At 37.9% G+C, this 65,493-nt stretch overlaps 4 protein-coding genes and 1 long non-coding RNA gene across 11 annotated transcripts; all 5 read left to right on the top strand.

Moving 5' to 3' along the window:
• The first annotated feature begins 11,093 nt into the window (after positions 1-11,093).
• LOC122756916 lies at positions 11,094-12,572 on the top strand. 2 transcript variants are annotated; one of them, XR_006356778.1, is made up of 3 exons: positions 11,094-12,212; positions 12,291-12,359; positions 12,465-12,572. It is a non-coding gene; the product is annotated as an uncharacterized LOC122756916 (long non-coding RNA). The 2 variants fall into 2 exon arrangements; XR_006356777.1 differs by having other exon boundaries at positions 11,094-12,359.
• Positions 12,573-13,959: 1,387 nt separating this feature from the next.
• On the top strand, positions 13,960-14,856 carry LOC26527794 (zinc finger protein 830). Its single transcript, XM_015166141.3, has 2 exons — positions 13,960-14,103; positions 14,230-14,856. Exons 1-2 carry the CDS (start codon positions 14,006-14,008, stop codon positions 14,852-14,854), a joined length of 723 nt encoding a protein of 240 aa, XP_015021627.1. The 5' UTR covers positions 13,960-14,005; the 3' UTR covers positions 14,855-14,856.
• A 10,585-nt stretch (positions 14,857-25,441) lies between these two features.
• Positions 25,442-29,895, top strand: LOC6572012 (dolichyl-diphosphooligosaccharide--protein glycosyltransferase subunit STT3B). 2 transcript variants are annotated; one of them, XM_001998130.4, is made up of 5 exons: positions 25,443-26,927; positions 27,126-27,316; positions 28,470-28,940; positions 29,496-29,694; positions 29,761-29,895. In XM_001998130.4, the coding sequence occupies exons 1-5, from the start codon at positions 25,536-25,538 to the stop codon at positions 29,830-29,832; spliced, it is 2,325 nt and encodes a 774-aa protein (XP_001998166.1). In that variant the 5' UTR covers positions 25,443-25,535; the 3' UTR covers positions 29,833-29,895. The 2 variants fall into 2 exon arrangements, with proteins under 2 accessions (XP_043863740.1, XP_001998166.1); XM_044007805.1 differs by lacking the exons at positions 28,470-28,940; positions 29,496-29,694; positions 29,761-29,895 and adding an exon at positions 27,426-27,522 and having other exon boundaries at positions 25,442-26,927.
• An 11,570-nt stretch (positions 29,896-41,465) lies between these two features.
• Positions 41,466-49,361, top strand: LOC6572013 (putative hydroxypyruvate isomerase). 4 transcript variants are annotated; one of them, XM_015166142.3, is made up of 5 exons: positions 41,466-41,484; positions 42,264-42,413; positions 45,270-45,384; positions 47,793-47,968; positions 48,976-49,361. In XM_015166142.3, exons 1-5 carry the CDS (start codon positions 41,481-41,483, stop codon positions 49,281-49,283), a joined length of 753 nt encoding a protein of 250 aa, XP_015021628.1. In that variant the 5' UTR covers positions 41,466-41,480; the 3' UTR covers positions 49,284-49,361. The 4 variants fall into 4 exon arrangements, with proteins under 4 accessions (XP_015021628.1, XP_032589600.1, XP_001998167.1 ...); XM_032733709.2 differs by lacking the exon at positions 41,466-41,484 and adding an exon at positions 41,930-41,954; XM_001998131.4 differs by lacking the exon at positions 41,466-41,484 and having other exon boundaries at positions 42,113-42,413.
• Positions 49,362-55,405: 6,044 nt separating this feature from the next.
• LOC6572014 (alpha/beta hydrolase domain-containing protein 17B) lies at positions 55,406-64,549 on the top strand. Of its 2 annotated transcripts, XM_001998132.4 has the most exons (5): positions 55,406-56,155; positions 56,214-56,393; positions 56,483-56,615; positions 57,004-57,256; positions 62,707-63,078. In XM_001998132.4, the coding sequence occupies exons 1-4, from the start codon at positions 55,692-55,694 to the stop codon at positions 57,085-57,087; spliced, it is 861 nt and encodes a 286-aa protein (XP_001998168.1). In that variant the 5' UTR covers positions 55,406-55,691; the 3' UTR covers positions 57,088-57,256; positions 62,707-63,078. The 2 variants fall into 2 exon arrangements, with proteins under 2 accessions (XP_001998168.1, XP_032586089.1); XM_032730198.2 differs by lacking the exons at positions 55,406-56,155; positions 56,214-56,393; positions 56,483-56,615 and having other exon boundaries at positions 57,098-57,256; positions 62,707-64,549.
• Positions 64,550-65,493: the final 944 nt, after the last annotated feature.

Here is a 65,493-nt window from a genome sequence, read left to right as displayed (position 1 = left end):
TTTCGCTCTAATACTGTAGAATATACAGGTTTTTCCGATTTGCCACGCCCCAACTGGGCGTAGACACCTCATTTTTGGTCAGTTTTTAGAAAGAGAGAACGGTACCCTAACTGCAAAGTTTGAATGCTTACCCTCAAAAATGTGAAAATTACAGGGTATTTTTCGATATGCCACGCCCCTAAAGAGGCGTAAAAATTATTTTGGGGGAATCGATAGAGGAGGCTACCAGTAACTCAACTATCAAAATTTGAAGCTTCTAGCTATTATACTTTGGGAGATATAAACTTTTGCGGTTTGCCACGCCCCCTGTGGGCGGACATATATCCGACAAAACTTTTTGGTCTTGGGTGATTAGTCCGAGCATATATACAAAATTTGAGGTCTATGCCATCAATAGTGTCCAAAATATAGGAGAATTTAAAAAGTCACTAAATCTTCAGGTCCGATTTGCCACGCCCCCGATGGGCGTAGACTTATAATTTTGTCTTCAGACTTTATAGAATCATAGCATTAGCTGACGTGCAAAATTTCAGCATTCTATGTTTACAACTTTAGGAGATTCAGTCTTATCCGATTTGCCACGCCCCCAATGGGCGAAAATATATCCGCCATAGCTCGTGATCTTGGGGGGTCAACGCGGACCTACATACCAAATTTCAGCTTTCTAGCTCTTCAACAAACATGATTTCTGGTATATCGGAAAATGCATTTTCCGATTTGCCACGCCCCTAGTGGGCGGATCGGGAAAATTTTAACACTTTATAAATCGGAGATATACACGAGTATGTGTTCCAAATTTCAAGTCTCTAGCTTCAATAGCGCCGAAATAGATTGCGTTCATACGGACAGACGGACGGACGGACAGCAAGACGGACATTGCACAAAACCAATATACTGATTCACTTTCGTGAATGAGTATAACAAGTAAGAAAACTCTAGTCGAGAGTGCTCGACTAGATACTACCCTGAACCCAACTAATAAAAATGCCAGTTTAGTATGGCTAAAATTTCAATTTCGATGTATTTAAATATATAAATGAAGTACAAAACTCATTTGATAAAACATAAAAATGTTTTGAAACAATTGAAAAAATTAATATAACTCGCACCGCTCGGGACTCGAAACCGCGACTTCTCGATCGAGCGTCACGTAGCTACTCACTACGCCACCTCATTTACGCGAGCTACGGCAAAACTAAGATAGATTCACTACTGCAGCGTCATCTAGCAAAACTAAATCAAACTAACTGCTAATGTGATTCTAAGAATTTGCTAGAATAACCAAACTATTAAAAACGCACATTTAGTATGGTTAAAATTTCAATTTCGGTGTATTTAAAAATATAAATTAAGTAGAAAACTCATTCATGAAAATATAAAAATATTTTGAAACAATTAAAGAAAATTGACATCAGTTGCACCGATCGGGATTCGAACTGCGACTTCTCAATCGAATGGCATGCAGCTAACACGCTACGCCACCTCACTTCGGAAAGCTGGGCTGGCAAAACTCGAATTGATTCACTGCTGCAGCGCCATCTACCAAAACTAAACCAAACTAACAGCTGATGTGATTCAAAGAATGTTCCAGAAGAAGTTTGAATGTATGTGTGCACACGTATACGAGACTATTGTAGCTGCTGCACGTGCGTTTGTTAATTGGCCAAATATTTGATGATTGTTAATTAATTTTTGACTGAATGGATTTTAATGAAACTTTCAGCATATGATCTACATATTATATTGTATATTTGAGAAATTTAAACAAATAAAAAATCATTCACAATTAGCTGTAGTGGCCTCTGACTTGAACTTGAATGTTTTTATTCGATAAAAACATAGCAGGATGATTTATCGAATTTTAAAAGCAAACTCGACATCCGCGCTTTATATACGGTCATTAAAAAAAAGTCAAGTCTCTAGCTCTTATATCTTCGGAAATCGACGCGTTCAAACATACGGACAGACGGACAGACAGACGGACATGGCCAAATCAACTCAGCTGATCAAGAATATATATACTTTGTGGGGTCTGCCACGCCTCCTTCTGCCTGTTACATACATTTCAACAAAACCATTATACACTGATTTCCCATTGAAAATCGGTTCAGGGTATAAAAAAAAGAATCATTCTGATATGCAAACCCACAATTTTCATGTACTGTTGTACACATACAAACACATACACACACGCACATGTAAAGTCACACAGGCATAAACATGCTTCTACAAGGGATATCCCATAATTGTGAGCATCGCATCCCATGCGTACACACCATCAAATGTATATACATACATACATACATATGTATGTGAGCACTTCACAAGATCGACGAATGCAAATGCTGGGATTTAAAATTGCTATAGGCAGCAAGAGCTTCGCACACATACTGTAAGTGTGTGTGTGCATGCTCGTCGCGAAAACATTTTCATTATACGCACCAACGTTTTCATACCCTTCCCACAAATAATAACTAAAACGTATGGCAAACGGTTTGAAAAGTTCGGTATACTCTTCACACAGAAGGGAAGGCATGGGTTCTCGCTGCGAAGAAATTTCAATTTTTGTGAGCTGCTACTTGTGCTCACATGCATACACACATATACACATTTGAGAGAGCAGAGAGCATAGTGAGAGAGAGAGCAAGGGAAACATTTAGCGTAGAGGGATCTTTTGTTAATCAGTCGACCACCTCGGTCGAGCGCATGAAGAGAAATGATTTTATGTTCCCATATTTTCGTAGCCCAAACCAGTGTTGCCGAATCAGCTATTTTGTAGCTAGATCTGGCTACTTTTTAAGGCAGATTACTACACAAATTTTCAAACAGTTATTAGCTACAAATCTGGCTATTTTCAAATATTAAATTTAGCTAAAATGCAAGCGAACTTATAAAAAAATTGGCTTCGATACTTTTTAAATGTAAGTGATTTAAATGTACTGAGCTTTGTGTAGAATTAATACTTGTAAGGTTACATTATTTTAGCCGGGGTCAGAGTCTCAGTCTGCCCAGGGCCATAACTTACAAAAAATTTATAAGTCATTACGGGACGTATAGAGTTAGAGAAATGGGAGAGGGGGAAGGTATTAGTAAGAGGTTAGGTGACCACGTGGGGCACATCTTGCCGGCCACGCCCGTCGTTAGTAGCAAAGGTTAATGAAGCTAGAAGAACTAACTACTAATGAGTACACGATTTTCTCATATAAGCTTACTTTATTTATTACAAATCCAAATCGACACCTCTACTACCGAATGCGCGAGCGGCCGCGCGCCGAAAATCTCCCCTTGAGCGCGTCCGCTCACTCCAAAAAACTCTCTTCGCGGCGAGTAGCCAAAACCAACTAAAACTCCGCTCGCAGCTTTTGCTGCTCTTCTCCTTTTCCCGGCGCAGCTTTCTCAGCGATGCATTGCTGATCGCGCGCACTATTCAAATTACGCTTACCCTGGAAAATTAACTGCTATGACACTTACGACTACTTACCGACTAATTAACAATGTCTTACAAACTAACAACTTGTTCTACTTATTACTTAACTTACTCGCTACCAACTATTAGCTACAAACTCCTATCTACTACAAATCTTACGCAATGTAAGGTGGGCCGTGGGCGAGCCACCTTACACACACACCCCCCCCCCCCCTTAATATGGACTGGTGCACGCTCGACTACCCGCCGCCGTTAAGATCTGCCAGTGCTCGCTTTCTAGATCCCTGGTAGAGGTAAATCGGGTGCGTCACAGCCCCTCCGGAAGGTAAAAGATCGTCGTAACAGGATATGCGTCCGGGATCAAGTGGGCGCTAAGCTGTCGATAATCTACGCACACGCACCACTTCCCAGTCCCCTCCTCAACTAGAACTGGGTGTGCGCTGTGTGGGCTCGTCGACGACTCAATGGCTCCAGCGAAGCGACTCATCCACCTGCTCATCGATCACCTTCCGTACTTCTAGAAACTCGTTCAATTCGCCTTCTCGCCATCCTTCTCCAACTTGATTGCCTTGATCTTTGGTGGCCGCTCCCTGAGTCCACCCATCAGATCCTTACTTTGATCTGTGGTGGCCGCTCCTTGAGTCCACCTATCGGATGCTTAGTTTGATCTGCGGTGGCCGGTCCTTGAGTCCATCCATCAGATCCATACTCTTTTCTGTAGCTCTTGCGGGACGCCCAGCTCCCTCCTTCTGTCGAAGCCGTCTCTCTCTTTCTGACGTTCAGCGCTGGTCCGTGCGCCAGCCTGATCCTCAACTCCATATGCTGCTCCATTTCCCTCGTCGTATAGTGCGGCAGGCAAACGTGCTGGTGTAAAGCCCGTAGAGCCGGCCACACTGGAATTAACCGCCAGCGCTACATCGTGCAATAGCTCGTCCCACGAACTTTGATAGCCCTCGATGTATTGCGCTATCATGGCCTTCGCTGTGCGACTCGTCTTCTTTGCACACCAGATTGATTGATTGCGCTCCCAGAACGCCCACTCGGCGAGAGCATCACGGAACACGGAGTCTGCGCACAAGACCGCCATTGGCTCCGCCACTCCCCTGATCAGCATCTGCCCGGCCAGCTTTTGTTGCGCGCTGTTGAACTTCTAACACGTCTCGCGGCGCGTCGCGTACTTGGTGGCATACCCGAACATGCCCGGCCAATGTTGCCTCTGCGCCAGTCGTGCCGCCGTCTTCTTCGCACCTCGATGTCTCCATAGTATGGTTCTCCGCTCCGCTTACATTAGTCTTACTCTATTACTCTGGATTATCCCACCCTTTCATTCCCTTGATCTTTTATTCTCTTATATTTTCCTTTCGACCTTGTCCCTTTACATTCTTTATTTTTCTTTCTTTTCTTTATCCTCTTTTATCCCTTACATCTTTTACATCTTTACATCTTTCTTTCTTTTCTTTTCTTTCTTTTTCGTCTCCTCTTTCCGAACTTCATCCTTTTCTATTTCGCTTTGTTTTATTTTTCTTTATTTCATCATAATCTATTCCGCTTTATTTTACTGTTCTTTGTCCATCTTATTATATTCCATTTCGTATACATTAACGCGTCTTATTTTATTTCGTACTTCTTCTTATTCTATATTATTGTTCTCTTTACTTTTCTTTTCCTTTTTCTTATTCTTTCCTTTTTTTTTTTTTTTTTTTTTTTTTCTTTTTTTTTTTTTTTTTTTTTTTTGCATATTCTCTTTAATTTTTACTTTATCATTTTCTCTCTCCTAGTCAGTCTGGAGCTCTCGATGTGAGCAGATTAGCAAATATAAAGGTTATAAGACGACGAGGTTAATAAAGTAAGGAAATGCACGTAGAGATGGTTGCGTATTTATTCGTAGTTAGCTTACTAAGCAACTTACTAGTTTACTAATCATAACTAACCGCGATAACACTAACTGGTAGTTTGAACGAGGTCACGACCCGTTCGCCGGAAGGTCAAAATCTGGCAGTAAAATCGCGTGGTCTTGAGTGAACGCCGGCGGCAACGCTGGGCGTTCCTCGATCCGCGGTCTACCGGTCGTAGTGGTCCCACTAACACCCCACGGCACGCCTTCGCAACCCCGACCCCAGCAATCTGGAGTGCGCTTGATCGCGCCACTCGATCGCTGCCGCCTTCCCGCGTGCAAACGCGTGGGCGTGGTCGGCGAGTTCAGGCCGCTTGGTCGCTTAACATATAACAACTTCCCCTCCCTCTCCCATTTCTCTAACCATGCACATTCCCGTACTAACTTATAAATTTCTTGTAAGTTGTGGCCCTGGGCAGACTGAGACTCTGACCCCGGCTAAAATAATGTAACCTTACATACTACAACTGTAGAATAGGTAAGCTATCTAATATGTTATGCAAAATTCATTTCTTATGAGTTTTTATACCCTGAACCCATTGACGCCACCATTTTGTAAAAAACGCATTTCAAGTACTAGAGACTTGTGCTTTGGAATGTACACACATTTTAGCCATATGATCACGTTTTGAAAGTTTCATTAAAATTGTATGTCCACAAGACATATGGATTACGCCGACATGGCAAATGTTGCTATGAGTATGGCGTTCCACCCAACTACCTTAAAAGAGCAAATTATAAAAGCGAAAATGGTGAAAATGACGAGATGGTGGTCATAAATGAGATATTATCAGAATTAAATTAATAAAGTTGAATTTTTATGAAGAAAACAGCACTGTTTTCTTTTTTGCTACTTTTTCAGCTATTTTAGAAGAAAGTTGGCTACTTCTAGCTACTTTCAGCCTTCGGTTTTGCTACTTTTGCTGAAAAAGTTTCGGCAACACTGGCCCGAACCTAAAAGTAGAAGAGCCGAGCAAATACGAAGTGGTCTGGGAGATTATGCTCGAAAAAAAGTGTGCAAAGCGCTTTACACTACGTGTCCGGTTAAGTGTTGCCGTTTTTCCCCGAGAAAAAACAGCTGAATTTCGACAAAAAATAAGTCCAAATAAGCTGAATCCACTGACCAAACAACACATAGACTAGACATGTAGAGCAACGTTTTTCCACGCCACAAAATCTGTGTAGCAGGTCCCGGCCAACTTCGTATTCGCTCGGCTTGGTATTGGCTGGCTCGGGTAATGAAAGATAGCACGACGAAATCAGTGGTCATGCATGCGCTTTGCGTTTTTTGTCTTACTTTCCCTCTCTCTCTCTAACTCTCTCTCTCTCTCTCTCTCTCAGCGCACAAAAATTGAAATTTCTTCGCGACGGTCCCAGCTCTTTCCTTTTGAGTAAAGAGTATACCGAAATCTTAAAATCGTTTGCGACATTCATGCAAACAAAATGTTAGCGTTTCGATATATATTTATGTGAAGGGTATGAATGCGTTGAGGCGCATAAAGAATATGATCTCGCGACGGGCATGCACACACACACTTGTAGTCCCTTGCCACATACATGTATGAGCATTTGTGACCTGCGTGCGTTACTCTTGCTGCTTGTAGCAATTTTGAAGCCCAGCATTTGCATTTGGTCGGTCTTACGGACTGTCATAACCACTTTACACAGATGTACTATGTATGAACATACATATGTATGTACATAAGTACATTTATATATTATTATTGCTAATCATGTTTATAAATGTGTTTATATCCGTAAATAATTATATATAATTAAAATTATTTTATATACATTTTCAACGGAAACAAGTAAGAAAGCTCTAGTCGAGATTACTCGACTACGAGATCCCCTGAACCCTTGGAGTAATAGCTATTTAAATAATTTTTCGCGTCTTTCAGGCATACATACACACATACATACACACACATACACACACACACACACATACACAAACAATTACATACATATACACACACTGAGCGCTTACTATGAGAACTTAATTGCTTAATAACTTTTTTTGTGGACGTACGATCTTCATGAAACTTTCAGATTATGATTATAACATGGATATGCATGTAATTACCAAAGCACAAGTCTCTAGTATTTGAAATATACTTTTTACAAAAGCGAGGGTGAGGGGGTGGATATAGAGGTTCGGGTAAATTTTAACAAAAACCGAAATTGCATAAATTGCATATAAGCATACATTAAAAATTTGGAGACTCTAGCAATAAAGGTGTAGAAGATATAATTTTATAACTGGTTTTCGATAAGATTTTTTATCGATAAAAAAAGATCGGGGTGAGTTATCGATTTTTAATGATAAACTTGATATGCGCGCTGTAATTACGGACATTTTAAAAAAATTTGAAGTCTCTAGCTCTTATATCTTCTGAAATCGACGCGTTCATACATACGGACAGACGGACAGACGGACGGACGGACAGACGGACAGACAGACGGACAGGGCCAAATTAACTCAGCTCGTCGCCCTGATCAAGAATATATATACTTTGTGGGGTCTGCCACGCCTCCTTCTGCCTGTTACATACATTTCAACAAAACCATTATACCCTGATTTCCCATTGAAAATGGGTTCAGGGTATAAAAATGATCGTAAAACACTACTAACTTTATTAAATGCTTTGCAATATATGAAATACACATGTCATATTATACTCAAGCTTTACTCATTATTGTCAAAAATTTCTAATTAAGTCATAATGGCCCATTTGATAGTCACCCTACGATTCAAATCATACAAAATTTACAAACTACTAAATCCAGAGACAATTACCTTGCCATCCCATACAAGCATACACATACACAAATTTATGTATGCATGTGCTCACTTCACAAGGCAGACCAACGCAAATTTTGGGCTTTACAATTTGCACAGGCTGTTGTGCACAGAAAGAATACATTTTCGCGACGAGCATGCACACACACATTTACATCCTTGCTACGTGTATGTGCTTTTGTGTGCGTGGGTCGCGAAACTCAATTCTTTCTCAGTATTTTCGTTAATCATCAGTTACTGTCCCGTTTTACATGCATGTATGAGCCCTTATGTGTTAGTATGGGAAACTATTCTTGCTGCCTGTGGAATATTGTAAGTATGTGTGTTCATAATACGTGAACATTGGCTTGTGCTTGCCACGGGCTTTTAATTGTGCGAGCGATTTCGAATTAAATCTGCAGAAGGGAGTGTTAAACGACCTTTTTTATTACTTTGTGTGCTTTTTATTGCTAAGAATCGTGCCAAAATTATTAAAGTTTTTTTTTTAAACTATGGCTGAGACAAGTGTTATAAAAACAAGTAAGAAAGCTCTAGTCGAGACTACTCGACTACGAGATCCCCTGAACCCTTGGAGTAATAGCTATTTCAATAATTTTTCGCGTCTTTCAGCTTACACAAGAAACACGCACACACACACACACGCACGCACGCACGCACACATAGGCATACATACACACACATAAATACACACATACACACATACACAATCAATTACATACATATACACACACACAAGCATAAACACGCATGGGCGGCAGTGAGCGCTTACTATGAGAACTTAATTGCTTAATAACTTTTTTGTGGACGTACGATCTTCATGAAACTTTCAGATTATGATTATGACATGGATATGCATGTAATTGCCAAAGCACAAGTCTCTAGTATTTGAAGTACGCTTTTTACAAAAGTGAGGGTGAGGGGGTGAATTTAAGGGTGGGGGGTAAATTTTAACAAAAACCGAAATTGTATAAATTGCATATAGGCATACATTGGAGACTCTAGCAATAAAGGTGTAGAAGATATAATTTTATAACTGGTTTTCGATAAGGTTTTTTATCGATAAAAAAAGATCGGATGAGTTATCGATTTTTAATGATAAACTTGATATGCGCGCTGTAATTACGAACATTTTAAAAAAAATTTGAAGTCTCTAGCTCTTATATCTTCTGAAATCGACGCGTTCATACATACGGACAGACGGACAGACGGACGGACGGACAGACGGACAGACGGACAGACGGACAGACAGACGGACAGGGCCAAATCAACTCAGCTCGTCGCCCTGATCAAGAATATATATACTTTATGGGGTCTGCCACGCCTCCTTCTGCCTGTTACATACATTTCAACAAAACCATTATACCCTGATTTCCCATTGAAAATGGGTTCAGGGTATAAAAATCAACTGGTGGTGTCAAAAAATGTTCACGAAGAAATGGCGGGAAATGCATAATTGAAACGTGTGGTGCGAGTTATAGGCAAAGTTCCATGCATTTTCCGGTTAGATTATTTGCGTTTCCGTCTAAAGAATTTCAGTTAAACAAGTGGATTAAAGCATGTAATTTACCAAAAATTTTCGACCCAAAAAGGTCTAGAATATGTAACAGGCATTTTGAACGGAAATATATTGGTAAACGTTTTTTAAGAGTTAATGCAGTTCCAACTTTAAATTTGGGCAATTCAAATTTGCTCTCGGTAGGTCTTCTTTTTGCTCAAATTGTTTGAAAAGAGAGCAAAATGAGCTATATTATAGGAACAAATACTATGATATGGGAGTAGACCTCAAAAAATCTCAGCAAGAATTCCTTAAATTAAAGAAGAAATATTTAGCTTTAAAAAATGCCTCTAGACACAGAAACATTTATTATAGAAAGGTAAAAAAGCATGTTAATGTCTTCACGACAATTAACAATTTACCTCATGTTTCTGAAAATTCAAAAGTATTATGTAGAATGCTTTTGAAAAATAATCATGTCTATAATAGTGCTGAAAGGGCAATTACCCAAAATATTAATTTTTATTCAGCCAGGACATATGATTATCTTAGGGATGTTCTTAATTTAAGACTCCCATGTAAGAAATCTTTAAATCGATGGGCGATTTTGAAAAATTTAGTTCCTGGATTTAATCCAGACTTATTAGAAAATTTGCAGGGCATTGTTGAGAAAATGAGCGCCAAAGAAAAATATGCCGTATTAGTTTGCGATGAGCTCAAAGTAAAAAGAGGGCTTCAGTACAATTCATTTCTTGACGAGATACAGGGATTTGAAAACGATGGTGTAAAACGAAGTAGGTTTTTAGGACAGCAAGTCTGTGTTTTCCTTGTTAGGGGGCTTTTTGAGAACTGGAAGTATGTTTTAAGCTATACGGTTTCAGCCCGTGGCATAAATCATACTGACCTAAAAAAAAAATTTGAAGAAAATATTGGACTGTCGCAAGCATTAGGGCTCAATGTCAAAGCCGTTGTTTGCGATCAGGGATCCAATAATAGAGCAGTGTTTAATAGATGGGGTATTGATTTCAATAATCATAGCTTTGAGGTTAATGGTGAAATTTTTTTTGCCATATTTGATGCACCGCATCTAGTTAAATCCCTTCGAAATATTCTTTTAAAGAAGAATATTTCAACACCAGAAGGTACAGTTTCATGGGGAATAATTAGAAAATTATATGAAACTGAAACCAAGAATTTAACTCGTTTATGTCCGAAATTAACCTTAAAGCATGTCTGTCCGAATTGCTTTGAAAAAATGAAAGTGAAATTAGCACAACACAAACACAAATCTTTAGCCACAGTGTAGCTGCTGCGATACGCACTGTTGTCGAAACAGGAGGGTTTGCCGATTGCAAAGACACTGCAGTTGCAACGGCAATATTTATAGATAAAATTAATAACCTTTTTGATTGCTTAAATAGTCATGTGCTATTTGATAGCAATCCTTATAGATGTGCTCTTAGGGAGAAAAATAATATTCACGAATACCTTCTGGAAATGCGTGATTATTTCAAAAATCTGCATTATCCACACAAAGTGTATTGCATTGATGGGATGATAATTACAATCTCATCGGTAATTGCTTTGGCAGAAAATATTTGGAGTGACAACAATGATCTTTTCTTTATTGCCACATCCAAATTGCACCAAGACCCATTAGAAAATTTATTTTATTTAATTAGAAGTCGGGGAGCGACAAATACCAATCCCACCATTTTTGAATTTAATTCTATAATATCAAGAATGTTATCTATGAAAATATTAACATCAGCATCTGTGTCTGGAAATTGCATTCATGTTGGCCAATATCATAGAAGATAGTGGGTCTCAACTATCTGTATTTCATGACCAATGTAATTCACGTCATACTGCTACAGATATTGAACCTGATGCTGATTTAGAAATAGAATTGTCATTAGATGCCACGATTGCTAATATACAAAATGCTTTTAATGAAAATGCATTGCGATATTTTGCTGGCTATCTTCTACACAAGCTGTTGCAAAGAACAGATTGCGAAGTATGTACAAATCTTTTAAAGTCATCAGATGAAATGCAGTGTTCTTCTGAGTATTTAATACTCAATAAAAATTATCATTATATAAATAAATATCTTAAGTTGAAAGCCCCTTCTGACCTTTTCTATAATATGATAAAACTGCATTTCGAAACGTTTAAGACCATTTTTGAAAAGAAACCATATATGCCACGTATCAAAGAGAAAATTGTTCTGTACTGCATGCACGCTACAGCAAAATCGTCTTTAGATACTGAATGGTTTTCTCCCACCCACCCTTGTTTTGAGCATAGGAAATTTATTCTTAATCAGTTTGTCTTAATTCTTATTAGGAAGAATTGTAAATGGCAAACTGAAAAAATTGTTGGTAAAACCAGCATAAGTAAAAGAAAATTAAAAATAATACATCAATAGGGAACTTGACTTTATATTAATTTTGGCACAATTCTTAACAGAAGAAAACAGTGAGGTTTTAATGAAAGGTCGTTAACACTCCCTCTGCAGATTTAATCCAAAATCGTTTGCACAATTAAAAGCCCTTGGCAGGCACAAACCTTATTATATGTATGTAAGAAAGTACGTATATATATGTATATACATACATATGTGTGTATGCATGTACATACATATATACGTACTTACAATATTTCATAGGAATATTTCAGCAGCATAGCGATTCTCACATACATATGTACATACATATGTAATTAGATATGTATACATGTAAGTAAACACATATTCATTAAGCACAGAACATTCGTATATCCTTCATACAAATAATAACAAAATTCTTAAAATCTTACATTGTCTTGTAAACTCTTTCAACAGTCTGGTATATGTATGTACTCTTCAAGAAGAAGTGCAATGAAGGGAAATGGACTGGCTTGAGCGGACAAACATATGTACATATAAATTTACAAATTATATTATTCCAATGTTATTGAATTATCTTTGTTTTTATTATTGATTTGTTTATTGTTTATTTATTGTTAATACATATACATATATTGAATTTTATGTTTTATATTTATTAAGTTAATCAAATAATATTAAACAAATTCCTATTTAAAACAATTGTTTTTATGAATTGATGACTTCGGTAGGCAAGCACACGATCATTGATACAAATTAAAAGGTACTTAAATAGAAACGCGATTCTGCAAAGCGAACCCTAAATTGGTCAACCAATTCTAAGTTGAGGTAGGCACACGCCAATGTTCATGTCCCCTGCATACACATATGCACATACACACACGTACATGTAAAAGCCCACAGGTATACAAATGCTTCTACAAGTGCTATTCCATAATTGTGAGCATCGCATCCCATGTGAACACACACACAATCAAATGATACATGTACAAGACCGACCAAATGCAAATGCTGGGCTTTAAAATTGCTACAAGCAGCAAGAGTAACGCACGCAGGTCACAAATGCTCATACATGTTTGTGGCAAGGGACTACAAGTGTGTGTGTGCATGCCCGTCGCGAGATCATATTCTTTATGCGCCTCAACGCATTCATACCCTTCACATAAATATATATCGAAACGCTAACATTTTGTTTGCATGAATGTCGCAAACGATTTTAAGATTTCGGTATACTCTTTACTCAAAAGGAAAGAGCTGGGACCGTCGCGAAGAAATTTCAATTTTTGTGCGCTGCTGAGCTTCATGATTTGAGAGCCCACAGAGAGAGAGATAGAGAGAGAGAGAGTTAGAAAGAGAGAGGGAGAGTAAGACAAAAAACGCAAAGCGCATGCATGACCATTTCGTTTGCGTGCTTAGAGCGCACTGATTTCGTCGTGCTATCTTTCATTACCCGAGCCAGCCAATACCAAGCCGAGCGAATACGAAGTTGGCCGAGACCTGCTACACAGATTTTGCGGCGTGGAAAAACGTTGCTCTACATGTCTAGTCTATGTGTTGTTTGGTCAGTGCTAAATCTCAGGAACATTAGCTGAAATATTTAAGCTAATATATCTGTTATGTCGGCTCAATTCGCATGTAAAATTAAAAAATATTAGTTTCTGTTTTAATGAGATTAATAGTTGCCAGCTTGTTTATTTGTCTATTAATCGGTAACTAATATCACAAAATATGTATTAGCTGATTCAATTCATAAATAAGCAATTTATAAATTTTTTCCGCAATCGAACTTGAAAATAAGCCAGATTTGGCCGAAAATAAGCCAAAACGGCAACACTGGTCCGGTCTATGTGTTCTCTGGTTAGTGTCTCTGGTTAGTGTTAACATTATATTGATTATGTTATTAGCAAATGCAACCGTGGTAGTCAATATCGTTTTCTGATCTGAATATCGATAGTATCTGTCATTCCTAATTCTGAGTATATCGGCCAATAATCAAAATGGATAAAATTAAAGACACGAATAAATTTATTTGCAAAAATCGTCGAAAGATAGACTTGAAAGACAAATTTTTTAAAGTTGACTCGCCCATAGCAAAATATCCTTTTCAAATATTTGTGTTTAGATGACATGTATATGTTTGTACAACTTATGTACTTACATACACGCACATAAAATGATTCAGATTAATTTATATTATTGGTTTACTTAATAACTGTTTTACATATGATTCCTTAGGTAATTTATCTTGCCTAATATGCAAGATGCTTATCAAGCCAAATATTTGGAAGGTACATCTGAACTCAAAACAACACAAACAAAATGTTGTGCTGGCTAAAGGACGAAGTGAATTCGAGAATGTTTCGGAAACTCAAAACACTACTAAAAGAATGCAAATATCTCCTAAAACCGATTGCATTTTAAATCCTGAAATTCATTTACAATCGAGCACTGGTCAAACGGCTCACGTGACGCAATTAAATAAGTTTCAGGTATTACCCGAGAAATTTTTTGATCATGAGAAGTCATTATCTGTTTGTGGAACTGAACAAGATCCCGACGCGGAATGGATCAAATTTCAAAAAGAAATAAGGGAAGCGGCTACAATTTCGAGCAATATTATATCTGAGGAGCAGGAAAGTTTAAATATAAAACGGCATCTGAAAGAAATTGACGAACAACTTGAAAACTGGAAAAGGTTCATAAAAATAAATGATAAAAAAAACAACCTTTCAAAAAAAAAACGCAGGGAGATAAACACATTTACGGTCGATAAAGAATCAAGCTCTAGTGAAGAAGACAATGTAGATAACTTGTTAAATTGGAGAATAAAAAGTTTTCACAAATAAAACTTATGTATATTTCTAAACTTTGGGGAAGGAACTTTGTATTTAGTACATAGAACAAGCAAAACTATGATTATTTATTTGATTACAAGTTGGGGAACAATTTAAGCGAAAATAAAACAAGTAAGAAAGCTCTAGTCGAGACTGCTTGACTACGAGATCCCTTGAACCCTTGGAGTAATAGCGATTTCAATAATTTTTCGCGTCTTTCAGCTTACACAAGAAACACCCACACACACAAACACGAACACACACACATAGCATAAACACGCATAGGCGCAGAGTGCGCTTACTATGAGAACTTAATTGTTTAATAACTTTGTTTTGGACATACGATCTTCATGAAACTTTCAGATTATGATTATAACATGAATATGCATGTAATTGGTAAAGCACAAGTCTCTAGTATTTGAAATACACCTTTTACAAAAGTGAAGGTGAGGGGGTAGATATAGGGGTGGGGGGTAAATTTTAACAAAAACCGAAATTGTATAAATTGCATATAAGCATACATAAAATTTGGAGACTAGCAATAAAGGTGTAGGAGATATAATTTTATAACTGGTTTTCGATAAGGTTTTTTATCGATAAAAAAGATCGGGGTGAGATATCGATTTTTAATGATAAGCTCGATATCCTTGAACCCTTGGAGTAATAGCGATTTCAATCATTTTTCGCGTCTTTCAGCTTACACAAGAAACACACACACACACACGCATACGCACACATGCACACACACGCACGCACGCACACTCAGGCATACATACACACACACATATCATAAACACGCATGGGCGCAGAGTGCGCTTACTATGAGAACTTAATTGTTTAATAACTTTTTTGTGGACATACGATCTTCATGAAACTTTCAGATTATGAGTATAACATGGATACGCATACATTTGCCAAAGCACAAGTCTCTAGTATTTGAAATTCGCCTTTTACAAATGTGATGGTGAGGGGGTGGATATAGGGGTGTGGGGTAAATTTTAACATAAACCGAAATTGCATAAATTGCATATAAGCATACATTAAAAATTTGGAGACTCTAGCAATAAAGGTGTAGAAGATATAATTTTATAACTGGTTTTCGATAAAGTTGTTTATCGATAAAAAATGATCTAGGAGAGTTATCGATTTTTAATGATATGCTCGATATCCGCGCTGTAAATACAAGTAAGAACGTTTCAGTCGGGCGTTACCGACTGCAGAATACTCATTCACATCCCATCAACAATTTAGTAGTTCAGTTTCACTCTAATAGTGTAGAAAACACCGATTTGCCACGCCCCTACTGAGCGTAGACACCTCATTTTTGGTCAGTTCTTAGAACGTGATAACGGTACCCTAACTGCAAAGTTTGAGTGGTTACCCTCAAAAAATGTGAAAATTACAGGGTATCTTTCGATATGCCACGCCCCTAAAGAGGCGTAAAAATTATTTTTGGGTCATCTATAGAGGAGGTTACTGGTAACTTAACTATCTTATTGAAGCTTCTAGCTTTTATACTGTAGGAGATAGCATATGATATATATATGCGGTTTGCCACGCCCCCTGTGGGCGGACATATATCCGACAAAACTTTTTGGTCTTGGGTGATCAGCCCGAGTATATATACAAAATTGGAGGTCTCTGCAGAGCTTGCAAATGAGAGTTGAGCGTTTTTTCGTTTATTCTCTTCCTCGCATCATAACCAAAAAAAATTGTGCAGACACGTCTATCTCTGAGCGTCACTCTCTGTTTTCTTTAGCATCTGTTTCGCTCAGACGCAATGCGATCACTCATTCGTGTGACGCTCTCACATGAGTGTCGCGTAAAACTAACACGATTTTCCCTCACACAAAGCCTCTCAGCAAAAAACACTTTGACTAAAAAACTCAGCAGAAAATGTTTTTGCCTTCGTGTGCATGTAAATACACGCATACATACATACAAAAAGAACGCAGCAATCGCGCGTGATTACCCATACAAACGCAACTTACCGTTACTTCTTTAACTCAAGCAAACGATCAGTGTTTGACTTGAGGAAACGAAAACAGAAACAACTGTCTCCCTCAGAGCGCGAGAGAGCTAAGCCAGACGCGACAAAAACAGTTTCTGTCTGAGTTTTTTTGACTGTGTCAGTGAAAGACACTTTTTTGCAGACAACGAAAAAGTGTTAACAGTTATTTGCGAGCTATGGGTCTCTGGCATCAATAGTGTCCAAAATATAGAAGAATTTAAAAAATCACTATATCTTCACGTCCGATTTGCCACTTTATAGAATCATAACATAAACCTGACGTGCAAAATTTCAGCGCTCTAGCTTGGAGATACAGTTTTATCCGATTTGCCACGCCCCCAATGGGCGGAGATATATCCGCCATAGTTCGTGATCTTGGGTGGTCGGCGCGGACCTACATACCAAATTTCAGTTTTCTAGCTTTTCAACAAACATGATTTCTGGTATATCGGAAAATGCATTTTCCGACGCCACGCCCCTAGTGGGCGGATCGGGAAAGTTTTAACACTTTATAAATCGGAGATATACACGAGTATGTGTTCCAAATTTCAAGTCTCTAGCTTCAATAGCGCCGAAATAGATTGCGTTCATACGGACAGACGGACATACGGTCGGACGGACGGACGGACAGACGGACAGACAGCAAGACGGACATTGCACAAAACCAATATACTGATTCACATTCGTGAAGTCTCTAGCTCTTATATCTTCTGAAATCAACGCGTTCATATATACATACGGACAGACGGACGGACAGACAGACGGACAGGGCCAAATCAACTCAGCTCGTCGCCCTGATCAAGAATATATATACTTTGTGGGGTCTGCCACGCCTCCTTCTGCCTGTTACATAAATTTCAACAAAACCATTATACCCTGATTTCCCATTGAAAATGGGCTCAGGGTATAAAAAGCATGTACATCTATATATATAAAAGCGAGTTGTGTAAAAGTGTCTTAGCACTTATAACTCGAGATCTGCTGGACCAATTTTCATGAATTTTGATTTGTTGGATTTGTCTCCGCCACGAGTAGGTCAGTAGATCTTTAAAATACTGAAAAAATTTGACGAATACTTGAAAAACGCGGTTTTTTCCCTAAAGATTCAAATTTCCATTTATACTCAGTAGCCTTGACAACAGTGACAGTTTCGGTCCTGTATAGAAGTAAATAAACAAATGTAGTCAGTCTACGGCAAAAAAAAAAAAAAAAAATAAACAAAAAAAAATTTTTTCCAAATCAAAAAGAAAATTTTTTCCAAATCAAAAAGAAAAATATTTCAAATCAAAAATCTGCAAAAATTCAAAAAAATCAAAAGATTAAAACCTGACTGTTCAAAAAATAAATAAAAAATTCAAAATTCGAAATTAAAAACAAAAATAAGTTAATTATTAAAAACTGTATTTTTGGCTTTTTATATTTTTGGACTTTTAAACTTTATAAATATTTCAAATCAAAAATCTGCAAAAATTAAAAAAAAATCAAAAGATTAAAACCTGACTAATCAAAAATAAATAAAAAATTCAAAATTCCAAATTAAAAAAAAAAAAGTTAATTATTAAAAAGTGTATTTTTGGCTTTTTATATTTTTGGACTTTTAAACTTTATAAATAATAATTGTGCGCGTGCGTACAAAAGCTAAATATATCGAATGTTCAGGTATTTGTTTGTCTCAAACATAAATTTGTGTAAATTATTTATATTTATATTTCTCGATTGTTTTATATGGTTTTGTGCGAGGGCAGTATTACTATTAATAAAAATGCCGCGTCCTAGAAGATCTAATCTTTCCCAGCGGACCCATAATGCAATTAGGCAACGGAATATCGCGAGTCAATTATCTGACGAAGAGCGAGAAATCGCCCGAGAAAGGCTCTGCGTTAGTACCCAGCAAAGAAGGGCCTTAATTCGTGCTTCTCAAAGAGAGGCAGCCCGTGAAATGGCAATAAGAAATGGTTCAAGGATTGATTTGAATCGAGAAGCGTTTCGATATGATTGCACCATTGACTATTGGTCCAATGGACGTTGTTTGCCAGCATTGTGGCGCATTGAAGTTTGCTGGTGAAACGCCCGGTTTGTGCTGCCTTAGTGGTAAAGTGACATTGCCATTAGTGGTCCCGCCACCAGAGCCATTGCGTTCCCTACTTTTCTAGCGAGCACTCAAAAATACAATGCCTGTTTCCAATTCGGGGCAGAGACAAATCCAACAAATCAAAAACCATGAAAATTGGTGCAGCAGATCTCGAATTATAAGTTTTGTAACAAACTCTATTTTGTTTTATATATATAGAGACTGTTAGGCGGTACGAAGTTCGCCGGGACAACTAGTATATTATAATGCAAAAAGACTGATTTACTTATTAGACTTATTCACGAAAGTGAAATGAGTATATTGGTTTGTGCAATGTCTGTCTGGTCTTGTCTGTCCGTCCGTCTGTCCGTATGAATGCAATCTATTTCGGCGCTATTGAAGCTAGAGACTTGAAATTTGGAACGTATACTCGTGTATATCTTCGACTTATAAAGTGCATTTTCCGATATACCAAAAATAATGTTTGTTGAAGAGCTAGAAAGCTGAAATTGAGTATGTAGGTTCGCATCGACCACCTAAGATCACGAGCTATGGCGGATATATCTCCGCCCATTGGGGGCGTGGCAAATCGGATAAAACTATATCTTCTAATGTTCTAAACCTAGAATGCTGAAATTATGCACGTAAGCTGATGTTTTAATTCTATAAAGATGGGTGAAAAAAATTAGGTATCTACGCCTACTAGGGGCGTGGCAAATCGGACCTGAAGATATAGTGATTTTTCGAACTCGGCTATATTTTGGACACTATTGATGCTGGAGACCTGCAATTTGTTATATATACGCGGGTTGACCACCCAAGTCCAACGCGCTATGGTAGATATATGCCCGCCCATAGGGGGCGTGGCAAACCGCAAAAGTTTATATTCTACAGTTTAAGAGCCAGAAGCTTCAAATTTGGGTAATTGAGTTACTGGTAACCTCCTCTATCGATTCCCTAAAAATAATTTTACGCCCTTTAGGCGCGTGGCATATCGAAAAATACCCTGTAATTTTCACATTTTTTGAGCGTAAGAATTTAAATTTTGCATTTAGATAACCGGTTGCTCGTTCTAAGAACTGTTAAAAAATGAGGCCACTAGGGGCGTGGCAATCGGCATTTATAGTGCCCATATTGCGGCATTTATATGCGTTAGCCATCTATTAATGTATTTGTACACACAAATAGGCTTAATAGACATTAATAACACGGAAGGAAACATTTTTATAAAATTAATAAAATATAAAAAAGCTAAAAAACCAAAAAAATTTTCAATTTACAAAATAGTTTTCCGCGGGATTTGAATTCGCACCCAAGCCGAATAGCATGTTCATGTCAAAACATCTAAAATAAAGATCGCCGGCGCTTCAGCCTACAGCACCACCGCGTCGTTTCGAATAACGTTAGTTAAAACGAAACCACATTATTGTTATGACGCCATATAGCAAAGAAAAGCCAGTGTAGCGGCTGGAAATTCAAAAACAATGCAAACACAAATCAATCGCAACTGAGATTCTTAGAATATGTTAGAGTACGCATTTATGTGTACATACATACACACATACAAATGAGCGCGTGTATAAGGCTGGAATGCTTGATGCTATGCGTGTAGACTTACATACATATATACATATGTATGTATTTGCGTATATGTATTTGAGGGCTATTTAAGAACAAACAAATGTAAACCTATAAAATTATTCGACTAAGAAAAAGAAAAGTATTAAGTGCCATTCATTCAAGCTCGCTCCTTCCCAATACAATTTTTTTTAAGAAAAAACGAAATATGTATGAAAAAAAAAACATCGAAGAGGTTTCGAACCTCCCCTACTCTAACATAATTTGCGTCGCCCTTAGCACCCGCGCCAATGTTTTGCCTGACCAGTCAGTTGCTAAAATACAATAGCTTAATAAGAGAGCGTCATCAGACAAAACTACAGTAACGGCTAGAAAGTCCAGAAAGTAGCAATAGCTATCGATGATTTTCAAATTTTAATGGGATCATGCCCTGTTTTTTGTTGCGCACGAGACTTCAAAATTGCACTATATACTCTCGTTGACAGCGTTTGGGCTGTGAATGAGTATTCTGCAATCGCTAACGCCGACGTTCTTACTTGTTATACCCTGAACCCGTTGAAAATGGGAAATCAGGGTATAATGGTTTTGTTAAAAGTATGTAACAGGCAGAAGGAGGCGTGGCAGACCCCACAAAGTATATATATTCTTGATCAGAGCGACGAGCAAAGTCGATTTAGCCCTGTCCGTCTGTCTGTCCGTCCGTCCGTCCGTCCGTATGTATGAACTCGTCGATCTCAAAAGGTAAAAGAGTTAGACTTGAAATTTTTTTTCCTAGGTCCGTGTATATCACTTGCATATCAAAATTTTCTTTTTTAATCGATAACTACTCCCGATATTTTATTATCGATCAAAACCCTTATCGAAAGCTAGTTATTTAATTATACTCCTACACCTTTAGAGCTAGAGCTTGCAAATGTTATATGTAGACTTATATGTATTTTATATGCTGTCATCTCATCAGCTTTGACGTTGTCATTATTATCAGAGGTGCTCACGCAATTGCGGATACTGCCTTCATCATCATTCTTCAGCAGTTCCATGTCCACTGGCATATAAAGTTTGTAGCGCTTGCATAAACAGTCCCATCACTGCAGGAGGAATGCTCTCCAAATCTTACCTCTAAATCTGCTAGCGCTGGCTGGACTTTTTTCCATCAGAAAGATAACCTGTCTTTATAGGATAGAATATCTTCCTGGATGTTGTGCTCTAAGATGGCAGACTCGTTTGCCATTTCATTCCTTAATCTTAGAGCTTTCCTATCCACAAGTTTTACCAACTCTTCCATTGGGCTCGAACCACCAAATGAAAACATAGCTTGCTTTGATGTTTTCGGTCTCGTTTCCCAGCTATACAGTTGGTCTGTGTCTATGGCGTTGTCGGCAACTTCGACTTTCATGAATTCTTTATTGGCTCTGATTTCTGCCATTATGCCACCATATATTTCTCTTTAAATATTGATGGTTGACGACACCGTTGTTTGTTTATTGTAGATCCATTGGCTTATCTCGTTGGAGGTTTTTTTTTGTTTTGATCAACAGGTTGATCTTGCTGTGCCTCGACTCACAGCTGGGGTTGGTAAGCTAATGCACAAATCTATAATACTTTAGCACTTCACTTTGTACTAATCACAAACATTTTTCCTTGTGGATTGCATTGAAGTATTAAAATACTTCATCCGGCTCGAAGGACCATGAACGAATATACTTTACTGTGATGGTGTTTAGTTGCGTATTGATCTTTATTCTTCTGAGCCTGGGTTTATATACCCAGACTCATGCATAATTTCAACCCTTAAGTGTGTAAGGCTCAGCATTGGTCTATTACATGTTCTTATTTTATCGCTGAGTTTGTAAGGCTCCGCGTGGGTCCATTATCTATTCTTATCCTATCGCTGAGGTTGTAAGGCTCAGCGTTCGTCTCTTACATATTCTTGTCGCTAAGGGTCAGAGTCATATTTATTCTAGTCTGACAGTTCACACTTGCCACATATAGATAATATTATCTATTTTATGTATGCTAGCTTTTAAGTGCGTAGAGGGTATGTTCCCATACTTATCACGTATGTATACTAACATTTTTCTATACGCGCGAAATTGTCGTATGTCCATACAAATTTTTTTGTTCTCTAAGTGTAGTTAGCTACTTTAAACGGGAATTTTTTTTCATGTTCTTTTTTGCCGTTATTCCTTGATCTTTTAATATTCTTTGATTAAGCAGATAAGAAGCGATCCTGCCAAAGCTCGAATTAGTGTTACGTTGAGTTTTAGTGCATCAAGTTGCAAGCATAATTACGAAATTATGATGTAATTGCTTAAGTTGTGGAAAAGATTATGGTAAAAGAGATTGTAATGAAATATCCTCAGCTCTTATAAAGATTTTCTTCTAGATAGTAAAAAAAAAAAAATAAAGTCTGAGCCTTTTTTGAGTTAGTTGCGCTGGCCAAAAAAAAAAGAATAAGGCTATGCTTGCCGGTTTGCGTTTTTTTAGAGACTTCAACTTTTTTAAATACAATTATAATCACCTATTTGATTCCTGGACATACAATGATGCTTGTAGGCTCAATACATAGCACCATTTAGTCTTTTATTAGAAGCCGCAATGTTTGGGCGCTAAGTAAATGGCCGACGGGTGCGTTGAATTAGCATAGGTTTCCAAAACTGACAACTTATTATTTAACAAGTAAGAAGATTCTAGTCGAGACTGCTCGACTAGGAGATACCCTGAACCCTCCAATCTGATATTCTAATCACTCTGCACTTCTTTTCGGCACACATACATACACACGCGCGTATTAGAACGCGCTCTGCTAACTGTGCAATAAGCAGCGACTGCGCTTGGGCTGCGCTGCAGTGTGGGCAACATTATAAGAATTTATTTGTCGAATAATTTAATTTCTAGACGTACAATCTTAATAAAACTTTCAGAACGTGATCATAATGTTCAAATATACATATGTACATTCGAAAGCACAAGTCTCTAGTATTTAAAATAAGCTTTTTACAAAGGTCAGGGTGAGGGGGTGGAAATAGGAGTGGGGGGTAAATTTTAACAAAAATCGAAATTATATAAAATACATATAAGTGTACATATAAAGTTTGCAAGCTCTAGCTCTAAAGGTGTAGGAGATATAATTAAATAACTAGCTTTCGATAAGGTTTTTGATCGATAATAAAATATCGGGAGTATTTATCGATTAAAAAAGAAAAACTTGATATGCGCGTGATATACACGGACCTAAGAAAAAAATTTCAAGTCTCTAGCTCTTATATCTTCTGAAATCGACGCGTTCATACATACGGACGGACGGACGGACAGACAGACGGACAGACGGACATAATAAAATATCGGGAGTATTTATCGATTAAAAAAGAAAAACTTGATATGCGCGTGATATACACGGACCTAAGAAAAAAATTTCAAGTCTCTAGCTCTTATATCTTCTGAAATCGACGCGTTCATACATACGGACGGACGGACGGACAGACAGACGGACAGGGCCAAATCGACTCAGCTCGTTGCTCTGATCAAGAATATATATACTTTGTGGGGTCTGCCACGCCTCCTTCTGCCTGTTACATACATTTAACAAAACCATTATACCCTGATTTCCCATTTTCAATGTGTTCAGGGTATAAAAATCAAACGTTAAATTTAGGCAAACTACAGCTATTTTGCAGCACGGATTAATGGAATTACGTTATGAATATTTCGAAAACACGATTCAAAAACCTATACATATATGTATGTATATATGAATCAATATATTAAAAGTTTATATAAGAGCAAGTTAAGTTGTTGGGCTCAGCAATCATCGCTTCATTGTAATTAAGAGCCGCTGTTCATAGAATATGTTAGCATTTAAGAGAATTTGTAACGGAGATCACGCTCTCCCTTTTGCGATGTCTCTTTCTCCCACGCAGCGGCTCAGCTTTAATCAGCCGGCTCGCGTACATTGAAATTAGTATTTAATTAATTAGTAATTAACTCTTGTTTAGAGCAGATGCAGTGTTAGATTGACTATTACCACTGACCAAACAACACATAGACTAGACATGTAGAGCAACGTTTTTCCACGCCGCAACATCTGTCTAGCAAGTCCCGGCCAACTTCGTATTCGCTCGGCTTGGTATTGGATGGCTCGGGTAATGAAAGATAGCACGACGAAATCAGTGCGAAATCAGGTACCACATTTTTAAAAAACATTCATTCTGATAGGCAAACCCACGATCATTGAATGAAATCAGGTACTTAAACATAAGCGCGCCTCTTCAATTAAAACCCAAAATCGTTCACACCATTTTAAGTTCATGGAGGCACACGCTAATGTTCATCTCCCAGGCATACACACACGCACATGTAAAGGCACACAGGCATACAAGAGCTTCTACAAGTTATATCATATACCATAATTGTGAGCAGCGCCTCTCATGCGTACACACAATCAAATGTATATACATACATACATACATATGTATGTGAGCACTTCACAAGGTCGACAAATGCAAATGCAAGTGCTCGGTTCCTTTGAGGATAGAGTATTATCAGAATATTGATTTGATGAGGATTCAAGTAGGATGTTAAAATAGCAAGCGATTCGTCTTCAAAATCAGCATAGCAGCGTTTGAAGCTGATTGCTTGCGTTTTGTCTTCGCCTCAGCGTGCACTATGCTCGCGAGCGAGCGTATTTGTGCTGCACAGTTTTTTAGTCTTCTGCTTCAGAAGGCTACAAGAACTTAGAATTAGAAAACCGAATTTTACTAAATATTTACTGTTTTTTCCTTTAATTATGATATTATTCTGCATTTTCATGATTCAATATTCAATTGGTCATGTTTTTAATACTATATACTTAATATCTTTTTTTGGGGGAGTACCCATATTTTGATTACAGAATATACAGTTATCGAGCCCGAAAAATTACTCGATAACAATATTAGCGTAATAGTTACTCTGTAATCGCCGGTATATTTTAGGCTACGTGTCTTAGTTGTTTTTCGTTGACATTAAAGTGTGAGATAAATCACACATTTAAAATGAACCGGGGATCGAAAATATTGAATAGTAAAGTTGCTGGTTACAGCAGCCTTATAACATTTGCTGTCTTACTAATTGCTTGGATAGCCGGATTTTCGTCCCGTTTATTTGCCGTCATAAGATTTGAATCGATAATACATGAATTCGACCCATGGTTCAATTACCGAGCAACTGCCTACATGGTGCAACATGGCTGGTATAAATTTCTTAATTGGTTTGATGAGCGTGCCTGGTATCCACTCGGTCGCATCGTTGGAGGCACTGTATACCCTGGATTAATGATAACATCTGGTGGCATCCATTATCTATTACATATATTGAACATTCCCGTACACATACGTGACATATGTGTCTTTCTGGCACCAGTTTTTAGTGGCCTCACGTCTATTTCAACGTATCTACTAACAAAGGAACTTTGGTCGCCTGGCGCTGGATTATTTGCTGCAAGCTTTATTGCCATAGTGCCCGGTTATATTAGTCGCTCTGTTGCAGGCTCTTATGATAACGAAGGAATAGCCATATTCGCATTACAGTTCACATACTTCTTATGGGTAAGATCTGTTAAGACTGGATCCGTATTTTGGTCAGCTGGCGCAGCGATATCCTACTTTTATATGGTTTCGGCTTGGGGAGGATATGTATTTATTATCAACCTGATTCCATTGCATGTTTTTATGCTCCTGATAATGGGACGCTACTCCCCGCGACTTCTAACCAGCTACAGCACTTTCTATATTCTCGGACTGCTGTTCTCCATGCAAATACCGTTTGTTGGATTTCAACCGATTCGCACAAGTGAACATATGGCGGCAATGGGTGTTTTTGTGTTACTCATGGCTGTTGCTGCTCTGCGCCACTTGCAAACTGTTTTGTCAAGAAATGAATTTAAGAAATTATTTATTGTTGGCGGATTACTATCAGCAGTCTTAGTGTTCGTTGCCGTCGTTGTGCTAACTATGATGGGCGTTGTTGCACCATGGAGTGGAAGATTTTACTCACTTTGGGATACCGGCTATGCTAAAATTCATATTCCCATTATTGCATCTGTATCCGAACATCAGCCTACCACGTGGTTTTCCTTCTTCTTTGATCTGCACATTCTTGTGTGTGCATTTCCTGTCGGCCTGTGGTATTGTGTAAAGCGGGTCAATGACGAACGCGTTTTTGTGATACTTTACGCCATAAGCGCTGTCTATTTCGCCGGTGTGATGGTCCGTTTAATGTTGACCCTAACTCCTGTTGTGTGCATGCTTGCTGGTGTAGCATTTTCTGGACTGTTAGATGTGTTCCTGCAAGAAGACTCGTCTAAACGATTGGCAAACACGGTTAACTCTGTACAAGAAATTGATGAGCAGGAGGAATCATTGGAGAAAAAAAGCTTGTATGATAAGGTAAATAGCTATAATAATCAACTAGCTCTACATTTGACAAATATGTAAATTATACAATAAAACCAACTTAAATCATCTTCGGAGTACTAATAGATAAGTATTAGGTGACTTGAAACTAACTAGAAAACCAATGGGGATGTTAACATAAAAATAAAAAAATTATATAAATAATATTAATAATGCATTTAATATTTACAGGCCGGAAAGTTAAGGCACCGAACCAAACATGATCCCACTCACGAGACTGGCATAAGCTCAAATTTGAAAAGTATCGTAATTTTGGCGGTTCTAATGATATTAATGATGTTTGCTGTACATTGCACATGGGTAACAAGTAATGCATATTCGAGCCCGTCTATTGTTCTTGCTTTTCATAATAGCCAGGATGGGTACGTACACATATTTTATTTTTATTGCAATAAACGCACAAACGTACTTAAACTCAAATTTTAAAGAAAACATCTGTATATCTTTTATCTTGCGTTGTCATCAGTATAGAATATTAATACTGCTCATAGCAGAACTTGAGATACACTATTTTAATTTGCATATATAATGCATAAAATAAGTAAAAAAGGATGCCCGGAAACTCTCTTCTTCATCTTTTAAGCGAGCGGAAAACAATAAATTAATAAATAGTGTAAATATAATATTTATACTCATTCACAAATGTCAATTAGTTTTGGTTTTGTGCAATGTCCGTCTGTCTGTCCTTGTGTTTAAGCTAGAGACTGGAAATTTGGAACACATACTCGTGTAGAGCTCCGATCTATAAAGTGTTAAAATTTTCCCGATCCGCCCACTAGAGGCGTGGCAAATCGGAAAATTCATTTTCTGATAGTTGAAGAACTAGAAAGCTAAAATTTAGAATGTTGCTCCGCATCGACCATTCAAGAGCTATGGCGGATATATCTGCGCCCATTGGGGACGTGGCAAATCTCCTAGAGTTTTAAAGCCAGAACGCTGAAATTTCGCGCGTAGGCTGTTATGATTCTATAAAGATTAAAGATTAAATAATTATATGTCTACGCCCATTGCGGGCGTGGCAAATTGGACCTGATGATATAGTGATGTTTTAATTCTACTATATTTTGGACACTATTATGCTAGAGACCTCAAATGGTATATATACTCGGGCTGAGCACCCAAGACCAAAAAGCTTCGACGGGTATATGTCCGCCCACAGGGTGCGTGGCAAATCGCAAAAGTTTATATCTCCTAAAGTATAATAGCTAGAAGCTTAAAATTTAGATAGTTAAGTTACTAGTAACCTCCCCTATGGATGACCCAAAAATAATTTTTACGCCTCGTGAGGGGCGTGGCATATTGAAAAATACCCTGTAATTTACACATTTTTTGAGCGTAAGCATTCAAATTTGTCAGTTAGGGTTAGCTCGTTCTAAGAACTGACCAAAAATTAGATGTCTACGCCAAGTAGGGCGCTAAACTTAGCTGCTAAATTACTGATGGGGTGTGAATGAGTATTCCGCAGTCGGTAACGCCCGACTGCAACGTTCTTACTTGGTTTAATCTGTATTTTAGTTCACGAAATATATTAGATGACTTTAGAGAAGCGTATTACTGGCTCTCTCAAAACACGGCAGATGACGCTCGTATTATGTCATGGTGGGATTATGGGTACCAAATTGCCGGGATGGCTAACAGAACAACATTAGTCGATAATAATACTTGGAATAATAGCCATATAGCCCTAGTTGGAAAGGCAATGTCGTCGACTGAAGAAAAGTCCTACGAAATAATGACATCTTTGGACGTGGACTATGTTCTAGTAATATTTGGAGGTGTGATTGGATATTCCGGTGATGATATAAACAAGTTCCTTTGGATGGTACGCATCGCGGAAGGAGAACATCCAAAAGATATCAAGGAAAGCGATTTCTTTACGGATCGCGGTGAATTTAGAGTTGATGCAGAGGGAGCTCCGGCATTACTGAATTGTCTGATGTACAAATTGAGCTACTATCGGTTTGGCGAGTTAAAATTGGATTACAGGTAACTCAATTTGATTCAATCACACTTCTATCGCATATGTGACATAATATAAAGATGTATAGGAAGTATATTTTGTTAAATCGCAAAATAACGCCTGGCAGCTCCAAGGCGATAAACTTAATCGATTCAGCTTGTTTGTCTGAACGAACTCAGAACCTATTAGAGCTAGTTATAACGACGATATAAATAATTTATAGTGTCCGTACAATTATTGCGATGATAAGCAAACATATACGTTGTAACGTGTTCTCTAATAATCGGAATGTACTGAACTGTACTGTGAATGAGTTTATATTTTTACTAAACAAATCTTCAATAGACAATATTGAAATCCGAATAGAAACAGCGAAGTTAAGTAATTGAATTGCTTTTCCAAATAGCTAAAGCAAGCTAAGTTAAGTGAGCTATTTCAAATGTATTTAGATTATGATGAAGTAAAATATTTTAATAGCGATTGATGTTGAGTTTGTTAGGTTATCTCTTTGTCGGGCATCCTGACAGGAGGTTCGTTGTTTGTTTTAAAATATTATTAATACAAAACTTTTATGTTTATAGGGGACCTTCTGGATACGATCGGACTCGCAATGCTGTAATTGGCAATAAAGATTTTGAATTGACATATTTGGAGGAAGCTTATACAACAGAACATTGGCTCGTTCGGATCTATAGAGTAAAGAAGCCCTTTGAATTTAATAGACCATCGTTAAAAGCCAAAGATAGACTTATCCCACCAACAAACTTTATATCTCGAAAGGTATTTATTTTTTATAATTTTAAAAGCGGTATACATCTATTTTAATTTTTTGATAATTTTTTTTAGAACCTTAAAAGGCGCAAAGGACTTATTCGCAATCGACCAATGGTTGTTAAAGGAAAAAGGACTTTAAAATAAAGTATATTGATATAAATGTGACTGCAATAAAAAGTTCAATAAATAAATAAAAGATTTACTAAATTTTTACCGTGATGCAGCTAAAGCAATAATTGGATGATTATATTTACCACCTTATGTTCCAGTGGATTGCGTATTTGACGTGTCCTTGCTTTTAGTAAAAAATATCATTTGTGGAATGAAAAATCCACTGTGCACAATTTTTATACTCTGAGCCCATAGAAATGGAAAAATAGGGTATAATGAGTTTTTATACTCATTCATGAAAGTGAAATGAGTATATTAGTTTTGTGCATGTCTGACCGTCTGTCCGAAAAAAAACAAAGCAATTTTGTTTGGCGCTATTGAAACTCGAGACTTGAAATTTGGAACACATCCTCGAGTTTAATAATTATTCTTGTGGACATACGATCTTCATGCAACTTTCAGATTATGATTATAACATGAATATGCTCTAGTGTGAAATACGCCTTTTACAAAGGTAAATTTTAACAAAAACCGAAATTGTACAAAATACATATAAGTCTACATTTAAAATTTTTAAACTCTAGCTTTAAAGGTGTAGGAGATATAATTAAATAACTAGCTTTCGACACTAACCAGAGAACACATAGACCGGACAAGTTGTGTAAAGCGTTTTGCACACTTTTTTTTCGGGAGTTATCTCCCAGACACTTCGTATTTGCTCGGCTCTTCACTTTTTGGGTTCGAGCTACGAAAACATACGAAAGCACAATCATTTCACTTCATGCGCTCGACCGAGATGGTCGACTGTTGAACAAAGGATCCCTCTGCGCTGAATGTTTCCCTTGCTCTCTCTCTCTCACGATGCTCTCTGCTCTCTCAAATATGTATATGTATGTATGCATGTGAGCACAAGCAGCAGCTCACGAAAATTGAAATTTCGTCGCAGCAAGAACCCATGCCTTCCCTTCTGTGTGAAGAGTATACCGAACTTTTCAAACCGTTTGCCAAGCTCCTACAAAATATTTGCGTTTTCGTTATTATTTGTGGGAAGGGTATGAAAGCGTTGGTGCGCATAATGAAGATGTTTTCGCGACAAGCATGCACACACACACACACACTGTCTCTTGCTACATGTACCATGAGCATTTGTATGCCTGTGTGCGAAGCTCTTCATGCCTGTAGCAATTTTAAAGCCCAGCATTTGCATTTAGTCGATCTTGTGAAGTGATCTTCGCATGGGTTCTCGCTGCGACGAAATTTCAATTTTCGTGAGCTGCTGCTTGTGCTCACGTGCATACATACATATACACATTCGAGAGAGCAGAGAGCATCGAGAGAGAGAGAGAGCAAGGGAAACATTGAGCATAGAGTGACCTTTTGTTCAACATTTGACCATCTCGGTCGAGCGCATGAAGCGAAATGATTGTGCTTTCGTATGTTTTCGTAGCTCGAACCCAAAAAGTGAAGAGCCGAGCAAATACGAAGTGTCTGGGAGATAACTCCCGAAAAAAAGTGTGCAAAACGCTTTACACTACTTGTCCGGTCTATGTGTTCTCTGGTTAGTGCTTTCGATAAGGCTTTTATTCGATAATAAAATATCGGGAGTAGTTATCGATATTTAGAGAAAAGCTCGATAAGCGCGTGATATACACGGACCTAGGAACAAGGTCAAGTCTCTAACTCTTATATCTTCTGCGATCGACGCGGTCATACATACGGACGGACAGACAGACGGTCAGGGCCAAATCGACTCAGCTCGTTGCTCTGATCAAGAATATATATACTTTGTGGGGTCTGCCACGCCTCCTTCTGCCTGTTACATACATTTCAACACAACCATTATACCCTGATTTCCCATTGAAAATGGGTTCAGGGTATAAAAACAAGTAAGAAAGCTGTAGTCGAGACTGCCCGACTACGAGATTCGCTGAACCCTTCGAGCAACTAATATTTCAATAATTATTCGCATATGCAAATATACACGCCCACTCACAGACATAAGTACGCACGCCTAAACACGCATTGGCTGCGGTGCACTGCAGTGTGGGCTTACTATGGTAACTTAATTCTATAATAACTCTTGTGGATGGACTATCTTCATGAAACTTTCAGACTATGAATGTAACATAGATATGCGTGTATTTGCCAAAGGACAAGGTCCGTGTATTTGAAATACGCTTTTACAAATGTGAGGATGAGGGGGTGAATTAGGGGTGGGGGGTAAATTTTGACAAAAAAAACGAAATTGTATACAATGCATATAAGTACATAAAGATGTAGGACATATAAATTAATTACTGGTTTTCGATAATGTTTTTAATCGATAAAAATATCGGGAGGAGGTATCGATTTTTATTATCGATTAAAAACCTTATAGAAAATCAGTTACAAAATTATATCTCCTACAACTTTAAAGCTAGTTTCCAAATTTTTAACGTAGATGCATGCATATCCATGTTATAATCATAATCTGAATCGTGTGTGTGTGTGTAAGTAGAAAGACGTGAAAAATAATTGAAATAGCTATTGCTCGAAGGGTTCAGGAGATCTCCTAGTCGAGCTGTCTCGACTAGAGCATTCTTACTTGTTTTTTTTTTTTTTTGTTTTGTTTTTTTAGACTCATTCACGAAAGTGAAATGAGTACATTGGTTTTGTGCAATGTCCGTCTTGCTGTCCGTCTGTCCGTATGAACGCAATCTATTTCGGCGCTATTGAAGCTAGAGACTTGAAATTTGGAACACATACTCGTGTATATCTCCGCTTTATAAAGTGTTAAAATTATCCCGATCCGCCCACTAGGGGCGTGGCAAATCGGAAAATGCATTTTCCGATTTACCAGAAATCATGTTTCTTGAAGAGCTAGAAAGCTGAAATTGAGTATGTAGGTCCGCAGCGACCACCCAAGATCACAAGCTATGGCGGATATATCTCCGCCTATTAGGGGCGTGGCAAATCGGATAAAACTGTATCTCTTAAAGTTATAAACCTAGATTGCTGAAATTTTGCACGTACGCTGATGTTTTAATTCTATGAAGATGGGTGAAAAATTATATATCTCCGCCCACTAGGGGCGTGGCAAATCGGACCTGAAGGTATAGTGATGTTTCGAATTCTGCTATATTTTAGGCATTATTGATGCTAGAGATCTGAAATTTGGTATATATACGCGGGCTGATCACCCAAGTCCACCGCGCTATGGTAGATATATGTCCGCTCATAGGGGGCTAAGAGCTAGAAGCTTCAAATTTGGATAGTTAAGTTACTGGTAGCCTCCTCTATCGATGCCCCAAAAATAATTTTTACGCCTCTTTAGGGGCGTGGCATATCGAAAAATACCCTGTAATTTTCACATTTTTTGAGCGTAAGAATTCAAATTTTGCATTTAGGTTACCGGTTGCTCAGTTGCTGGAAAAAAATGAGGAGTCTACAGCCACTAGGGGCGTGGCAATCGGCATTTATAGTGCCCGAATCGCGGCATTTATATGCGTCAGCCATCTATTTATGCATTTGTACATATAAATAAGCTTAATAGATATTCATAATACGAAAAGAAACATTTTTATGAATTAAAAAAAAATTTAAAAGAAGCTAAAACAAAAAAAATTTGCAACTTACAAAAAAGTGTTTTCCGCGGGATTTGAACTCGCACCCAACCCAAACAGCATGTTTGTCAAAATAGCTAAAATAAAGATCGTCGGCGCTTCAGCCTACAGCACCACCGCGTCGTTTCGATCAACATTAGTTAAAACGAAATCACATTATTGTTATGACGCCACATAGCAAAGAAAAGCCAGAGTGGTGGCTGGAAATTCAAAAACAATGCAAAGACAAATCAATCGCAGCGAGATTCTTAGAATATGCTAGAATACGCATTTATGTGTACATACATACACACATGCAAATGAGCGCGTGTATAAGGCTGGAATGCTTGATGCTATGCGTGTAACTTACATATATACATATGTATATATTTGCGTATATGTATTTGAGGGCTGTTTAAGAAGAAACAAATTTAAACTTCTAAATTTATTCGACTAAGAAAGTGAAAAGTATTAAGTGCCATCACTAACCAGAGAACACATAGACTAGACAACTAGTGGAAAGCTTTTTGCACGCTTTTTTTGAGGCTTTAACACCCCAGACAGCTTTGGACTCGCTCGGCTCCTTACTTTTAGGTTCGAGCTACGAAAAAATACGAACGCACAATCTTTTCGCTTCATGCGCTCGACCGAGATGGTCAAATGTTGAACAAAAGGTCACTTTATGCTCAATGTTTCCCTTGCTCTCTCTCTCTCTCGATGCTCTCTGCTCTCTCGAATGTGTATATGTATGTATGCACGTGAGCACAAGCAGCAGCTCACGAAAATTGAAATTTCGTCGCAGCGAGAACCCATGCGAAGATCACTTCACAAGATCGACTAAATGCAAATGCTGGGCTTTAAAATTGCTACAGGCATGAAGAGCTTCGCACACAGGCATACAAATGCTCATGGTACATGTAGCAAGAGACAGTGTGTGTGTGTGTGTGCATGCTTGTCGCGAAAACATCTTCATTATGCGCACCAACGCTTTCATACCCTTCCCACAAATAATAACGAAAACGCAAATATTTTGTAGGAGCTTGGCAAACGGTTTGAAAAGTTCGGTATACTCTTCACACAGAAGGGAAGGCATGGGTTCTTGCTGCGACGAAATTTCAATTTTCGTGAGCTGCTGCTTGTGCTCACATGCATACATACATATACACATTTGAGAGAGCAGAGAGCATCGTGATAGAGAGAGAGCAAGGGAAACATTGAGCATAGAGTGACCTTTTGTTCAACATTTGACCATCTCGGTCGAGCGCATGAAGCGAAAAGATTGTGCGTTCCTATTTTTTCGTAGCTCGAACCTAAAAGTAAGGAGCCGAGCGAGTCCAAAGCTGTCTGGGGTGTTAAAGCCTCAAAAAAAGCGTGCAAAGCTTTCCACTAGTTGTCTAGTCTATGTGTTCTCTGGTTAGTGGTGCCATTCAGTCAAGCTCGCACCTTCCCAATAAAATATCTATCTTATAAAAAACGAAATATGTATGAAAAAAAAAAAACATAGTAGAGGTTCGAACCTCCTACTCTAACATTACTTGCGTCGCCCTTTGCACACGCGCCACTGCTTTGCTTGACCAGCCAGTTGCTAAAAAAGAATAGCTTAATAAGAGAGCGTCATAAGACAAAACTACAGTAACGGCTAGAAAGTCCAGAAATCAATCGAAATTCTAAGAATGTGAGAAAAGGCGCGCTTCTGTCTGTACGCATAGAATAGACGATGAGTGTGTGCACATGCATAGGAAAATCGCGCTGAGCTGCTGTTAGCTTGAAGCCGGTATTCAATATATGGATATAAATATATAATAAAAATCAAAATTGTATAAATTATATATGTATGTAATTTGAATGCAATAGCTATCGATGATTTTCTAATTTTAATGGCATCATGCCGTGTTTTTTGTTGCGCACTAGACTTGAAAATTGCACTATATACTCTGGTTGACAGCGTTTGGGCTGTGAATGAGTCTTCTGCAATCGGAATCGCCCGACTGCAACGTTCTTACTTGTTTTTGTATTCATTTATTAACAAAGCTATATAGCTATTTTACAAGATGCGTGATGACTAGGATAGCGTGCGATGCTTTCGGGACGGCCGTAAAGAATTGCTTCGCTAGCACTATGCACTAGCTTAGTCTGGGACAGTTCGTCTTCTCATTCGCTCGACTCTGCGGACCTCCGTCATGACTGTGGCCGCGAAGGTGCTTATTAGTTCCCAAGCTACCTCCGATTCCAGCATCGCATTGACTATGTTGTCCGCTCTGATGGAGCGGCCCACTGCCTATTCTAGATGTCCCGAGAGGATCTGTGAAAGATAGAAATTAACCTCGCCGTTGCGGTTTACCCATTGCTCAGGCTCCGGGATGAGCGTGTGTGTCTATCGCCCTTTATTCCACCTTCTATGCTATCGTGCTGTTCGTCCTGATAGCGTTGCGTCATGCAGGCGCGTGTGAGTTCCGCTCCACGGTTTCGGCGACCAAAAACTCCAGTGGCACCATGCCGGCTATGACGAGCGCCGCATCATCGAAGATTGTCCTGAAAGCGCAGCTGACTCTGATTGCGCTCAGTCCCCGGCTGTAGCTCGGCGTTGCCATCGCTCTTTGCCATATTGGAGCAGCATGGAAGATGACAGACCTAATGACGCTCATTAGAAGAAGCCGTCGTTGCTGTTTAGGTCCCCGCGTGTTAAGCATAATTCTTGAGCACATATTCTAAGTGCTCGCGGAAAATTAATCTGGTGTCTAACATGACGCCAAGATACTTTATCGCCCTCTTTGATGCGATGGTGACGTTGCCTATCTTTATATTGGCAGTTTCCACTTTTTTGCAATTGCTTACTAGGATGACTTCCGTTTTGTGCGCCGCTACCTCGAGTCCAGCTCCTGTCAACCAGTATCGTATGCTATTGATACTTTCGCTGCACATATCCTCTGTATTTTTAAGCTTCTTGCCTATGCCGACGACAGCTACATCATCAGCAAAGCCAATGGTGTGCACACCTGCCGGTACTTCCAAGCGCAGTACGCCGTCGTACATGATATCGGAGAGGCCCCAGCACTGAGGGTACTACAGCTGACACTGTATGAGTTTCGAGATCAAGATAAGAAAAATATTTTGCTCTGCCTAATTGATCCAAAATGTCATCTATTCTTGCGAGTGAAACTTATCAGACAATATTTTTTTATTAATTTGACGATAGTCAACTACTAATCACCATTCATTCTCTTTAGAAACCGGAAGGGCTTTCTTTAGAACTAATAAAAGTGGGCTATTATATTCAGACACTGCACATTGGGCAGAAAGCCGATTTTTCGACGAAATTAAAATTTTTTATGGAAAGTAAATCTATTTTAATTTAAAAACTTAAATAGAATATTTTAAATGCTTTGATGCATCCGTGAAATTTTTGCAGCCCTTCAAAGTCAGCTGTTTCTGTTTACTTGCGAGCGTGACAAAATTATTGTGGCTTTACATATTTTCACTAAAATTATGGAAAAGAAAGTCCAGGGTACGCAGAATATTTGTGTTAAACAAGTAAAAACGTTCCAGTCGGGCGTTACCGATTGCGGAATACTCATTCACATCCCATCAGCAATTCAGTACCTAGGCTTCGCTCTAATACTGTAGAAAATTCAGTTTTTCCCGATATGCCACGTCCCCACTGAGAGTAGACACCTTATTTTTGGTCAGTTCTTAGAACGAGCTAACGGTACCCTAACTGCAAAATTCGAAAATTACAGGGTATGCCGCGCCACCTATTTATGAATCATCGATAGAGGAGATTACTAGTTACTTAACAATTCAAATTTGTAGGTTCTAGCTATTATACCTTGGGAGATATAAACTTCTGCGGTTTGCTACGCCACCTGTGGGCGGACATATATTAGGCAAAGCTTTTTGGGTTGGGTGGTCAGCCCGGTCAGATCGGTCTGAACATATAAACATATTGTAATGTGCATCGACACTAACATATTTACCAAATTTCAAGAACCTAGCTTTAAAAATTTAATTTTCGTCAAAAAATCGGCTCGCTGGCCCAATGTGCACTGACGGTATGAATATATTATCATTTACCAATTTCCCAATTTGGTTCTATATTTCTTCTACTCTACTATGAGGATCTCTATAGTTTTTATTATACCCTGAATCCATGGAAAATGGGAAATCAGGGTATAATGGTTTTGTTAAAAGTATGTAATAATCAGAAGGAGGCGTGGCAGACCCCACAAAATATATATATTCTTGATCAGGGCGACGAGCTGAGTCGATTTAGCTCTGTCCGTCTGTCCGTATGCTTGAACGCGTCGATCTCAGAAGATATAAGAGTTAGCGACTTGAAATTTTTTTTCCTAGGTCCGTGTATAGCACGCGCATATCGAGTTTTATCTTAAATATAGATAACTTGCCCCGTTCTTTTGTTATCGATTAAAACATTATCGGAAACCAGTAAAAAACTTATATCTCCTACATCTTTAAAGCTAGAGTCTCCAAATTTTGTATGTATTCTTATATGCATTTTATACAATTACGGTTTTTGTCAAAATTTACTCCCCACCTCTAATTCACCCCCTCACTCTCACATTTGTAAAAAGCGTATTTCAAATACACGGGACTTGTCCTCTGGCAAATACATGCATATCTATGTTATATTTATAATCTGAAAGTTTCATGAAGATAGTCTATCCAGAAGAGAAGTTATTAAGCAATTAAGTTCCCATAGTAAGCCAACACTGCAGTCAATGCGTGTTTATGCCTGCGTACGTATGTCTGTGTGTGTGCGTGTTTGTGTGCTTACGCGAATAATTATTGAAATATCAGTTGCTCGAAGGGTTCAGGGGATCTCGTAGTGGGGCAGTCTCGACTAGAGTTTTCTAACTTGTTATCGAATAAAAACATTCAAGTTCAAGTCAGATGCCAGTATAGCTAATTGTGAATGATTTTTCATTTTTTATACCCTGAACCCATTTTCAATGGGAAATCAGGGTATAATGGTTTTCTTAAAAGTATGTAACAGACAGAAGGAGGCGTGGCAGGCCCCACAAAGTATATATATTCTTGATCAGGGCGACGAGCTGACGAGCTGGCGGATATATCTCCGCCCATTGGGGGCGTGGCAAATCGGATAAAACTGTATCTCCTAAAGTTGTAAACCTAGAATGCTGAAATTTTGCACGTCAGCTAATGGTATGATTCTATAAAGTCTAAAAATAAAATTATAAGTCTACGCCCATTGGGGCGTGGCAAATCGGACCTGAAGATATAGTGATTTTTTAAATTCTCCAATATTTTGGACCCTATTGATGGCAGAGACCTCAAATTTTGTATATATACTCGGACTGATCACCCAAGACCAAAAAGTTTTGTCGGATATATGTCCGCCCACAGGGGGCGTGGCAAGTATAATAGCTAGAAGCTTCAAATTTGGATAGTTAAGTTACTGGTAGCCTCCTCTATCGATGCCCCAAAAATAATTTTTACGCCTCCTTAGGGGCGTGGCATATCGAAAAATACCCTGTAATTTTCACATTTTTTGAGCGTAAGAAAATTTTTCATATATACGCGGGCTGATCACCCAAGTCCACCGCGCTATGGTAGATATATGTCCGCTCATAGGGGGCTAAGAGCTAGAAGCTTCAAATTTGGATAGTTAAGTTACTGGTAGCCTCCTCTATCGATTCCCCAAAAATAATTTTTACGCCTCTTTAGGGGTGTGGCATATCGAAAAATACCCTGTAATTTTCACATTTGTTGAGGGTAAGCATTCAAACTTTGCAGTTAGGGTACCGTTATCTCTTTCTAAAAACTGACTAAAAATGAGGTGTCTACGCCCAGTTGAGGCGAGGCAAATCGGAAAAACCTGTATATTCTACAGTATTAGAGCGAAACTTAACTACTAAATTGTTGATGGGATGTGAATGAGTATTCCGCAGTCGGTAACGCCCGACTGCAACGTTCTTACTTGTTTTTATTAATTGTTGACAAAACGGAATTTAATGAAACTTTCAGCATATGATCTACATATTATATTGTATATTTGAGAAATTTTAAAAAATGAAAAATCATTCACAATTAGCTGTAGTGGCCTCTGACTTCAACTTGAATGTTTTTGTTCGATAAAAACATAGCGGGATGATTTATCGAATTTTAAAAGCAAACTCGACATCCGCGCTCTCTAGCTCTTATATCTTCGGAAATCGACGCGTTCAAACGTGAGGAGCCGAGCATTTCATTAGTATAATCATGATATAAAAGTTTTATGAAGATAGTATGTCCACAAAAAAAAGTTATTAAACAATTAGGTTCTCAGAGTAAGCGTACATTGGAGCCCATGCGTGTTTATGCGTGGCTGCTTGTGTGCGTGTATGTGTATGTAGGTGTTTGTGTGTGTGTGTGTGTGTGTGTGTGTGTGTGTGTGTGTGTGTGTGTGTGTGTGGGTGTATGCGTTTGTGTGTGTGCTTGTTTCTTGTGTAAGCAGAAAAAATGAAAAATGATTGACATAGTTATTGCTCGAAGGGATTAGGGGATCTCGTAGTCGAGCAGTCTCGACTAGAGTTTTCTTACTTGTTATTATATAAAAACATGTAATATTTCTGTAAATAATATTGTAATGTTGAAAAATTAAATGCTATTTTTGAGAACAAAAAATTTGTTGTAAGTTTTGAGAATTCAATTTTTTGTAGGTGTTTCGGCTAGCGGGTTGGGTGAGTAAGAAAGCTGTAGTCGAGACTGCCCGACTACGATTCGCATATGCACACATGCACGCACACACACAGGCATACGTACGTACGCATAAACACGCATTGGCTGCAGTGTGGGCTTACTATGGGAAGCTAATTGTTTAATAACTTTAATCTAAACTTTCAGATTATGAATATAACATAGATATGCATATATTTTAACAATTTTAACAAAAACCGAAATTGTATAAAATGCATATAAGTATACATTTAAAATTTGGAGACTCTAGTCACTGATCAAAGAACACTCACCAGCGCAAAAAAATTGAATTTTGTTCGCAACGATCCCAGCTCTTTCCTTTTGAGTGAAGGGTATACCTAAATCATAAAATGCACATTTTTTGGGTGTTGAAAAGTTTGTTCCACATGTCTCATCTATGTGTTCTTTGGTCAGTGCTCTAGCTCTTAAAATGTAGGAGACATAATTTTATAACTGATTTTCGATACGTTTTTTATCGATAAAAAACAAGTAAGAAGACTCTAGTCGAGACTGCTCGACTAGGAGATACCCTGAACCCTCTAATCTGATTCTCTAATCAGTCTGCACTTCTTTTCGAAACACATACATACACACGCACGTATTAGAACGCGCTCTGCTAACTGCGCTTGGGCTGCGCTGTAGTGTGGATAACTTTATATGAATTTATTTGTTGAATAATTTAATTTCTAGACGTACAAACTTAATGAAAGTTTCAGGGCGTAATTATATGGTGAAAATGTATATACTTTCCAAAGTCTTTTACAAAGGTGTGGTTGAGGGGGTGGACATAGGGGTGGGGGGTAAATTACGACAAAAACCGAAATTATATAAAATACATATAAGTCTACATATAAAATTTGCAAGCTCTAGCTCTAAAGGTGTAGGAGATATAATTAAATAACTAGCTTTCGATAAGGTTTTTCATCGATAATAAAATATCGGGAGTAGTTATCGATATATAAAGAAAAACTTGATATGCGCGTGATATACACGGACCTAGGAAAAAAAATTTCAAGTCTCTAGCTCTAGCTCTCTGAGATCGACGCGCTCAAACATACGGACAGACGGACAGGGCCAAATCAACTCAGCTCATCGCCCTGATCAAGAATATACATATATACTTTGTGGGATCTGCCACGCCTCCTTCTGTCTGTTACATACATTTCAACGAAACCATTATACCCTGATTTCCCATTGAAAATGGGCTCAGGGTATAAAAAGTATACGGTTGGGTAATGGAGAACCGAAAGAAACTTCGTCACTTCATTACATTCTACATTACAAAAATTGATTATGTCATGCACCCAGTGGAAAACGCGGCTATTTGTTAAAAAAGTAATGGAGCTTGTAATCGGTCTTTTCATGCACACAGGAGAGAAGTAATCCATGAGTAATGTACAAAATAATGGGCATTCCCATTGGGTACCTGTGCTTCGTAAAAGAAAGGAACTATTCGTATGATCGCTTGCAGCGCACTGATTTTGTCTATCTTTTCATTACCCGAACTAAAGTGTGCAAAAACCATCACATTGCGTGGAGGGTATAACCAAGCAATTTTAACAAAATCACAATAAATTTTTCACAGCCATTGCCAAAGCTATTAGTTTTGTAAATGAGAACTAAAACCAAGTTTTTTTTTTTTAAATATACATACATATGTATGTATTTTAGTATTGTAGATACATATGTATGTACATATGTATATACATAAATATGTACATATGTATATTCTCATATATGTATATGTATATTCTCATTGAAATCAGTTCTAATTTACTCTACTTTTAGAAGTATATTTGGCAGCTTTTACGTTTTTATTGGGTTTCGGAGAGATAACACTATTATAACACATGCATACATGTACCACAAAAACTTTTGTACATATGTATATGTACACACATATGTATTATTATTGTCGCTACATATATAATACATACATATGTATGTACATGCATATACAGATACATGTTTATACATGTACATATACAAAAATGTATGTATGTATGTACATATCTGTGTATTTATACATACAAATACGCATAAGTGCGAGCTTACTAATTTTTGACTTTGCAAATGGTTATATTACGAAGAGCTAGTACAAAAATTATTTTATACTAAGCGGTATAATGCTAAAGTTTTCTGCAAATTTAAACTTCCTTTTTACTGAAGCTGCATCAACTATAGCAGGGAGAATCAAGTTAGCGGATCAGTATGGCTTTCAAGCAGTGGAAATACCATATCCTGTTGGAGAACTTCTTGATGTTGCACAAGCAATCAAAGAAAGTGGAATATTAATTAGCCTAATAAATATTTCAATTGGTAAGTCCAAATACAAGCGTACAAAGTACATATGTACATACATATGTACGTGCGACATACATACATATGTATGTACATACAGTGGCTTACAGCTTATTTCGTGCAGCGGTATAGTACAATTTTAAAGCCGTATTCCCGCTAAACCAGTAAAGATATCCAAACAATTTAAATGGGGTCTTATTTATCAGTCATTCATTATATATTAACACACTTCATTATTTTTGTGTTCTAACAAATAACATTTAAAACTAAAATAACATTGTCCATGTCACAGCTTATTTCGTGCACTTCACTTTCAATGACTTTATTGCCCAGAAATTCTTAAATTAGAATTTTTTGTTTATTTTTTTAATTGTTTCAAAATATTTTTATATTTTGATAAATGAGTTTTCTATTTAGTTTATTTGTAAAATGTCCGCGTATACCACGCGCATATCGAATTTTGCTTTAAATATGGATAACTTGCCCCGTTATTTTGTTATCGATTAAAAACATTATCGAAAAGCAGTAATAAATTTATATCTACTACATCTTTATAGCTAGTCTCCAAATTTTATATGTATTCTTATATGCATTGTATACAATCTCGGATTTTGTCAAAATTTACCCCCACCCCTAATTCACCCCCTCACCCTCACATTTGTAAAAAGCGTATTTCAAATACTAGGGACTTGTGCTTTTGCAAATACATGCATATTTATGTTATATTAATAATCTGAAAGTCTTATGAAGATAGTCCATCCACTGTTATTATTATTAAACAATTAAGTTCCCATAGTAAGCCAACACTGCAGCCACTGCGTTTGTGCGTGTATATGTGTGTGCGTGTATGTGGGCATATGCGAATAATTATTGAAATATCAGTTGCCCGAAGGGCGCACGGTATCTCGTAGTCGGGCAGTCTCGACTAGATCTTTCTTACTTGTCCCCTTATGGTCTGCTCTAGAAGATCTTTGGCAGCAACACAATGATTTAAGTTAAACTGCAGGAGCCTTAACATTTGCAGCTTTACGGTAGGATGAGCACTTGAAGCTGCCTGCTGAGTGGTCCGTCTGCTTTTCGCCTTTTCGGACGCAGAGGCTACATTTTGGTGACTTGTTGCAAACTTTTGCACTGTGACCCATCTCTCCACACCTGAAACATGTACCCTTTAAGTCACAGTCGCTGCCGCAGTTGGCTGCAATATATCCATAATCGAGGCACTTGAAATAGCGTTTAGGCAAGTCCAAGCCTTGGATACGGCATACTACCCATACTATTCTAGTTCTGGACAGCTCGAGCAACCGTAGGTCTTTACTGTCCACCAAAACCTGGTCGAAGTGATTTGATAGCCTCAATGGGGAGTGAGCTATCCTTCAACTCCACTCTAATTGCCTCCAAGATCTCCTCTTTGCTCGCTAACCCATATAAATCACGAATCTCAATTTGAGCCGATTCGGTAAGTGTTTTAACTACCGCTCGGTCACCCAAGGCCATGCCTACAGCTTCGCGCAGTCCGCATAACTGCAACCACCTACGCCTGAAATCGTAATTGCCTCAGTTTTTGGTAATTTTTGCATAGGTTTGCGTCCTTTAACGACTGTCCAGTTGTTCGGGCTTGTCTGTTTACTTGCCTGGCTTGAATTTTCAGCTGTAGCCCGTAGAGTCATTGGTTTTTTTTTTGATTCGCTGCACTTTTATTGGGCCTCGGCTTTTTTGAGGGAGTTTTCCTTTGTTCGGTGGCAACTTCTCTCGACCGCTTGGGCGTATTGCTACCTGAAATCGCACTAGCGCTCGCTTTCTCAACTATTTTCTTGAGCGGCGTGGTCTGTACCTCACAGTTTTTCACCGGTCGGTTGCAGAACCCATTAAGAATGGGAAATCAGGGTATAATATTTTTTACTAGTTCAGTTACCATACGACATATAAACTTGACGGATAGAAATTTTTTAAATAGACTCTTGGAACTTAGTATTTTCACGGCTCGGTCGGTTGAGGCTCGTTAAGTGAAAATAGTGCGCTGCAACTTTTAGGTGATCCATCGAAATAAACTCATTATCATTTTAAGCTCAAATATGCGAAATTTTTCCGTAGTCCCCCTCTCTCTAAGGCTTCACAAAATTAATATCTGTTCGCAACGATTCCCCTTTCCACATCCTTGAGTAAACTAAACTCTTAAAGGTGTTGTCATGCTGATGCTAAATGTTAGCGTTTTCGTGATTATTTGTGGGATGGGTTTTCGTGACGAGCATTCACATACACTTATAGTCCCTTACTACACATATAAGCATGTAGCATGTGTGCAAACTGAGAAACTCAAATCAGTGCATTAACTCTTTCACACCTTTCCCGCAAATAATCATGAATAGAGTTCAGAAGAGACGAAATATGATAGGCGCAAAGAAATTAAAATTTTTCTGCGCTACTGCTTGTGCGTATATAGAGGAAGACAGCATCGGAAAAACAGCGCATAGCTTATGAAAATGTGATTTATTTGAGTGATATTGCCGTGCCTCAAGCGACCGAGTCGAGCAAAACGAAGTAGTTTATGCATGCAAAAACATCTGTTTGCCATGTGTATGTATTTTATAGCTAATCTTCAAAATTTAAATATCATTTTATATAATTGCGGGTTTTGTTATAATTTCGATATTGGAATTATTGTTGAAATATCAGTTTCCCGATGAATTCAGGGGACCTCGCAGTCAAGTAGTCCCGACATGAGGTTTTTTACTCGTTATAACTAATTTTACAACGTTCGAGATTTTTTATGAAAATGTATAGGGGCTACGGTGATTTTAATTACACAGTAGATACATTATGTACGTGAATCAATTTATAACATATCTATATACTTATTCCGCATATATATTTCAGACAACACAAACGATGACCTAAAATATGGTTCTACAAGCATCCCTGGAGAAGAACAATTGTTTCAGAAACAGCTAAATGAAACAATAGAGTTTGCGAAGACGGTAAATTGCAAGAAGTAAGTAAAAATAATTTATATTACATTTATAAGTATATATATAGATATATATATACATATATATGTTTCCGTATTTATATCTTGTAAAGAAGTTTCCGTGGTATGGGATAATTCTGAGTCTCCCCAGGGTCGTTTACAAGAATATTTGTAATTGCCGGGACGGCGGATTGAGCGGGATAGTGATTCCGGGGTGTCCGAGATATCCGGGCTTGGGAGATATCTTGCTAGAAATTAACGGTAGACGCCTGTAACACGAAATGACGACCAAGGCACGTGTGCTGCCAGCCGCCCAGACCCGACGTCCGTCGTAGATAGCAACGACACGCGGGCAGCGCGAGGCAACCACTAAACAATAGCACAGCTAAGCTGGCCCCTGCTTCGACTGAGCTCTGGTGTATCACACTCGGAGCAGGATCGCGTTGCACCCACTATGTCCTCTGGCGAGATCGTCGCAAACGCTGACGTTGCATACATGCGTTGCGCTGCGTGAAAGTCTTTCGGTTTAGCGCAGCTTTGCGCTCTTAGCTCTGCGCCACTAAGTGCATTTGTCTCGGTTCTGAGCGCAACTATGCGCTCTTAGCTCTACACTGCTACGTTGGTTTGTATGCGTTTTGCTGCATAAAATCTTTGGCTTTTAGCGCAGCTATGCGCGCTCTCTTTGGTTCGGCTGATCGCTGCGCTGCTGTGCGCATTGGTAAGCGTTGCGCTGCGAAGCAATAGAGAGACGCCGTTAGATCTCCAGCCTTGTTCTCTGTCCAAGTCCATTGCATCTGTCCGATGCTGTTGCTAACATTTGCACGCCGTTGTTGCTATGCTCCACTGTATGCATTGCCCAGCGATCAAATACAGACTGTACCTCGGCTGAGCACCGTTAGATTTTTCAGCGATATTTTTTTTGTCTCGGTCCGTCTTGTCGTTGTTGCTGTCCGATGCTGCGCTGTGTCGCTTTATTGCTCGCCTTTGTTGTTGTTGCTGTTGTCATTCTGTCTTTGTCCGTTTCGTCGTTGTTGCTGACAAATGCTGCGTTGCTTCGTTCGTACTATAGGCATGAGCTTGCTTAACTTTTTAATAACTTCATTATTTCACTTAATTCTAACAAAGGTGCTGTAAACTGCTACAATACTTGGGTCGACATAAGGCCCTAAAAAATGTGAGACTTTACAATCCTGAACTTATAGGATATGGGTAAATGTATGTAACAGGCAGAATGAGGCGTGGTAAACCGTAGCATGGTCGAGTCGATTTTAGCCTTCCCGTCAGTCTATCCGTGCGAACGTGTCGACCTCAGATGCTATAAGCGCTAGAGGCCTGAATTTTGATACCCTGTATGTTTTTGCGAAAATGTATGTAACATGCAGAAGGAAGCGTGGTCGACCCCATAATATCCTTGTGCAGATATAGCCATGTCCATCCGTCCATCCGTCCATCAGCGCAGAGATATGGTCAACCAAAAAGGTTAAGATAGTTCAACAAAAACTTTCCATAACTTGCGGAATATTCATTCACAATTCATTTTCAGATTTCCAATGAGTATATTTTTTTTGTGCAAATCAAATTGCTATAAGCAATTTAGCCGTTAATTTTGAGTTTATAAAGTTAATACTGAAGAACATTCAGTTTTTATACCCTGAACCCATTTTCAATGGGAAATCAGGGTATAATGGTTTTGTTGAAATGTATGTAACAGGGAGAAGGATGCGTGGCTGACCACAAAGTATATATATTCTTGATCAGGGTGACGAGCTGAGTCGATTTGGCCCTGTCCGTCTGTCCGTATGTATAAACGCGTCGATTTCAGAAGAGCTAGAGAGCTAAGAGCTAGAGACTTCAAATTTTTTTTTTAAATGTCCGTATTTACAGCGCGGATATCGAGTTTATCATTAAAAATCGATAACTCATCCCGATCATTTTTTTTATCGATAAAACCCCTTATCGAAAACCAGTTATAAAATTATATCTTCTACACCTTTATTGCTAGAGTCTCCAAATTTTTAATGTATGCTTATATGCAATTTATGCAATTTCGGTTTTTGTTAAAATTTACCCCTCACCTCTATATCCACCCCCTCACCCTCACTTTTGTAAAAGGCGTATTTCAATAACTAGAGACTTGTGCTTTTGCAAATACATGAACATTCATGTTATAATCCTAATCTGAAAGTTTCATGAAGATCTGTCCACAAAAGTTATTAAACAATTAATTTCTCATAGAAAGCGCACACTGCAGCCCATGCGTGTTTATGATTGTGTGTGTCTGTGTGTGTATAAATGTTTGTGTATGTGTGTGTGTTTTTCTTGTGTAAGCTGAAAGACGCGAAAAATTATTGAAATAGCTACTGCTCCAAGAGTTCGATTTTCAATAATTTCAGGGTACACTAACGACTAAAACTATTTTCTTTTTTTTTCAGAATTCATTTGATGGCAGGAGTGGTGAATAAAAAATTGGAATGCGAACATTATGCGACCTATGTGTCCAATTTAAAAGAAGCTGCCGATATCTTACTGGCCAATAATATGATTGGCGTAATTGAACCGATAAATAAATATGCCATTCCATCATACTATATGGACTCTTTTGCCAAAGGTACATCGGTTATTAATTTCATTCATGTCTATTTATTTTACGAGAAGTACTTATATCTTTTTTACACTTTGAAAATTGGAAAATATGGATATTTGATGCAATAAATAGGGGAAACTTTGCATTTTATGCTGAAATCTTTATTAGCGAAAAGGAGAGTGAAATTTTAAAAGCTACGAAATAATTAAGCCTTTCCAGAAGCTTATTCAAATTTAATCAGTTATCAGTTACATACTTAATTATTTAATGAATACAATTTTTATACCCTGAACCCATTTTCAATGGGAACAAAACCATTATTTGTTGAAATGTAAAAAACAAGCAGAAGGAGGCGTGGCAGACACCACAAAGTATATATATACTTGATCAGGGCGACGAGCTGAGTCGATTTAGCTCTGGGCCGTCTGTCCGTATGTTTGAACGCGTCGATCTCAGAAGATATAAGAAGATATCCCGATGCTTTATTATCGATTAAAAACCTTATCGAAAGCTAGTTATTTAATTATTTCTCCTACACCTTTGGAGCTAGAGCTCCCAAATTTTAAATGTAGACTTATGTAATATATATATATATTATATTTTATATAATTTCCATTTTTGTTGTAATTTACCCCCACCCTTATATTCACCCCCTCACCCTCACCTTTGTAAAAGGTATTTCAAGCACTAGAGACTTGTGCTTTGGAATGTACATACATTTGAGTATTATAATTATGTTCTGAAAGTTTCATTAAGATTGGACGTCTAGAAATTAAATTATTCAACAAATAAATTCTTATAATGTTGCCCACACTGCAACGCAGCCCAAGCGCAGTCGCTGCTTACTGCGCAGTTAGCAGATCGCGTTCTAATACATTCGTTTGTATGTACATATGTGTGCTGAAAAGAAGTGCAGAGTGATTAGAATATCAGATTAGAGGACTCAGGGTATCTCCTAGTCGAGCAGTCTCGCCTAGAATCTTCTTAATTGTTAATTTTATTTTTACGTACTTTTATATTTTTATTTACAGCTTCAACCGTATTGAAAGAACTTAAATCTAATAACATAAAACTTATGGTTGATCTATACCATCTGCAGCATATATGTGGAAACTTTACTAAAACCCTAGAGGAATATAGGGATGTAATTGCTCATTTTCAAATTGCCCAGGTACCCAATAGAGATGAACCAGATTCACCTGGCGAGCTAAATTATGATTATATATTTAAAACAATACAACTTTTTGGCTATGATGATTGGATTGGTTGTGAATACAAACCTAAAAAAACAACCGTCGCCGGATTAAAGTGGATTTCCAAATATATTAACGAGCAATAGATTCAACAGGGCTTTAAAAATAATATAAGTTTTAAAATTTTCATACTTAATGATTAAATCATTTAAAAATTTTATAAATTTTGATAATTTCGTATTTGTATTTGTTAGTATAAACACATTAAAATTAAGCAATTTATCTGTGTAGTCATCCCAGCTCTTAGCATTTATCATCAATTATCGGTTCGTCTTCGCCATTCAAAGCTGAGAACAGTATGTCTCCAGCTATATTAAAGTCTGCTTATCCAATCAGTCCCGAGCAAAAATGAGTGAATGTTGCAGAACTTTGACTTTCATCACGCATTTAACCATACAAGCAAATCAAAAAAAAAATTTTTTTTGTTTATTAGTATGTCCTTAACAAATACAAAAAAGTTGCAAGGCTAAATTAGCTAAATTCAAAGAATTAGGTGTAGGTGGTTGCAGCTATGCGGACATGCTTCGCGTAGTCAAGAGCGACCTAAATTTAAAGCATCTGAGCGGCGACGTCCAAGGTATTAGGAAGACAGCTAAGGGGGACCTTTTGTTGCAACTGAGTAGGAAGCCGTAGCATAGCGCTGAGGCTCTGCACGAAGCTGTAGGCAAAGCCTTAGGTGACCGAGCGGTAGTTAAAACACTTACCGAATCGGCTCGAATTGAGATTCGCGACCTAGATGAGTTAGCAAGCAAAGAGGAGATCTTGGAGGCAATTAAGGTGGAGTTGAAGGATAGCTCACTCCCCATTGAGGCTATCAAATCGCTTCGGCCAGCTTTTGGTGGACAGCAAAGAGCTACGGTTGCTCTTCCAATTGGGAAAGCTAAAACTCTGCTCGAGCTGTCCAAAATTAGAATAGGATGGGTAGTATGCCGTATCCGAGCCGTGGAACAGCCTAAACGCTGTTTCAAGTGCCTCGATTACGGTCATATGGCAGCAAACTGTCGCAGCGACTGTGACCTAAAGGGCGCCTGTTTCAGGTATGGAAAGATGGGTCACAGTGCAAAAGCATGCACCAAGCCACCAAAATGTAGCCTCTGCATTCGGAAAGGTGAAAAGCAGACAGACCATTCAGCAGGCAGCTTCAAGTGCCCATCCTACCGCGAGGCTGCTCGTAAAATGAATTGTTAAGGTTCCTTCAGCTTAACTTAAATCATTGTGTTGCTCCCCAAGATCTTCTAGAGCAGACCATTAGGGAAAAATGTATAGACGTAGCTTTTCTCAGTGAGCCCCACCACTGTATAACCAGCTGCCCTAGGACATGGTCAACAGACGTTAATGGCAAAGCTGCGTTGTGGGTATGCGGCAACTCAACGAACGTACTTTCGAATGTTAAGTCATTCAATGGGTTCGTACGCGGCCGATATGGTAACTTATGGCTTTACAGTTGCTATCTGGCCCCCAGCATGCAACTTAGTGAATTCACGACGGTGCTCGACGAGCTTGCCGAGGATGCTAGGGGTCGGAAGGCCATTATAGCAGGAGATTTAACTCCTGGGCGTTAGAATGGGGAAGCCTCACAAATGTTGCACTGTTCAACACTGGCCACGAATACACCTTCAGTCGGGCGGGATACGGATCTGTTATCGACATTACTTTTGTCACTTCATCCCTCTTTCGGGGAGCAACCTGGAGCCATTGCGATAGCTATATGGGCAGCGATCATACGGCACTTCTATTCACAATAGGTGAGCCACCTGCCAGGGCGTCAACCTTGTGGAGGGAGTCGTATCGGCTAGATACTTTTGATCCCGCGGTCTTTTCAGAGGCCATTCAGTCTCTGGGCACAATTGGTAATGCTGAGGCCAGAGCATGCAAATGGTAGCCCAAATACAGAGTGCCTGCAATAGCAGCATGTTACGCGGCAAGCGTTCACGCGACAACAAGAGCCTACGTATTGGTGGAATGCACAAATAGGTGACATTCGTCGCAAATGCATCCAGGCGAGAAGAAGCTACCAACGGGCTCGCGGTAGGTCTACGTTTTTTGAGAAACAATTAGCTTACCAGGCAGCTAGAAGACAGCTGAAGAGGGCCATTCGGGCAAGCAGAAGAGAATGCTTTTTAGAGTTGTGCGACTCAGCCGAATATGACCCTTGGGGCAGGGCATATAAGATAGTAGTTAAAAGACTATACGCAGGTAGACAGGTGCAGTCTACGGATCGTCTGGAGCTTAAATCGATTGTGGAAACGCTCTTTCCAGAAAGTTTAAGCTCCATTCACGCCCCTGGGTCCGAGTCTGCTGATCAGGGTTCAACGAGCACTGAAATTGTTTTAGTCACAAAGGAAGAAATCATAGTAACTCTCCGGGGTCTTAGAACCAACACTGCTCCAGGGCCGGACGGGATCCCAAATCGTGCGCTAAAGCTAGCCCTCGCCTTGCACCCTAGTACGTTCGCTGAATTATTCAACGAATGTCTAATTCAAGAGACGTTCCCGGCAAAATGGAAAGCCCAGAACCTGGTGTTGCTACCCAAGGCTGGCAAACCACCAGATGAGCCATCTTCATACAGACCGATCTGTCTCTTAGACACCATGGGAAAGGTGTTTGAGAAATTGATCTGCTCTAGACTGGAGACTGCGATTACTAGCGCCGGAGGCCTGTCACCAAATCAATTTGGATTCCGGAAGGCCCGGTCAACAACGGATGCGCTAAACAAAGTTGTTGGTCTGACCACTTCCGCCATCCATGGCACAAGATGGAAGCATGGGACGAAGCAATACTGCATTATTGCGACTCTGGACGTAAAGAATGCCTTGGAGTACCCCAAGGCTCAGTGCTGGGACCTCTCCTATGGAATATCATGTACGACAGCGTACTGCGTTTGGAACTACCAGCAGGTGCGCACACCATTGGCTTTGCTGATGATGTGGCTGTCGTCGCCATAGGCAAGGAGCTTAAAGATACAGAGGATATGTGCAGCGAAAGTATCAATCGCATACGAAGCTGGCTGACAGGAGCTGGGCTCGAGCTTGCGGCGCACAAGACGGAAGTCGTCCTAGTAAGCAGTCGCAAAAAGTGGAGACTGCCAATATAAGGATAGGCAGCGTCAGCATTGCGTCAAAGAGGGTGATAAAGTATCTTGGGGTCATGATAGACACAAGATTAACTTTCCGCGAGCACTTAGAGTATGTGCATGAAAAGGCAGCTGATTCTTGTAGAGCTCTCTCGAGAATTATGCTTAACACGCGGGGACCTAAACAGCAACGACGTCTCCCAATGAGCGTCATTAGGTCCGTCATCCTCTATGTTGCGCCAATATGAGCAAGAGCGATGGGAACGCCGAGCTACAGCCGGGGCATTTGCGCGATCTACAGACTGAGCGCAATCAGAGTCAGCTGCGCTTTTAGGACTATCTCCGATGACGCGGCGCTCGTCATAGCTGGTATGGTACCACTGGAGTACTTGGTCGCCGAAGCCGTGGAGCGGAATTCGCACGCGCCTGCGCGACATAGCGCCTCCTGGAGCAGAGGCGTCGTCTAGAAGAGGCATCGGGCCGCTCCATCAGAGCGGGCAACATAGTCAACGCCATGCTGGAATCAGAGGAAGCTTGGGAACTAACAAGCACCTTCGCGGCCACAGTGATGATGGAGCTCCGCAGAGTCGAGCGAATAAGAAGTCGAGCTGTACCAGGCTAAGGTAGCGCACAGTGCCTGCGAAGCAATGCTTTACGACCGTCCCGCAAGCATCGCGCACTATCCTAGCCACCACGCAACTTGCAACTTGTATTATAAAGATTGTCAATAAACGAATATAAAAACAAGTAATATAACTCTAGTCGAGAGTGCTCGACTAGATACTACCCTGAACCCAACAAATAAAAATGCCCATTTAGTATGGCTGAAATTTCAATTTATATGTATTTAAAAATAAAATAAAAATAAAATACCAAACTCATTTAATAAAATATAAAAATATTTTGAAACAATTAAAAAAGTTAACATCAGTTGCACCGATCGGGAATCGAACCATAACTTCTCGATCGAGCGTCATGCCGCTAACACACTAGGCCACCTCACTCCTGCTAGTGGCGCTGGCAAAACTCAAATAGATTCACTGCTGCAGCGCCATCTACCAAAACTGAACGAAACTAACTGCTGATGTGATTCTAAGAATCTGCTAGAATAACCAAACTATTAAAAACGCACATAAAGTATGGTTAAAATTTCAATTTCCGTGTATTTAAAAATATAAATTAAATAGAAAACTCATTTATGAAATTATAAAAATATTTTGAAACAATTAAAAAAAATGAACATCAGTTGCATCGATCGGGATTCGAACCGCGACTTCTCGATCGAGAGTCATGCAGCTAACACACTAGGCCACCCCACTCCTGCTGGTGGCGCTGGCAAAACTCAAATAGATTCACTGCTGCTGCGCCATCTACCAAAACTAAAGGAAACTAACAGCTGATGTGATTCAACGAATGTTTCTAGAAGAAGTTTGAATGTATGTGTGCACACGCATACGATGCTGTTGTAGCTGCTGCACGTGCGTTTGTTAATTGGCCAAATATTTGATTATTTTTTATTAATTTTTGACTGAACGGAATTTAATGAAACTTTCAGCATATGATCTACATATTATATTGAATATTTGAGAAATTAAAAAAAAAGAAAAATCATTCACAATTAACTATAGTGGCACCTGATTTGAACTTGAATGTTTTTACTCGATAAAAACATAACGGGATGATTTCAAGTCTCTAGCTCTTATATCTTCGGAAATCGACGCGTTCAAACATACGGACAGACGGACAGACGGACGGACGGACAGACGGACAGACAGACAGACGGACAGGGCCAAATCGACTCAGCTCGTCGCCCTGATCAAGAATATATACACTTTGTGGGGTCTGGCACGCCTCCTTCTGCCTGTTACATACATTTCAACAAAACCATTATACCCTGATTTCCCATTTTCAATGGGTTCAGGGTATAAAAAGTAAGAAAGCTATAGTCGAGACTGCTCGACTACGAGATCCCCTGAACCCTTGGAGCAATAGCTATTTCAATCATTTTTCGCGTCTTTCAGCTTACTCAAGAAACACACACACACCCACGCATACACACACAAACGCATACACACATACACAAACATTTACACACACACATACACAAAAAAATACACACACAAGCACCCACGCATGAACACGCATGGGCTGCAGTGTTGGCTTACTATGAGAACTTAATTGTTTAATAACTTTTTTTGTGGACATACGATCTTCATGAAACTTTCAGATTATGATAACAACATATGCATGTATTTGTCAAAGCACAAGTCTCTAGTATTTGAAATACGTTTTTTACAAAAGTGTGGGTGAGGGGGTGGATATAGGGGTGTGGGGTAAATTTTAACAAAAACCGAAATTGCATAAATTGCATATAAGCATACGTAAAAAATGACATTTTAAAACAAATTTCGAAATGTTAACAATCTAACTAACCATTTCACAACAATCAATTCACACACTGTATTAGGCCCCCAATTTTAAATGCACAGAACGAAGACCAGCCTCAAATAAGGGAACACCTTTTAAATAGACAACAACAAAGACAACGCTTTCATACCCTTCCCACGAATAACCATCGAAACGCTTACATTTTGTTTGCAAGAGCGTAACAAATGCTTTTATGATTTCAGTATATCCTTCACTCAAAAGGAAAGAGCTGGGATCGTCGCGAATAATTTTCAATTTCTGTGCGCTGCTGCTATTTGAGAGACCATAGAGAGAGAGAGAGCATAAAGAGAGGGAGAGAGTGAGTAAGGGAAAAAGAGCGCATAACCGTGCTTCATATGATAATGTGTACTTTGCGTGGCAGCAGTCGCAGCGCACTGATTTTGTCGTGCCTTATTTTCACTGCTTGAGCCTCAAACGACCGAGCCGACCAAATACGAAGTTGTCCGGTCGCTTCAGCGCATTTTTACGGTGTTGAAAAAGTTTGTTCTACATGTCTAGTCTATGTGTTCTCTGGTTACTGATATAACACACCATACTCTATTAATTTTCATTTTTGTTTGAATAGTGGTACAAATTATTGATCTTCGTGTTCTATTCTATAGTAACAAAAAAACTAACAATAAATCCTCCGTCATTCGATATCATTTATAAAAAGAATCGATAGTTAAAGTGTTGATTGAACCTAATGGAATGGGAGCGTCAGAACATGCATATGTATAATATATGTACGGGCATTACACTTACAAATTGTTGTGACAGTGATTCAACTAAAAAACATGAGAATGCTCATCTTATAACGATTAAATATAAAATCTGTAATTAATTAATTATAATTATAATTTTCATTGTTCAGTTTGACCAGCAAATCTTGAAAATTTTAAATAAATACGCTTCATAAAAGGCATTTGCTCGGGCTTAGAAGTGAATTTAAGTTAAGATCTTAATACTCCCTTGTGGGTTATATATATTGAGTATGTTTAGCATTAGTGAACTGTGCTGCATGTTCTGCTGCCCACCGTGTCCTGGACCAATCGCTGCTAAACTAGCTTTTCAACCGCCTGAGCCAACATACAAATTGACTGCTGCCGATGACACAAATATTAAATACAATTTACAACTGTATGATCGTGCTGAGTGGCAGTACTCGGAACGTGAGAAATCGAAAATTGAGGCATTTTTTACCCGTACATCGCGTGGAAATTTGATCACTTGCACATATGTTCGTTGCAGCAAAAATGCAAAATATACTCTGCTCTTTTCTCATGGAAATGCAGTTGATTTAGGACAAATGAGTAGCTTCTATCTGACTCTTGGCTCACAAATCAATTGCAATATATTTGGCTATGATTATTCGGGATATGGCATGAGCGGTGGAAAGCCTTCAGAAAAAAATTTATATGCAGATATCGAAGCTGCTTGGCAAGCGATGCGTACCAGGTAATAGATATGGGAATTAAACTCAATATAATGTTATATTAATTCCAGTTTTTCAAAGGTTAAACATTAGTCCAGAAACTATTATATTATATGGGCAGAGTATAGGAACAGTTCCAACTGTTGATTTAGCATCACGTTACGAAGTTGGTGCTGTTATACTTCATTCACCTTTGATGTCGGGTCTAAGAGTTGTTTTTAGGAACACAAAGAGAACTTGGTTTTTTGATGCTTTTCCCAGGTAAAGAATAGTTAAAATAAATTTAAAAAAAAAAAAAACGTTAATCTGCAAATAATTTAATTTAATTGCTTTATGAAATACAAAAATAGTATTGATAAAGTCGCAAAAGTGAAATCACCAGTTTTGGTTATTCATGGAACTGACGACGAGGTCATTGACTTTTCCCATGGAATTGGTATTTACGAGCGTTGTCCTAAGACTGTGGAACCATTTTGGGTGGAGGTAATAAAAGAATATTCCTATATATATATATTACAAATTTTTATTTATTTATTTATTTATTTTTTTTTGTATAAATATAATAAAAGATAACTTGCACTCCCGTGCTCTTGATAAATATATGAAATTATTTTAGCTTTTATTGGCCATTGTTTATAAATTTTTGAGAATTGTTTATATATATCAATTTTATAATTTTTAGTTTTAATAATTCCATTAAATGCAACAAAATATTAAATAAGCCTGTACAAAATAGAAATCTGTGTTATTTAAAAACCTATTCAAGAATGAACGTACTCGAATATCAAAGCTTCAGGTTATATCTTAAAGTGTGATTACTTGTTTAACATATTGCTTTGTTATTTACTTCGAACTGATATCTTTATTTCAGGGAGCTGGCCATAATGATGTTGAACTACACCCGCAATACTACGAACGATTGAGAAAGTTTCTGTCCGTGGAATTAATTAAATGACAATTAAAGATAAATGTCGATGGAAGCGTTTGTAATAACACATCTGATGGAGCAACTAATTCGAATCCTTTGGCAGCAAGCTTAAAATTAAGTGAAAAACCTCCAACGACTCCGGACGCAACAGAAAATGAATCTAATAACAAAAAAATTAAGCATGATGATAATGATGGTTAGTAACAATAACACAAACAAAATAATTTTTATATATGCTTATTTTATGTGCACTTTCGGAAGTAATCTAGAATAAGTAATAAACAGATTTTTAATTATTACTATTATTATTTAATATATCTTCCGATTCCGTTCCAAACTATATGCAATAATTTCCTAAGTAATGTATGATGTTAAACAATAAAAAGAATTTAAAGTGTACGTTTTAAGATCTAAAAGTATAATATATATTTTTTTAGATTAGCGCGAATTGCAATTCTTTGTCAGATACGATACTACAAATTAGTCAAGCATTTCTTAAAATGTATATCCAAGACATTAATTCTTTTAGATATATTGTTCTTTTAAGATGTTCGAAAAACTTTCCATTTCAGCACCTTCACTCATTCACGAAAGTGAATTATATTGGTGTATTGTGTATATGTTATATTGTTATATTGGTTTTGTGCAAGGTCCGTCTTGTCCGACCATCTGTCTGTCTGTCCGTTCGTCCGTATGAACGCAATTTTTTCAGCGGATCAATGCGTAAGCATTCAAATTTTGTAATTAGGTTACTGTTAGCTCGTTCTAAGAACTGACCAAAAATGATGTGTCTACGCCCATTAGGGGCGTGGAAAATCGGGAAAAACTGAATTTTCTACAGTAGAGCTAAACTTAACTGCCAAATTGCTGATGGGATGGGAATGAGTATTCCGCAGTCGGGACCACCGGACTGCAACGTTCTTACTTGTTGTTAATGGGTTTAGTCGATTTCTTAATAGTATTTATTTAATTCCTTTATATTGTATATTTATGTATATGTATATATTTTGATAGTTTTTATCACTACTCACCGGAATAATTAAAGTATTGTACAAAACCCAAATAGTCTTAATTAATTTATCAATATTTAAAACCATTTTATTAATAATATTTCGACTTGGTTTCTTTAAATTTAAAATTAAACTCCGATTTGAGTTGAATTTCCTATTTGGACACCCTACAATTATGTATAATCTTAAAAACGTTTTATTCCGTTTTCATTGTACTTATCAAATATATCCCGCTCTGCTTCTAATTTATTAATTTCTGATTGCAAAGACTATACAGTTGCGAAAAATAAAATAGCACCACTTGCAAACGCAAAGTTTAAGAAGTTCTCCTAGGTGCATTTATCAATGTATTGATCTAATTTTTTCTTGTATATAAGCAGAAAACAATTAATAATCGCAACAAGCAAGAATTATCCCAAAAATATTAATCGTTTTTATATAATTCAAAAAATTCTCAAAAAAGTCGTAAAAATGCCGAAAAAAATAATAGCACCACTAACCCTTTTCGAGTGAAAATCTATATTTTTCGCAGATTTGAATATCTTCAAAAGCACTAATTGATGAGATTTGTTGGTTATATATCTATTTTGATTAAAATATTTTCAGAATTTGTGAAAATTTTCAAAAAAAATGGGTCGTGAAGAGCATTACACCACTGAACAACCCAAACTCATCAAAAAGTTGATTTCGGCTCAAAATTTTCACAGGAAAGTTGGTCATTTGATGGGTTGTTCAAATGAAATGATCCACAATGCATTAATCCATAAAAAAAATTAATGAAAAGCGCGGATTGCGTTGAGTTCTGACCCAAAATCATGTCACTCGTCTCATTTACGAGAGTAAAAGGATCCTTTTAAGCCGGCTACTCAACTGAAAAAGGACCTAAACATATCAGCAATGGACCAAACAGTACGGAAATATTTAAGACATCTCGATTTGAACACTTTCCGTTCAAGAAAAGAACCATATTTGAATATAAAACACATTTCCAAACGGATGGCGTTTGCAAGGGAAACACAAAAATTGGTCTACGAAGGAATGAATGAATGAAGGAATGCTAATTTTTAGTGGAAAAGGATCGCGGTCCTACGTGAGACATCCACAGAACTTAGAATTCGGTCCTAGATATACAAAAAAAACCCTTAAGCATAGCGGATCAAGTGTATTAGTATGAGACTACTTTTTTGCAAACGCCATCCGTTTGGAAATGTGTTTTATATTCAAATATGGTTCTTTTCTTGAACGGAAAGTGTTCAAATCGAGATGTCTTAAATATTTCCGTACTGTTTGGTCCATTGCTGATATGTTTAGGTCCTTTTTCAGTTGAGTAGCCGGCTTAAAAGGATCCTTTTACTCTCGTAAATGAGACGATAATTCTTGCTTGTTGCGATTATTAATTGTTTTCTGCTTATATACAAGAAAAAATTAGATCAATACATTGATAAATGCACCTAGGAGAACTTCTTAAACTTTGCGTTTGCAAGTGGTGCTATTTTATTTTTCGCAGCTGTATATTATATTATATCTATATATATATATATATATATATATATATATATATATATATATAATTAATTATATTATATTATATACAACAATTGTACCGCTTTATATTTTATGTTCAAATTCAAGAATGATATTTGCACCTATGTTCGATTTTCGGGAAGCATCAAACAAATATTAACATTCCTTTAATTTATTTCTTTAATAATCTAAATAGAAAATATTAAACTTAGAAGAAAAAAAAAAAGAAAACAAGTAAAGATGCTGTACTCAAGACTGCTCGACTACGAGATCCCCTGAACCCCTTTAACGACTGCTATTTCAGTTATTCTTCGTGTACATAGTATGTACATGCACGAATACATTTGAAACGCTAAACGAGACACTCGTGTTTTGGTAGTGCTTGCTGGCTCACTGTCTCTCAAGCATCGCGGACGAACGAAACAAATCGAGCTATGCTTACATACCGAAAAGTTTGGTATGCAAATGCATGTACAATAAAGAACAGAGCTGGCAAGTGAGAGTTCGTATATGCTCTGCTTCGTATCATACCCGAAAAGCTTGTGCAGACACGATCTCGCTCTGAGCGACACTCTTTATTTTCTTTAGAATCTGTTTCGGTCAGACGCTTGCAATGACTCATTCGTGTGACGCTCTCAAATGAGTGTCGCGTAAAGACTAATACGATTTTCGGACACACAGACTCTCAGCAAAAGACAGTTTGACTAAAAAACTCAGCAGAAATTGTTTTTGCCTTCGTGTGCATGTAAATACACGCATACATACATACAAAAAGAACACAACAATCGCGCGTGATTACCCATACAAACGCAACTAACAGTTTGCTTCAATTAACTCAAGCAAACGATCAGTGTTTGGCTTGAGCGAAACGAAAACAGAAATAACTGTCTCGCTCAAACCGCGAGCGAGCTAAGCCAGTCACGACAAAAACAGTTTCTGCCTGAGTTTTTTTTGATTGTGTCAGTGAAAGGCACTTATTTGCAGTTAACGAAAAAGTGGTAACAGTTATTTGCGAGCTATGATAAAGAAGCAACGAACGAAAGAAAATATAAAGTATCATTCAAGTTTTGTTTTCGTTTTAGCTATCAGCTAGTGTTGCTTAGAGTGTTTCAGCTAAATTTAGCATATTACTATTGAATACAGAAACACATTTTAATTTTTATAAACTTAGCCATATAGATATATATTTTATTTTATTTTATTTTTTATACCCTAAGCCCATTGAAAATGTGAAATCAGGGTATAATGGTTTTGTTGAAATGTATGTAACAGGCAGAAGGAGGCGTGGCAGACCCCACAAAGTATATATATTCTTGATCAGGGCGACGAGCTGAGTCGATTTGGCCCTGTCCGTCTGTCCGTATGTTTGAGCGCGTCGATTTCCGAAGATATAAGAGCTAAAGACTTCAAATTTTTTTTAAAATGTCCGTAATTACAGCGCGCATATCAAGTTTATCATTAAAAATCGATAACTCATCCCGATCTTTTTTATCGATAAAAAAAACCTTATCGAAAACCAGTTATAAAATTATATCTTCTACACCTTTATTGCTAGAGTCTCCAAATTTTTAATGTAATTTATACAATTTCGATTTTTGTTAAAATTTACCCCCCACCCTTAAATTCACCCCCTCACCCTCACTTTTGTAAAATACTAGAGACTTGTGCTTTGGCAATTACATGCATATCCATGTTATAATCATAATCTGAAAGTTTCATGATCATACGTAGTTTCATCATACGATCATACGAAAGTTTCAGATCGTACGTCCACAAAAAAAGTTATTAAGCAATTAAGTTCTCATAGTAAGCGCTCACTGCCGCCCATGCGTGTTTATGCGTGGGTGCTTGTGTGTGTATGTGTGTGTGTATGCGTGTGTGTGTGTGTGTATGTATGTTTGTGTGTGCGTACGTGCGTGTGTGTGTGTGTGTGTCTGTGTTTCTTGTGTAAGCTGAAAGACGCGAAAAATTATTGAAATATCTATTGCTTCAAGGGTTCAGGGGATCTCGTAGTCGAGCAGTCTCGACTAGAGCTTTCTTACTTGTTTTTTTTTTTTTTCAAATTGAAATTTAAAACCATAATTTTATTAATCATGGCCAATTAGCCAATTCCAGCCTGATTTTTGCTCAGCAACAGCGCGTTACTCGCTTTTCATTTCGTTTCGTTTCTCTGGATTTTTGTTTTACTCTGCTCAAAGCGTAAGAAGTAAAGTAAAACAGAAGACTTGGCGACTTTGAGTACCATTCGTTTCGTTTTGCAGCAATGCTGCGATGCTCAAACACTTGCAAATATCTGTATATTTGGAAGACGACCGCAAGCGAGCATACCCATGCAGGCCTCTAGTACATACGTACACACAGACACTCGCGTACGCATAAACACGCATGAATTGCAGAGTGGGCTTATTATGGGAACTTAATTGTTTAATACTTTTCTTGTGGATGGACTATCTTCATGAAACTTGTAGATCGTGATTATAACTTAAAATGCGCCTTTTACAAATTAAGTGGTGAGGGGGTTGATATAATGGTAGGGGGTGAGTTATAATTAAAATCTAAGTTCTATAAAGTAGATATAAATCTACATTTACAATTAAGCGACTCTGCTTTAAAGATGTAGGAGATATAATTAAATAACTGATTTTTGCTAATGTTTTTAATCGTTAACAAAATACTGGGATGAGTTATTGATTTTTGCAGATAAACAGAATATCCGGGCTATATGTACGGACATTTAAAAAAAAACTTCAATTCTCTAACTATTATATCTTCTGAGACCGACGCGTTCACACATACGGACAGACCAACACACGGACAGACAGGGCTAAATCGACTCAGCTCATCGGATCAGTAAAATATATACTTTATGGGGTCTGCTACGCCTCCTTCTGCCTGCTATATACATTTTAACAATACCATTATACCCTGATTTCCCATTTTCAATGGGTTCAGGGTATAAACATAAAAACAAAATATATACGTGTGTCTAAGTTCATTATATTATTGCTTATATTATTGATTATAATAATTTAATTTACAATTAGAAGAATTTAGCAATTTTTCGGCTTGATTTTTTTTGACATAAAAGTATTAAACAATGATATCGTTTCAGGTCTCTCAACATCCAATTCGACTACGTCAAAAATTGTTGCAGAAAAGTTTCTCTAGCAAAAAAAATCGGGCTACACCGCTATCATGGCCCAAAGTATGTGTTCTTCACAACAATCAGATATTACCTTTTCAAATGAATATGAAAAAATTGACTCTAAAAAACTCGAAAATCGCTCAATGTATATCATTAAAAATACAGATGAGATGCAATTAAGCAGCTTTAAGCAACTTTGTAATCCTGCTCCGACACTTCCTATACATTCTCCACATTCTCCCGGTCATCTCAATCCATATCCTAATACTCAGCAAAGAAAACTGTCAGCTAGGTACATAGATAATAAAATTATCAAACAAAAGTCTGCAAAGAAAACAATTAATGTTCAAGAAATTTCTGAAAATCCAGTTTGTTTCAGTGAAGAAGAGATACTAGCAACAACAGCTCATTCTAGTAAGATATGTAGATTTACAAAATCAATAAACCAAAATGATTATTTAGGAAATTCTGCAATGAAATGTATTGTTAAGGATAATCCGAAGAGAAATTTTTTAAATTCGATGCTTGAGAACATGCCGAATCAAAAGGATATGAATACTATGGAAGAAACACATTTACGTAAAAAGGAAATGTCAACAAGTAATTTAAAATTTACAAAAATTTCTTTAGATGTAAATCAGAAACCTAAAAGCTCTCTTGAGGCTCAAGACAATCATAATAGACATCAATTTATTTTCAAAATTAGTAAATCTGAGCAGACATCGCCAAATATCATTTATAAAAACTCTATTTTTGACTATAGTTATAACAAAAGAAGTACAGATTCTTTGCTACGAGTTTCAGGTATAGACCCATGGATAAAGAAAACTGACTTGTCAGATTATGGGTTAGTTGAAGTTGGGAAAAGTACAGCGGATCCTTGGGTCAAGCGTCCAAACAGTGGTCACAAAAAAACAGCATTTACTAAAGAAAGATGTCAAAATGGAAATGTAAGATCAGGTTGTGCAAATGCAGATTTTGTTCCAGAAACAAAAGAAAAATCTTACTTAAAACCAGATATGCCACATCAACAAAAATGTAGAAATGGGGAATCGGTACTTTCTGCACCTCCTTCTCCTAGTCTAAAAAATACGTTTAATAATATCTGTAACATACATTATTCACAAAAGAAAAGTTTTCCGACAAAATCAGCCAGTTTTTCACCAGCTAAAGGTAAACCATTGCTGAGTTCATTTGAAGATTCTTTATATGTCAATTTAACATCACTTCAATCAGTATCAATAAATTCAAATTCTGTTACAAATCCAAATCAATTAAGAGACACAGAAAATAGAAATTCATATCGCTTAAATGTAAACAATTCCAATAATTTACTCAGTAGGCACAGCTTTTCTTCTTCAATTTCTAAACCGTCTAAAGATGAACTTCAATTAAATATTCGTCGTCTATCGGAACAAATGGGTCGAATGGACAATGTACAACTTTTATTGAGTAATGATAGCAGTGTTAATAATCAAGAATATGCTGTGGGAGAAACTTTTGCGCAAAGAGCACAAATTTACGAATTTCCCGCGACACCCACAGAAAAGGATATAACGGATAAAACAGGCTTTGAAGACATATTGAAATTTAAGAAAGACGGTCGCAGTGCTAAATACAACCTTAAAATTTCAACAGTTGTAGATAAAACGGAGTTGTATATTAGCCATCAGAAGCCAAAACCCATGCCAGAAACCACCTGTTAAACCATTGTTCGAAATTGGATTCTCAAGATGTGCTTGCGTATTTGTGTATGTTTATATATTCGAATCAAAATATGTTAGAATAAATAATGGCATAAATAAATGTATTAATATCAGTTTTATTTAAGCCTGCAAGCTTCACAGTATAAATGCATTTATATAAAATTGGAATGCTTATACATTCCTAATAAAAACACATTATTTTAAGTTGTAGGTTAAAAATATTTGAAAAAACAATGCTTATGTTCTTATGTATTATTTTATCATAAGTATAATTTTTGTAAATCTATTTAATTCATTGTAATAAAGACCTATTTAAGCAATCATACAATTTACAATTCAAAATATTTTCAAGGCGATTGAATTCCTTATTATAGAAGACAATTCTCTGCTCGATACAATTATAATACTCTATTACTTTTTTTAAGAAAACTTTACTCGGGGCACCCAACTAAAGTATCCCTGGATCCCCGTAATTTTGTGTTATCAAATATGCGCATTTATGTGCTTATTAAACCAGAAAAAATGTATACCACTCAATACCCTTCTGGCGAAACTACCTTGAAAGATGTAGGAGATATATGTAATTATACCCTGAGCCCATTGAAAATGGGAAATCAGGTTATAATGGTTCTGTGAAAAGTATGTAACAGGCAGAAGGAAGCATTGCAGACCCCATATACATATGTGTATTCTTGACGCGCTGAGTCGATATAGCCCTGTCCGTCCCTCCGTCCGTATGCACGCTTAGATCCCAGAAGATATAAGAGCTAGAGCTTTTGCATGTATACTCGTGTATACAATACGCAGTACAAGTTTATCACCTTTTCTCGATAACTCATTCAACATCTTTTTATACCCTGAACCCATTTTCAATGGGAAATCAGGGTATAATGGTCTTGTTGAAATGTATGTAACAGGCAGAAGGAGGCGTGGCAGACCCCACAAAGGATATATATTCTTGATCAGGGCGACGAGCTGAGTTGATTTACCCCTGTCCGTCTGTCTTTCGCTATATTTGAACGCGTCGATTTCAAAAGATACAACAGCT

The sequence above is a fragment of the Drosophila mojavensis genome, unplaced genomic scaffold (genome assembly GCF_018153725.1).
Source record: "Drosophila mojavensis isolate 15081-1352.22 unplaced genomic scaffold, ASM1815372v1 contig_19, whole genome shotgun sequence".
Taxonomy (NCBI): domain Eukaryota; kingdom Metazoa; phylum Arthropoda; class Insecta; order Diptera; family Drosophilidae; genus Drosophila; species Drosophila mojavensis.
The sequence above is the reverse complement of the archived record's forward strand: the minus strand, read 5'-3'. Positions and strand labels throughout refer to the sequence as shown.

Coding starts and splice junctions, on each gene's coding strand:
- LOC26527794 (XM_015166141.3), top strand. CDS start 14,006: ATGGATAAAATTAAAGACACGAATAAATTTATTTGCAAAAATCGTCGA. Junction 14,104..14,229: donor GTTGACTCGCCCATAGCAAA/ATATCCTTTTCA, acceptor TAACTGTTTTAC/ATATGATTCCTTAGGTAATT.
- LOC6572012 (XM_001998130.4), top strand. CDS start 25,536: ATGAACCGGGGATCGAAAATATTGAATAGTAAAGTTGCTGGTTACAGC. Junction 26,928..27,125: donor AAAAAAGCTTGTATGATAAG/GTAAATAGCTAT, acceptor TAATATTTACAG/GCCGGAAAGTTAAGGCACCG. Junction 28,941..29,495: donor GAGTTAAAATTGGATTACAG/GTAACTCAATTT, acceptor TTATGTTTATAG/GGGACCTTCTGGATACGATC.
- LOC6572013 (XM_001998131.4), top strand. CDS start 42,221: ATGCTAAAGTTTTCTGCAAATTTAAACTTCCTTTTTACTGAAGCTGCA. Junction 42,414..45,269: donor CCTAATAAATATTTCAATTG/GTAAGTCCAAAT, acceptor TATATATTTCAG/ACAACACAAACGATGACCTA. Junction 47,969..48,975: donor TATGGACTCTTTTGCCAAAG/GTACATCGGTTA, acceptor TTTTATTTACAG/CTTCAACCGTATTGAAAGAA.
- LOC6572014 (XM_032730198.2), top strand. CDS start 62,790: ATGGCCCAAAGTATGTGTTCTTCACAACAATCAGATATTACCTTTTCA.